Source organism: Scyliorhinus torazame, chromosome 23 (genome assembly GCF_047496885.1).
Source record: "Scyliorhinus torazame isolate Kashiwa2021f chromosome 23, sScyTor2.1, whole genome shotgun sequence".
Taxonomy (NCBI): Eukaryota; Metazoa; Chordata; class Chondrichthyes; order Carcharhiniformes; family Scyliorhinidae; genus Scyliorhinus; species Scyliorhinus torazame.
The window spans coordinates 22,346,284-22,409,980 of record NC_092729.1 but is presented as its reverse complement, the minus strand read 5'-3'; the positions used below and the strand labels follow the sequence as shown (position 1 = coordinate 22,409,980).

Genomic DNA, 63,697 nt, shown 5'->3' with positions numbered 1-63,697 from the left:
GAGAGAGAGAATGGGAAAGGAGAGAGAGAATGGGAAAGGAGAGGGAATGGGAAAGGAGAGAGAGAATGGGAAAGGAGAAAGTGAGAGAGAATGGGAAAGGAGGGAGAGAGAAAGGAAAAGGAGAGAGAGAATACAGTAAAGGGGGGGGAGAGAGAGAAGGGTGAAAGGAGAGAGAGAGAATGGGAAAGGAGAGAGAGAATGGGAAAGGAGAGAGAGAAAGCAAAAGGAGAGAGAGAAAGCAAAAGGAGAGAGAGAAGGGGACGGAGATTGGTAACGGTGCCTTGGAGTCTTGCTGGGCAGAGATGACCCGGAAAGTGCCTCCCGAAAGAAGCAGCCGCTGGGTTTTAAATCCATCCCCCACTTGTGAAGCTGGTGGGAGAGGGACGGGAATTGAAAGTTGTTTAAGGTGAAGTTTTATTCCTGGATAATTCTGCTGCCAGTTTTCCCCACATGGGGATGAATTGAGGGATTCAGTGCACTGTGCAGGAAGCATTTTGAGTTTATTGAGGTGTTGACTGGATTTCTCTCTCTGTCTCTCTCTGTCTGCCTGTCCACATTTTGGCCCACCTGTGAATTTTGTGTTGATAAAGATCCACCCTGGATAATGTTGCTGCCCAGCTTGTTTTAAAGAAGGATACAGCTCTGGGGAGGATCAGAGGATGCGGGGGGGGAACAGGTTACTGAGTTGCATGGTCAGCCGTGATAATGAATGGCAGAGCAGGTTGGAAGGGCCGAATGGCCTGCTCCTGGTTTCAGTGTTTAAATTGTTCCCCTGTCTGTGAGCAGGTTGTGTGTGTGTGTGGAATTGTGCTGTGTACTCGCCTGGTCTGGCTCCCTATTACTTACAAACACCCGCGAGCTGACTGTAAATGTAAAAGATTGAGGGAAAGAGGGAGGCTGGGAGAGGGAGAGGCAGACACAGAGAGAGAGAGATGGGGAAATGGAGGGAGGGAAGGGCAGCTGAACAGGGAGGGGCTGGGAATGGGGGTGTGAGGGGCTCAGGAAGGGTAGTGGAAAGAGACAGAGTGTCAGGGTGGGGGTGTCCACCGCTGCCGTGGGGCTGTTACTGGGATCTTGCTGTGCGGAACTACCTTCATTGCGACTGTAATCGATTCATTGACTGGAGAGGGTTTGGGATGTGATTGTGGAATGTTAAACACTGACACATGTCGGGTGCTCGCTCAGTGTTGTAATTGGGTATCGGGTGCTCCCTCAGTGTTGTAATTGGGTATCGGGTGCCCCCTCAATGTTGTAATTGGGTATCGGGTGCTCCCTCAGTGTTGTAATTGAGTATCGGGTGCTCCCTCAGTGCTGTAATTGGGTATCGGGTGCCCCCTCAGTGTTGTAATTGGGTATCGGGTGCTCCCTCAGTGTTGTAATTGGTTATCGGATGTCCCCTCAGTGTTGTAAGTGACTATCGGGTGCCCCCTCAGTGTTGTAATTGGGTATCGGGTGCCCCCTCAATGTTGTAATTGGGTATCGGGTGCTCCCTCAGTGTTGTAATTGAGTATCGGGTGCTCCCTCAGTGCTGTAATTGGGTATCGGGTGCCCCCTCAGTGTTGTAATTGGGTATCGGGTGCTCCCTCAGTGTTGTAATTGGTTATCGGATGTCCCCTCAGTGTTGTAAGTGACTATCGGGTGCCCCCTCAGTGTTGTAATTGGGTATCGGGTGCTCCCTCAGTGTTGTAATTGGGTATCGGGTGCTCCCTCAGTGCTGTAATTGGGTATCGGTTGCTCCCTCAGTGTTGTAATTGGGTATCGGGTGCTCCCTCAGTGTTGTAATTGGGTATCGGGTGCTCCCTCAGTGTTGTAATTGGGTATCGGGTGCTCCCTCAATGTTGTAATTGGTTATCGGGTGCCCCCTCAGTGTTGTAATTGGTTTTCGGGTGCTCCCTCAGTGTTGTAATTGAGTATCGGGTGCTCCCTCAGTGTTGTAATTGGTTTTCGGGTGCTCCCTCAGTGTTGTAATTGGGTATCCGGTGCACCCTCAGTGTTGTAATTGGGTATCGGGTGCTCCCTCAGTGTTGTAATTTGTTTTTGGGTGCTCCCTCAGTGTTGTAATTGGGTATTGGGTGCTCCCTCAGTGTTGTAATTGGGTATCGGGTGCTCCCTCAGTGTTGTAATTGGGTATCGGGTGCTCTCTCAGTGTTGTAATTGGGTATAGGCTGCTCCCTCAGTGTTGTAATTGGGTATCGGGTGCTCCCTCAGTGTTGTAATTGGGTATCGGGTGCTCCCTCAGTGTTGTAATTGGGTATCGGGTGCTCCCTCAGTGTTGTAATTTGTTATCGGGTGCTCACTCAGTGTTGTAATTGGGTATCGGATGCCCCCTCAGTGTTGTAATTGGGTATCGGGTGCTCCCTCAGTATTGTAATTGCGTATCCGGTACTCCCTTAGTATTGTAATTGGGTATCGGGTGCTCCCTCAGTGTTGTAATTGGGTATCGGGTTCTCCCTCAGTGTTGTAATAGTTTTTTGTGTGATCCCTCAGTGTTGTAATTGGTTATCGGGTGCTCCCTCAGTGCTGTAATTGGTTTTCGGGTGCTCCCTCAGTGTTGTAATTGGTTATCGGGTGCTCCCTCAGTGTTGTAATTGGTTATCGGGTGCTCCCTCAGTGTTGTAATTGGGTATCGGGTGCTCGCTCAGTATTGTAATTGGGTATCGGGTGCTCCCTCAGTGTTGTAATTGGTTTTCGGGTGCTCCCTCAGTGTTGTAATTGGGTATCGGGTGCTCCCTCAGTGTTGTAATTGGGTATCGGGTGCCCCCTCAGTGTTGTAATTGGGTATCGGGTGCTCCCTCAGTGTTGTAATTGGTTATCGGATGCCCCCTCAGTGTTGTAAGTGACTATCGAGTGCCCCCTCAGTGTTGTAATTGGTTATCGGGTGCTCCCTCAATGTTGTAATTGGTTTTTGGGTGCTCCCTCAGTGTTGTAATTGAGTATCGGGTGCTCCCTCAGTGTTGTAATTGGGTATCGGGTGCTCCCTCAGTGTTGTAATTGGGTATTGGATACTCCCTCAGTGTTGTAATTGGTTTTCGGGTGCTCCCTCAGTGTTGTAATTGGTTTTCGGGTGCTCCCTCAGTGTTGTAATTGGGTATCGGGTGCTCCCTCAGTGTTGTAATTGGGTATCGGGTGCTCCCTCAGTGTTGTAATTGGGTTGGGTGCTCCCTCAGTGTTGTAATTGGGTTGGGTGCTCCCTCAGTGTTGTAATTGTGTATTGGGTGCTCCCTCAGTGCTGTAATTGGGTATTGGGTGCTCTCTCAGTGTTGGAATTGGGTTGGGTGCTCCCTCAGTGCTGTAATTGGGTATCGGGTGCTCTCTCAGTGTTGGAATTGGGTTGGGTGCTCCCTCAGTGTTGTACTTGTGTATCGGGTGCTCCCTCAGTGTTGTAATTGGTTGTCGGGTGCTCGCTCAGTGTTGTAATTGGGTATTGGGTGCTCCCTCAGTGGTATAATTGGGCATCGGGTGCTCCCTCATTATTGTAATTGGGTATTGGGTGCTCCCTCAGTGTTGTAATTGGCTATCGGGTGCTCCCTCAGTGGTATAATTGGGCATCGGGTGCTCCCTCATTATTGTAATTGGGTATTGGGTGCCCCCTCAGTGTTGTAATTGGTTATCGGGTGCTACCTCAGTGTTGTAATTGGTTATCGGGTGCCCCCTCAGTGGTATAATTGGGCATCGGGTGCTCCCTCAGTTCTGTAATTGGGTATTGGGTGCTCCCTCAGTGTTGTAATTGGGTATTGGGTGCTCCCTCAGTGTTGTAATTGGGTATTGGGTGCTCCCTCAGTGTTGTAATTGGTTATCGGGTGCTCTCTCTGTGTTGTAATTGGGTACAGTCTGCTCCTCAGTGTTGTAATTGGTTGTTGGGTGCTCCCTCTGTAATTGGTTGTCGGGTGCTCCCTCAGTGTTGTAATTGGGTATCGGGTGCTCCCTCAGTGTTGTAATTGGGTATCGGGTGCTCCCTCAGTGTTGTAATTGGGTATCGGGTGCTCCCTCAGTGTTGTAATTGGGTACAGGCTGCTCCCTCAGTGTTGTAATTGGGTATCGGGTGCTCCCTCAGTGTTGTAATTGGGTATCGGGTGCCCCCTCAGTGCTGTAATTGGTTGTCGGGTGCTCCCTCAGTGTTGTAATTGGGTACAGGCTGCTCCCTCAGTGTTGTAATTGGGTATCGGGTGCTCCCTCAGTGTTGTAATTGGGTACAGGCTGCTCCCTCAGTGTTGTAATTGGGTACAGGCTGCTCCCTCAGTGTTGTAATTGGGTATCGGGTGCTCCCTCAGTGTTGTAATTGGGTACAGGCTGCTCCCTCAGTGTTGTAATTGGGTATCAGGTGCTCCCTCAGTGCTGTAATTGGTTGTCGGGTGCTCCCTCAGTGTTGTAATTGGTTATCGGGTGCTCCCTCAGTGTTGTAATTGGGTACAGGCTGCTCCCTCAGTGTTGTAATTGGGTATCGGGTGCTCCCTCAGTGTTGTAATTGGTTATCGGGTGCTCCCTCAGTGTTGTAATTGGGTATCGGGTGCTCCCTCAGTGTTGTAATTGGTTATCGGGGGCTCCCTCAGTGTTGTAATTGGTTATCGGGTGCTCCCTCAGTGTTGTAATTGGTTTTCGGGTGCTCCCTCAGTGTTGTAATTGGTTATCGGGTGCTCCCTCAGTGGTATAATTGGGCATCGGGTGCTCCCTCAGTGTTGTAATTGGTTTTCGGGTGCTCCCTCAGTGTTGTAATTGGGTATCGGGTGCTCTCTCAGTGTTGTAATTGGGTACAGGCTGCTCCCTCAGTGTTGTAATTGGGTATCAGGTGCTCCCTCAGGGCTGTAATTGTGAAGCAGAGGGGCTGAAAGGGTCGCAGTCCTCAGCAGCGGCAGGGAGGTGAATAGACTCGATAGGTACAGGTGCTTCAGGAGGGACAGAGGTGCAGGAAAGAGAGGAGGGGGAAGTGCTTTGATCAAGGGGAGCCTCACGGGAATAGTCAAGAGATGAAATAACCGAGGAATCATCCAGCGATGTTTTGTGGGTGAACCAAGTATGGGATGGTGACCTCATTGGGATTGTACCCAAATAGTCAACAGGAATTAGCAGATGGAACTTGCAGGAGGAATAGGGTGGTCACACTCAGGGATTTTAATTTTCCTAATATAGTCTCTGTCAAGGTTGTGGAGGGAGGGTGAGGGAAAGAGTGTGCAAGAGGGTAGGGGGAGTCTGAGGGGGAGAGGGTAGGGGCAGTCTGAGGGGGAGAGGGTAGGGGGAGTCTGAGGGGGAGAGGGTAGGGGCAGTCTGAGGGGGAGAGGGGAGTCTGAGGGGGAGAGGGTAGGGGGAGTCTGAGGGGTAAGGGGGAGTCTGAGGGGGAGAGGGTAGGGGGAGTCCGAGGGGGAAGGGTGAGTCTGAGGGGGAGAGGGTAGGGGGAGTCTGAGGGGGAGAGGGTAGGGGCAGTCTGAGGGGGAAGGGGGAGTCTGAGGGGGAGAGGGTAGGGGGTGTCCGAGGGGAAAGGGGGAGTCTGAGGGGGAGAGGGTAGGTGGAGTCTGAGGGGGAAGGGGGAGTCTGAGGGGGAGAGGGTAGGGGGAGTCTGAGGGGGAAGGGTGAGTCTGAGGTGAGGTGCAATATGGTTAAGGGATACAGAAGGGGTTGGGTGGGAAATGTCTAGTTTACCATGTTGATGGTTATGTTATTATTGCTTTTGTTATTGCTATAAAAATTTTGCAAGTACTTCAATAAAAATATTTTATTAAAAGCAACAAAATTGTGCATCTTCTGGCGTGTTTATAAAATGGGTTATATAACACAGATTGGGGCAGTCCCAGAATGTTGCTGTGCCTTTATTATTTCAATAACGCTTTGCTGTAATCAATTTCCAGCTTTCTCTTTCTCCCCGAGGAGAGTTGATTTTGAAGCTTGGACGACGCAAAGAGAATCTTTCCTCGACGAGGAATCCTCAGACAGGAGTTCTAACCTGAGAGAAACAGAATAAATGTCAATGTGTCTTTGTCCGTCATGATTGGGGTTTCATTATTCTGATGGGCCCTCAAGCGGTGGGCTGTGTTTTGTTTTTTTGGGAGGGGGGCAGGAGTCTCATGTCTCTGGGGGGAGTGGGAGACCGGTGACATTTTCACACCGAGGGTTGGGTGAGTTATTCCAGTGAACAAGATGGAGAGTGGGAACAGGAGGGAACGCAGCCTCAGGAGGGGATTAAGGAGGTGGAGAGTGGGAGCAGGAGGGAACGCAGCCTCAGGAGGGGATTAAGGAGTTGGAGAGTGGGAGCAGGAGGGAACGCAGCCTCAGGAAGGGATTAAGGAGGTGGAGAGTGGGAGCAGGAGGGAACGCAGCCTCAGGAAGGGATTAAGGAGGTGGAGAGTGGGAGTAGGAGGGAACGCAGCCTCAGGAGGGGATTAAGGAGGTGGAGAGTGGGAGCAGGAGGGAACGCAGCCTCAGGAGGGGATTAAGGAGGTGGAGAGTGGGAGCAGGAGGGAACGCAGCCTCAGGAGGGGATTAAGGAGGTGGAGAGTGGGAGCAGGAGGGAATGCAGCCCGAGGGGGGGAGTAAGGAGTCGAGTGGGAGCAGGAGGGAACGCAGCCTGAGGAGGGGAGTAAGTAGAGTGGGAGCAGGAGGGGTCTGGTGACGAAACCCCCCCCACCTCTGTATCCATTTGGCAATAAAATAATTTTTGGGGGTAAAATGTTTTTGGGAGGGGGTGGATAAGTTTGGGAGGGGGGAATTGAGGGGGGGGAATTGAGGGGGGGTAATGACATTTGGGGGGAGAATAAAATGGGGGGGGCAAATTTGGGAAAGGAATAAATTGGGGGGAGGAAATTATGGGGTGGGCGAAATGTGGGGGGGAATAAAATTGGTGGGGGCGAATTGTGGGGGGGATAAAATGGGGGGAGGAATAAATTGGGGGGAAATTATGGGGGTGGGGGGAATAAAACTGGGGGGTGAATAAACTGGGGGGAAGAGATAAATTAGGGGGGGGAGATAAATGGGGGGGAGATAAATGGGGGGGAGAGATAAATTGGGGGGGGAGATAAATTGGGGGGGGAGATAAATTGGGGGGGGGGGAGATAAATTGGGGGGGGAGATAAATTGGGGGGGGGGGAGATAAATTGGGGGGGGGAGATAAATTGGGGGGGGAGATAAATTGGGGGGGGAGATAAATTGGGGGGGGAGATAAATTGGGGGGGGGAGATAAATTGGGGGGGGGAGATAAATTGGGGGGGGAGATAAATTGGGGCGGGGAGATAAATTGGGGGGGGGGTTAGGATAAATTGGGGGGATAAATTGGGGGGGGAGATAAATTGGGGGGGGAGATAAATTGGGGGGGGGAGATAAATTGGGGGGGGGAGATAAATTGGGGGGGGAGATAAATTGGGGGGGGAGATAAATTGGGGGGGGGGGAGATAAATTGGGGGGGGAGATAAATTGGGGGGGGGAGATAAATTGGGGGGGGGAGATAAATTGGGGGGGGAGATAAATTGGGGGGGGAGATAAATTGGGGGGGAGATAAATTGGGGGGGGGTTAGGATAAATTGGGGGGGGGAGATGAATTGGGGGGGAGATAAATTGGGGGGGGGAGATAAATTGGGGGGGGGAAGAGATAAATTGGGGGGGGAGATAAATTTTTGGGGGGGGGAGATAAATTTTGGGGGGGGAAGAGATAAATTTGGGGGGGGGAGATAAATGGGGGGGAGGGAGGATAAATTGGGGGGGGGAGGGAGGATAAATTGGGGGGGAGGGAGGATAAATTGGGGGGGGGAGGGAGGATAAATTGGGGGGGGAGGGAGGATAAATTGGGGGGGGAGGGAGGATAAATTTGGGGGGGGAGAGATAAATTGGGGGGGGGAGATAAATTTTGGGGAGGGGAGATAAATTTGGGGGGGGGATAAATTTTGGGGGGGGAAGATAAATGGGGGGAGATAAATGGGGGGGGAGATAAATGGGGGGGGGAGATAAATGGGGGAGAGGGAGGATAAATTGGGGGGGAGGGAGGATAAATTGGGGGGGAGGGAGGATAAATTGGGGGGGGGAGGGAGGATAAATTGGGGGGGGAGGAAGGATAAATTAGGGGGGAGGGAGGATAAATTGGGGGGGAGGGAGGATAAATTGGGGGGGGAGGGAGGATAAATTGGGGGGGGGAGGGAGGATAAATTGGGGGGGGAGGGAGGATAAATTGGGGGGGGGAGGGAGGATAAATTGGGGGGGGGGGAGGGAGGATAAATTGGGGGGGGGGGAAGAGATAAATTTGGGGGGGGGGAAGAGATAAATTTGGGGGGGGGGAGATAAATTGGGGGGGGGAGATAAATTTTGGGGGGGGAGATACATTTGGGGGGGGGGATAAATGGGGGGGGAAGAGATAAATTTGGGGGGGGAAGAGATAAATTTGGGGGGGGGAGATAAATTTTGGGGGGGGGAGATAAATGGGGGGAGATAAATGGGGGGGGGAAATAAATGGGGGGGGGAGATAAATGGGGGAGAGGGAGGATAAATTGATGGAGACTGTGGAGGGAGCTTTATTCTGTATCTACCCTCGTACTCTACCTGTCCTCGGAGTTTTTGATGAGGATAGTGCAGAGGGATATTTACTCTTTATCAAACCATGTGATGTATTTGTCCTGGGTGTGTTTGATGCGAACAGTGTAGAGGGAGCTTTACACTCGATCTAACACCTTGCTGTACTTGTCGTGGAAATGTGTGTTGGGGACAATGCGGAGGGAGCTCGACTCTGTATCACATCCTGAGCTGCTCCTGTCCTGGGACTGTTTCCTGGGACAGTGTAAGGTGATAAGACCATAAGACCATAAGACATAGGACCATAAGACCATAAGACATAGGAGCATAAGTAGGCGACGAGGCCCGGCCATTCAATCATGGCAGATATTTTTCTCATCTCCATTGTCCTGCCTTCTGCCCCATAACCCCGGGACCCCTTATTCATCAAAAACCTAAATATCTCTGTCTTAAAGACACTCAATGATTTGGCCTGCACAGCCTTCTGTGGCAAAGAGTTCCACAGATTTCGCCACCCTCTAGCTGAAGAAAGGACTCCGCATTACTGTTTTAAAGGATCTCCCTTTAGTCTGACATTGTGTCCTTTGGTTATTCCTATATGTGGAAACATCCTCTCCACGTCCACTCTTTCTAGGCCTCGCAGTATCCTGTAATTTCAACAAGATCTCCCTTAATCGTTCAAAACACGAACGAGTACATACTCAGAGTACTGAAACGACAAGCTGTTCATTCCAGGGATCATTCTTGTGAAGCTCCTCTGCAAACTTTCCAAGGCCAACACGTCCTTGCTCAGATACGGGGCCCAAAACAGCTCACAGTACTGCAAATGGGGTATGACCAGAGTCGTTTACAGCCTCAGAAGTACATCCCTGCTCTTGCATTTCAGCCCTCTTGACATAGATGCTAACATTGTGTTTGCCTTTCTAACTGCCGACTGAACCTTCACGTTAACCGTGAGAGAAACGTGAACAAGGACTCCCAATTCCCTTTGTGGTTCTGGTTTCCAAGGTAAATATGTTCTGCCTAAATTCCTCCTTCCAAAGTGCCTAACCTCCCAATTTTCCACATTGTATTTCATCTGCCCCTTCGTTGCCCACTCTCCTCGCGTGCCCAAATACTTCCACGACCTCCTTGCTTCCTCAATACTTCCTGTCCCTCTACAGATCTATGTATCATCTCCAAACTTAGCAACAGTGCGTGCAGTTCCTTTTTCCAGATCATAAATGTATATTGGATGGATTGGATTGGATTTGTTTACTGTCACGTGTACCGAGGCACAGTGAAAAGTATTTTTCTGCCAGCAGCTCAACAGATCATTAAATACATGGGAAGAAAAGGGAATAAAATAAAATACATAATAGGGCAACACAACATATACAATGTAACTACATAAGCACTGGCATCGGATAAAGCATACAGGGTGTAATGAGGTCAGTCCATAAGAGGGTCATTTAGGACTCTGGTGACAGTGGGGAAGAAGCTGTTTTTGCGTCTGTTCGTGCGTGTTCTCAGACTTCTGTATCTCCTGCCCGATGGAAGAAGTTGGAAGAGTGAGTCAGCCGGGTGGGAGGGATCTTTGATTATGCTGCCTGCTTTCCCCAGGCAGCGGGAGGTGTAGCTGGAGTCAATGGTTCGTGTGATGGACTGGGCGGTGTTCACGACTCTCTAAAGTTTCTTGCGGTCCTGGGCCGCGCAGTTGCCATACCAGGCTGTGATGCAGCCCGATAGGATGCTTTCTATGGTGCATCTGTAAAAGTTGGTAAGGGTTAATGTGGACATGCCGAATTTCCTTCGTTTCCTGAGGAAGTCTCGGCGCTGTTGTGCTTTCTTGTAAAAAGTCGTGGTCTCAGCACAGACCCCTGAGCACACCACTACTCACCAGCTCTCATCCTGAAAAAGAATCCTTTATCCCCACGCTCTGCCTTTTGCCAGTCAGCCAATCCTCTATCTATGCCAGGATCTTACCCTTAACACCATGAGCTCTTAACTTATTTAACAATCTCATATGCGGCACTTTGTCAAAAGCCTTCTGGAAATCAAAATGCATCACATCTTCCAGTTCTCCTTTGTCTACCTTCCTTGTTATCTCCGCAAAGAATTCTGACAGATATGTCAGACATGACCCATTGACAAAGCCGTGCTGACTCAGTCCTATTTTATCATGCACTTCCAAGTCCTCCGCGATCTCATCTTTAATAACAGACTCTAACACCTGACAAATGACCGTAGCCAGGCTAACCTAATTTCCCGCCTCAGCCTCCCTCCCTTCTGAATCAGTGGTGTTATATTAATCACTTTACAGTCCTCTGGGACCCCAACCGCCTCCAGTGATTCCTCAAACAGCATCACTAATGCCTCCACAATTTCCTCAGCTATCACTTTTAGAACCCTGGAGTGTTGTCCATCCGGTCCAGGTAATTTATCCACCTTCAGACCTTTCAGTTTCCCCAGAACGTTCTCCTTAGTGATGGCCACTGCAATCAGATCTGCCCCCTGATTCTACTGGAGCTCTGGCATCACACTGGTGCATTCCACCGTGAAGAATGTTGCAATGGAACTATTCAGTTCATCTGCCATTTCTTTGTTTCCTATTATTACTTCTCCAGCCACGTTTTGCAGTGGTCCAATGTCTAATTGTGCCTCTCTCTTACCAATTATATATTGGAAAAACTCTTAATATCTTATTTTATGTTAGTCGCTAGCTTGCACTCGTGTTTCATCTTCTCACCCCTTATGTTCACGTTTCTCTTCTGAAAGTTAATATGCAGGTTCAGTCGGCAGTTAAGACGGCAAATGTAATGTTAGCATTCATCTCAAGAGGGCTAGAATACAAGACCAGAGATGTACGTCTGAGGCTGTACAAGGTTCTGGGGAGACCCCATTTGGAATATTGTGAGCAGTTTTCGGCCCCATATCTAAGGAAGGATGTGCTGGCCTTGGAAAGGATCCAGAGGTGGTTCACAAGAATGATACATGGAATGAAGAACTTTTCGTATGAGGAACGTTTGAGGACTCTGGATCTGAATCGTTGGAGTTTAGAAAGATGAGAGGGGATCTTATTGAAACGTACAAGATACTGCGAGGCCTGGATAGAGTGGACGTGGAGTGGATGTTGCCACTTGTTGGAAAAACCAGAACCAGAGAACACCATCTCAGACTAAAGGGACGATCCTTTAAAACAGAGATTAGGAGGAATTTCTTCAGCCAGAGGGTGGTGAATCTGTGGAAGTCATTGCCGCAGATGGCTTTGGAGGCCAATTCACTGAGTATCTTTAAGACAGAGATAGATAGGTCATTGATTAATAAGGCGATCAGGGGTTATGGGGTGAAGGCAGCAAAACAGTGATGAAAAAATATCAGTCTTGATTTAATGGCGGAACAGACTCGATGGGCCAAGTGGCCAAATTCTGCTCCTCCGTCTTATGGTCTTGTGGTCTTATGATGTTGTTCTCTTATTTTTGTTCTCCACTTTCCATTAGTTCGGACACCTTCTAAGCTAACGCTCTGGTTCCCATTGTTAGCCTTTGGCTGCTATTGAGTGAAGAGTAAAGATTTCTGCTCCTTTTCACAAATATTTTCATTTTCCTTTAACACATTCTATCACTACATCGCTTGCTCCAGAGGCCACCTGAAGCCTCTTTACATATTAGTGTCAATTATTCGATACTTAATATAAACGAGACATCTAATTAGAATGTCTCTTAGTCCATACCTTAACAGTATCCACATCCATGGAGAAAAAAATAATTTGGTGAAAACAAAATTACAAGAAACTCAAAAACACACGTAATTTCCCCCCCCCCCCCCCCCCCCTCTGCTTTTCATTTTTTGGGAAAAGAAAAAAACAAGCAGTCATAGAAACAGGCGCCTGTCATTGACAATATCCAAAGGTTTCTGTGAATTAGACCCTCTTTTCGTAAAGCAATCTGACAATTGATAGCTACTGTCCACCTAGTTGATTTTTGCTATCTCACCTTTTTCCAATATCTGCTTCAAGCTTGCGATGTCCATCCTTAAACTTTTCTAATTGACACTTTGTGTAGAGTGCACATTTTCCCACAAGGATTTATTGTCAAGGTGACACTCAATGGGTATGTTACCCAAGTCCCCGAATCCCCAAATGTCTGTCAATATCTGAGAGATATAAAAGGCCATATCCACCGCATCTACAAGGCATAACGTCTCAGCAGCGAAAGTGCTTTTTACCACTCTCCTTATTTTCATCGCTTCGCACACAAGAGGGCAACATTTACCATTGTTCCCCAAAGGGAAAATTGTCAAAACCCCTGCGCTTGAAACCCCATCACATAAATTTGCATAGGACGCATCACTATAAACTATGAATTTCAAGTGCCTCAGGTCACCTAAAACCGGGAACCTCAAAACCCATCCTGCATTTTTAGCTTGACCAACGCTGTAATTGCTCTTGTTATGTCTTCCCTTTTGGGAGCATTTATTTCTGTTCTCAACCCGAAGACATCAAAACTAAAGTCCGGTCTAGCCTGTCTACCTAACCAATTCAGTTACCCAATTAAACTTCGCAGTTGCTCTTTTTCCATCATTGAATCTACTGCATCTTTTTGTGAAACCCGACCACGACTAATTGCTATTGGGCTGGTGCTCTCTTAATAAGGCGGCTGACGTAAAGTTGCCCCTAACTTAGTCTGTCCGATTTCCAGTCCTATATATTTAAATGCACCGGGAGCCTGAATTCTTTCTTCAAACCAGATAATACAATAGCTTCGAAATCACTAGGCCCACCCCACAAAAAATCATCCACATGCGTCATAAAGATGCCTGAAAGATTTCCTTCATAGTGCCAGTAAAACGTTGCCGGATCTGCTTTGAACTGGCAACAGCCTAACTTGAACAAAACTAACCTTACCGAAAAAAAACAGAATCTAGACGCATCATTTAATCCATATACACATTTGTTCAACTCCCATAGTCCCCCTTCTGTGTTAGCTGCCTCTTTAGGTGGACAGAGAAAATTGTCTCTCTGAAGCTGATGCCCCTGCAAAAAGGCAGCTTTTATATCGATAGATTTGAATTCCCATGCCTTTGTGGTTTATAGAGCCAAGAAGATCTTTAAAATAACCTTTCGCAGCGTAGGTGAATCTACCCTTCAATCCTGATCTTCTAAGTTTTCTTCAAATCTACTTGCCACACGCCTGGCCTTTGCCTGATAGGTTCCATTGGAAGAACCTTTTCCGTCTAAATCCATCGTAGGATAGAGCTCTTTGTCCCCTATCCGGTACTTCCGTATGTACACCAAATTCACTCTAATTATGCGTCTTTAATAAACTTTTCATCTAATTTATTGGAAGCCACCAACTTCTCAAGTGCATGGGCTTCGACTCCTCGTCCGCAGCATGAATGGTACATCTGTCCCGCCCAGTATTGATCACTCTCGGTTCGCTCCTCTGCTTTTGGTTTTGGCCGGCGTGATCTGTCTGCCTCGTCAAGTGCTGTTGGGTTGGGGAAGCTGTCACTCTCGGCTAGGGTACCCAGCATTTTTGTTATATAGTCTGTTCGGTCCCTTCCCCCGATGCCTTCCGGGAAGCTCACAATCCGAATATTCTATCGTCAAACCTGTTCTTCTGGCCCTCGACCTTCCGCCTCGAATTCCCCTGGGTCGCCAACCATGACTTATGCTTCCAGAGCCACAATCCTGTCACTCTGGACCTACGAAGCCTTTTCAATGTCCAGCACTGTTTTCTCCTGCGCCTCCACTTTCGTCCCCAGTCTGTCGATCGTGCGCTGGAGGGATGTCATCTCCACTGTCACCACCTCCTTCACCACAATCTTGAATTATTTTTTTCTCGCCTCCTTCATGGCGGCCAGATCTTTATAGGAAGCTTTTCCACTCATCCCCTGAGGTGGAGGGGGAAGTTGTCAATTGCGTCGGTGCCTCTTCTCGTCACCGGTCCTCCTCCTTCTTCAGCGGCCGAAACTTCCACCTCGCCACGCGGATCCGCCGGCACGTCCTCCCGTTGGTCGTGCTCGTTTAAGCCATTTATGCCCTCTCGTCGGCCCTGCGACTTACCGTTCGCCGTCACCCTCTTTGCTACTGTTGGTCTTTAGCTTGGAAGCTGTTTTCGTTGGCTTTTTGAGACAAAAAGACTCTGAAATTAACTGTTTTCGTTCTAGTTAGGAGGCGAGCCACCTGATGTGCGTCCGCTCAGCACATCACACTCACCACTGCGTCCTTTTAATTCCTGTCCTTTTGGCTGGTTTGAAAGTAACAGATGTTTGAATCTGAATGGCTGGGAAACGCCAAGATGGAGTCTCTTCACAGTGCAGCTTGAATTTCTGCAAAGAGAACAAACAAGCAGAAAAGGCAAAGTGGACCTAGAATTTGCTGCAGACTCTCACGGAGACGGAGGCCTGATCTGGTGGTCGAAGGATATAATTGCACCCACTGAACCTCCTGTGTATATCAGTTCCGCAGAGAGTCGGCGCCTACTAACACCCACCCTCAGCAGCTAAGATAACTTTTCCTTCATTTCCCGTTATTTTAAACCTTCCACTCCTCCATGTTTGTCTTGTATGTGTCAGGACGGAGGGCTGAACGGTATTCTTTGAAAAAGTAGACGAGTGAACAATTATTCCATTATTTCCATTATATGTTCATCTTGTATTCTTGTTATACATAAACAGTTTGTGAATATTTTATTTATAAATCTGGTTTATGCAGACTCTCCAAAAATTTGAAGAGAATTAAGTGGGAATTTTCTTCAGGGTATTCGGGAAAATAGCAACCCAATTAGAGTGGCCAAAAGAGAAGTAGACATTCCCCCTGCCGATCAACTTCACAGGGACGGCAAAGGAGGTTTATGCTGCCATGTCAGAGTAGGTCACAAGGTATTATGACTTCGTGAAAAAGGCTATTCTAGATACATACGAATTATTTCCTTAAGCATATAGACACCAATTCTGGATTCTGTCTAGGATGTCGGGAGAGACCTATGCAGAATTTGAGTGAGTTAAGCAGAACATTACGAGTTACGGCTGCCGATGAGGATCTGAGAGACGTCATTTTCTTAAAGGCACAGTAAGAAGTCTTGAAACACCAGGTTAAAGTCCAAGAGATTTTCGGGGGAGTCACTACCTTTCGGAGGCCAGCTTTTTCATCAGGTGACTGAAGAGGTGGGTTCCTCAAAGACGATAGAGATGAACATCATACTTGTCTTCAAACAACCGCGCAACCTCAAACATACAATTGTTTGCAGCAAACACGCCAGCCTTCAGGAGAACAGAGACTAGGACACCACATAACCCTATCATAACCTCTGCCAGACGTTCCAGATCATCGACATGGGTACCACCATTGCACGTGAGAACACCACCCACCAGGTACGTAGTACATACTCGTTCTACTCGGCCAACGTTGTCTACGCCATATGCTGGAGGAAAGGATGTGCGAGGCGTGGTACATTGGGACCATGCAGACGCTGCCACAACAGATCAATGGACATCAGGCGACAAACGCTAGGCAGGAATATTCCCTTGCAGTCTGGAAACATTTCAGCACTCAAGGGCATTCAGCCTCTGATCTTCGGGTAAGTGCCTTCCAAGTCGACCTTCAGGACGTGCGACAACGCAGAATCGCCGAGCAGAAACTAATAGCCAAGTTCCGCAAACATGCGGACCTCACCGGGACCTGGGATTCGTTTCTCATTCAATTCATCGCCCACCATCTGGCCTGGGCTTGTGAAATCATACCAACTGTCCTGGCTTGAGAGTAGTCACACCTCATTAACCTCTCTCCAGTCGGACCCTCTAGACCTGTAAAGACACTATTACCTGCAAAGACTCGCATTCAAAGTATCATCTTGCATCATTGACGTTGTCTATATATGTGTTTGTGTACCCCAACTCTTCACCAACTGATGACGAAGCTGCGCTACGAATGCTCGGGATTCGAAACAAACCTATTAGACTTAAACCTGGTGTTGTAAGACGCCTTACAGTGACCACACAGTCCAACGCCGGCATCTGCACCTCAACCGCTTAGAGGAGTGAAGCATTCCTTCCCTTCGAAAATAAGAAACTATGTTGAAAAGCAGAGGTGCACACTGCTGGGCAAGCAGCAGTGATGGCTGACGAGTGTGAGTTTGTCATCGACTTAAATTTTGTTTCATCAGCATTATTTTGAAAACTATAGCGGGTATGCGAGTGAGACGAAGGCAGGTAGCCACGGAAAGTAGTGAATAACTGCGGAGGCTTGCAGATCTCTCACACAGACAACAAAGGAAGGCATCGGGGTAGATGTGAGACTTGGCAGCCCAGGTTTTAACATTGTAAAAAGATTAATCACTTTTGGAAGACATTTTGGAAGCAATGTTGGAACGATGATTGGGAGAAAGAAGCGGAAGTGGAGAAAGCGCCGGTGAAAATTGTAGTTTTAACTGGACATCTGGGATCTAAGGTGAACACTGCTGGCTGTGGGGGCAAGTTTTGAGCGCGAGGTAGATGTCAGATATGACGGTGTTGAGACTAAGCGGAACGTCACCCCATTTTCATCGACAGAGATACCCAAACCGTAACGATTTTAAGAGAGAGGGTACAACGCAAACTCTTGTGCTGAAAAAGGATTAGCTTTTTCCTCCAGAGAGCTTGTTGAATACTCAGGTATTAGTAAATGCGATGGTAGGATTTCTTTATGCCAGTTTCATTGTAGAACATGCGTGTGCAGTTTGATTTCGTGGCAGGTCCAGCAGTTGTTGGAGTGGTAACGGAATTCCAAGTGGAAGGAATAGTTTTAGTGGTACGATTTAGCAGGAGTGAAGTTTGTAGATTCACCCATCAGGAACGAGAGTCCGAACTATGTCCTGCAGTTAGCGCCTGAAATGCCGAACTTAGGGCATGCAGCAGCGAAGAAACCTCATTGGGCCGTGAATGGCACTGTGAAAGTGTTTGTGATGGATGTTGAGAGTGTTTGAATTGAACATTCTGCTGACCCAGGTCCTGAGCATCTTCAGACCGAAGATGAACATTAGGATGATGAATTATATGAGAATCTTGACTTTGACCTTGGTGCTGATGGTACGAATAAACAGTTGTTGCAAGAGTGTTGGTACGGAGAAGGAGTCAGACGAAAGTTTTGACGCCGATCCACATCCCAATGATGAATTTAGGATAAATCGTGGTTGAAAAGCCGAAGGCAAGTAGGAAGAGTTCGATGGCAGTCTTGACTTTGACCTAGTCTCTGATTATGATGTGATGATGGACAGTTGTCCGTGAGTAGACTCGTCACGAAGGGAACTTCCACCACTGGCGAGGAATCCTTTCAAAGCTAGTAAAGGAGTTAGGAACCTGGTGGAAATGGGTGAATTGGACTTGCCATAATGTACTTTGTAACCGTCGCTTGCAATGAACTCAATGCCATCCCCTTCAGCTGAAAGGAGTTCCTAGGGCAGGCCTGCTGTGAAGGAAAGACTACTTGACTGGGCAGCATCGGTTGGGCATGCCGAGACAGTAAGGACTGGGGACTGCTACCATGCGAGCGCCTGCTTAAGCCACATCCTTTTGAAGAGTCACAGTGCCGCTTTGAGATTCTCGATGTGTGTGCATCGGAGGGTGACGTGATTGGAACAAGTGATTGTTCATTTCCTGAGTTAAGGGATATTAGTTGGCGAATCATGTAGTGGGTCTGCAGATGCAGGGGCCAGGAGAACCCAAACTGTATTGAGTCACGGAAGTCCTGTGCTCTGATTCTGAAAGTGGAGATGCAGGCGCTGGAATCGCGTCCGTCATCACAATTAATCCAGTCTGAGAGGGCTGAGAGCTCAGCGGATTTAATAGCGGGGACGTTCCTCTCAAGGCCAAGAGACTGTAAGGCTGTTGGAGTAGAACAGAGTCTGTTAGTTTGAACTACTAATTCAGAAAGCTTTGACAATCTTACTTGTAGTCTAGTTGCTGTAAACCTCAAATTGAGGCTTAATTCTTGAGGCAATCAAGAAGGACTGTTGGTGGCACATGAAGGACGGTAAGCGGCAAGTGCAGTCAAGGTGCTAAAGGAATATAAACATAGCTGTATGGAAGCAGCAGAGGGCACTTCGTTCCTGTCCAGAACCTCAAAATGGGTGACCCACGATAGCCGTCTCTGATCACAGGGACTAATTGGAAACTGAGGCGTGGTGCCTGATCGACATATTTCAGACAGCGGAAGAACGGATGCAGTCCCACGAACACCAAGGCGTGTCTGAAAGAACGACGGCCGTGTTGGAGGAAGAATCGATTCTGGGCGCCTCAGATCATTCCTGACTCCTCACTACGTGAGTCTACAAAGACATTTAAACAGCGAAGGCAAGACTTGTCTGTCAGAGACATTGTTGCAATAGTTATTGCAACGTTATTGATAAGGTTCCCCACGGTAGGCATTGCACAAAATACGGAGGCTGGGGATTGAGGGTGATTTAGAGATGTGGATCAGAAATTGGCTAGCTGAAAGAAGTCAGAGGGTGGTGGTTGATGGGAAATGTTCAGAATGGAGTTCATTTACAAGTGGCGTACCACAAGGATCTGTTCTGGGGCCGTTGCTGTTTGTCATTTTTATCCCTGACCGAGAGGAAGGCGCAGAAGGGTGGGTGAGTAAATTTGCAGATGATACTAAAGTCGGTGGTGTTGTCGACAGTGTGGAAGGATGTAGCAGGTTACAGAGGGATATAGATAAGCTGCAGAGCTGGGCTGAGAGGTGGCAAATGGAGTTTAATGTAGAGAAGTGTGAGGTGATTCACTTTGGAAGGAATAACAGGAATGCGGAATATTTGGCTAATGGTAAATTTCTTGGAAGTGTGGATGAGCAGAGGGATCTAGGTGTCCATGTACATAGATCCCTGAAAGTTGCCACCCAGGTTGATAGGGTTGTGAAGAAGGCCTATGGAGTGTTGGCCTTTATTGGTAGAGGGATTGAGTTCCGGAGTCAGGAGGTCATGTTGCAGCTGTACAAACACTGGTACGGCCGCATTTGGAATATTGCGTACAGTTCTGGTCACCGCATTATAGGAAGGACGTGGAGGCTTTGGAGCAGGTGCAGAGGAGATTTACCAGGATGTTGCCTGGTTATGGAGGGAAACTCTTATGATGAAAGGCTGATGGATTTGAGATTCTTTTCGTTAGAGAAAAGAAGGATACTTAATAGAGGCATACAAAATGATCAGGGGGTTAGATAGGGTGGACAGTGAGAGGCTTCTCCCGCGGATGGAAATGGCTGGCACGAGGGGTCATAGCTTTAAACTAAGGGGTAATAGATATAGGACAGATGTCAGAGGTAGGTTCTTTACGCAAAGAGTAGTGAGGCCGTGGAATGCCCTACCTGCAACAGTAGTTAACTCGCCAACATTGAGGGCATTTAAAAGTTTATTGGATAAACATATGGATGATAATGGCATAGTGTAAGTTAGATGCCTTTTGTTTCGGTGCAACATCGTGGGCCGAAGGGCCTGTACTGCGCTGTATCGTTCTATGTTCTATGTTCTAAGTTCATATGAAGACAATCTCTCTATTTTCTGGAGGCAATATTCCGTACGCAAGTACTTTATCATGTCTTTAAAAGTTAAGTTGCTATTAATGTTGAAAGAAGGCAGGGGATAAATTATGGCTATGTTTTACAGGTATGTGTTCGTTTTGTGTGGCTTGCAGTCCTCATCCGTGTCCTGAGGTTCCATTTGGGGGGGGGGGGGTTTGAGGGGGGGGGGGGGGTGTCTCTCGGTGAGGGGGATGTTTATTCGGACCTCGTTTTATAACTTTTTGTCTGTCCTGCATACATTTTTAAGACCAGCCCTGCTGCCTGTTTTCATCTACTCACTTCTGGTTAGCTGCTACAATCTTCCTGCACCCTTTGGAATTTTTGTTTAAAAAAAGGCCTTTGGGCACTGAGCCACCCTGTCCTGTTTGACTAAACGATGACGTCCCTTCAGGTTCTGTGGCAGAACATATAATGTTAAATTGACAGTCGTGGCGAACAGCCTATCGGTGAACGTATAATTCACAGACGTCTCCTATTCCTGCCTTTGATTGTTGGATCCAGTTAGGATCTTCCAGGAGAAAGACGGGTCATATGAAGCCAGCTCCCTTTTGTCAGTTCTGCGAATGAAGGTCAGCGAGAAGGTAGGGGACAATCACCGTGCCATCTTCCCTCTCTTTGCCAGGCGATTAACAGACGCTTTCCTGCTGGACCTGTGGGGATGTTCTTGCTTAAAAGCACAAACAACCATCTAAATGTACAGAACAAAGAGAGGTACTGATTCATGGTTCCTTGAAGACGAAGTTGGAGTTGGACAGGGTGGTGAAGAAGGCATTCAGCATCCTAGATTGTATTGGTCAGAATATTTAATACTCGAGTAGGGACGTCTTGTTGAAGTTGCAAAATACCACGCATCAAATACTGTGTTCACCCGGTCACCCTATTATAGGAAGGATACTGTTAAACTAGAAAGAGTGTAGAAGAGATTTACGAGGATGCTACCAGGACCTGTTGGTGTGTGTTATAAGAGAGGCTGGGTAAGCTGGGACATTTTCCCTGAGCTTCGGAGGCTTAGGGATAATCGTATTGCGGTCTATAAAGTGATGAAGAACATAGATAAAGTAGGTAGTCTGCATCGTTTCCCAAAGATAGAGTGGTCTAGAACTAGAGGGCATAGGTTTAAGGTGAGAGGGGAGAGGTGCAGAAGAAACCAAAGTGGTCGTTTTTTCACACAAAGGGTGTTGACCATCTGGGATGAGCTGTCAGAGGCAGTGGTAGAGGCGGGTACAATTCCTTCCTTTTAAAAACAGTTTGACAGATACATGGGCAGGGTTGGTATGGAATCATGTGATCCAAATGTGGGCAAGTGGGAATAGCTTAATGACAGAAACTGGGCGGCACGGATAAACTGGGCCGAAGGGTCTGTTTTAATGCTGTAAACATCTTTGACTCTATGAGCCGATAAATATATCACTTGAATACGGAAGCACGAGCCGTTTTTCCACAGGTCAGTAGAACTCTCAACTCCCTGTCTGAAGTGCTGGGAAGAGCTCACTTTAAAACTTAAAGTAAGAGTATTAGTGATAATACAGCCAGTGTGATGTACAAGAATCCGGGTAATGAAAGTCTGCTAATTCCAGAGTGAAAGCCCAGTAATTTCACAGGGAGACGAAAACTCTGATCTGAACAACCCTTGTGCAGCATCACCTGAGCCGTCGATTTGATATTCTCTGGCCTGAACAACCTGTGCCAAGCTCCATCGGTGGTCAAACGACAGAATTCTGCGGATCTCATTTTCATGAGCAAATGTATTCCCAGAGGCCACAACCAGTGAAGTAAAGACTCACCTCAACCTTTTCCCTCTGATCCCTAATTTCTTCTAATCGTTTTCTATCCTTACTTTGCGTCTGTCTTGTGCGTGCCTGGGTCAAAGGTGGGAGGAGGTTGTGTGTTTAGGTAAACTGGCAGACCATTGACCCGTTAGATATATTCTTCTTGTTATTAGTAAATGGTGTGTTAATGTGTTACTTATAAATGTGGTACCTGTAATTGATCGGAACAGTCAAGGAGTAACGATATTCGGAAAATACGATTTATTCGATAATTCACTTACGTTGGGACAAATACTGGGCCCGACACTGAATCGCACTCCAATTTTACTTCATAGATTGGAATTAGGATGCAACTTCGACCTGTCCTCTTCACTCTTACCTCAACATTCTTTCAGATCTGTGGAAGAAAGAATGAATTCCTTGCCTAATCCGAGGGTTTGAATACCACATGTGTCCATTCAAATAGTTATGGCAAATGGTTCTGACTACCCCCGTCCAGGAAAATTGTGTGATCCTGCCATTCGACAGAAATTAGGAATATCTCTCCTCTACCGCATTCCGCACACCGGCTTCCATAGCCGTGTTCACTGGCGTCCTCTTAGGTCAGTTAAATCTACAGTGTGTCGTATCGTATTCCTTACTTTTCTTCCTCTTTCCAAATCTTTCTTATGGATTCCTACAAGTCCATGGACATGTTTTGCAACATAGAACATAAGAACATAAGAACTAGGAGCAGGAGTAGGCCATCTGGCCCCTCGAGCCTGCTCCACCATTCAATGAGATCATGGCTGATCTTTTGTGGACTCAGCTCCACTTTCCGGCCCGAACACCATAACCCTTAATCCCTTTATTCTTCAAAAAACTATCTATCTTTATCTTTAAAACGTTTAATGAAGGAGCCTCTACTGCTTCACTGGGCAAGGAATTCCATAGATTCACAACGCTTTGGGTGAAGAAGTTCCTCCTAAACTCAGTCCTAAATCTACTTCCCCTTACTTTGAAGCAATACCCCCTAGTTCTGCTTTCACCCGCCAGTGGAAGCAACCTGCCCGCATCTATCCTATCTATTCCCTTCATAATCTTACATGTTTCTATAAGATCCCCCCTCATCCTTCTAAATTCCAACGTGTACAGTCCCAGCCTACTCAACCTCTCCTCGTAATCCAACCCCTTCAGGTCTGGGATTAACCTAGTGAATCTCCTCTGCACTCCCTCCAGTGCCAGTACGTCCTTTCTCAAGTAAGGAGACCAAAACTGAACACAATACTCCAGGTGTGGCCTCACTAACACCTTATACAATTGCAGCAGAACCTCCATAGTCTTAAACTCCATCCCTCTAGCAATGAAGGACAAAATTCCATTTGCCTTCTTAATCACCTCTTGCACCTGTAAACCAACTTTTTGCGACTCATGCATTAGCACACCCAGGTCTCTCTGCACAGAAGCATGTTTTAATATTTTATCATTTAAATAATAATCCACTATGATGAATGAAATTGCTATTACATTGGTAACACCTTGGCTTTTGAGTATCAGCGTCACTCTCAGTAACTGTCTTCCTAGTCTGAGGAGGGGAATCTGGGGGCATTCTCAGCTATCCATTCCGTTCCTCAACCACCAGTCTTCCATTCACTCGTCCACTTCCTAGCCGTTTAAAATTGTGAGGTTGATGGAACTACGATTTGAATTTACTGATTATTGTATAATGGTCAGAGATAATGGCAGCTTTCACCCGCTCGTATTTAACATGCGTTCTTATGATGTAGAGGTAGGAATCGTTAAATTGATCTCATAGATTGATGTCGCCCAGAGCCACGCATGTAGTTTCACCATGCAATGCTCATGCACACCTATTATAAATGTTTTGCGTATCCCTTTCAAATCTGTCACCTTAACTTTCGAAACTTGTGTCTTTATGCATCAAAGACCAATGCACATGCATCCACTACAACCTGATTAACCGTGGAAAAATTATCAGATTCCTGCTCTGACAGGTAGGTATACACTTCCTTTGCTCACCCTGGCAATTTGCTCCACATGCGTAATGTCCACTTTTCTCTTGGCCACTCCACTTGGATTGCTAGGTTCTCAAATCTCCTTCATTTTAAACATTTCGGGAAGGCGGCACAAATTTAAACTAATGATTACTGGCACCTGTACTGCGGTTAGGCTTCCCTCGAATGACTGGCAGCTTCCCGCCCATTTCCAATGCCTTAACCTGGAATTCTCCCTCTTTTGAATGTTCCTCTCTCCCTGTCTCTAATTCTAAACACGTACTTCCATCTCCATGGCCTTTTGCTTTAATTTCATTTCCTTGTTAGTTTTGCCTCACCTCCTTCTCTCTTTGCTTCATCTCCACTTTTCTCCATTCATCTTTGCTTCATCTCCTGTACCTTTTGCTGCATCTCGAATTGTTTTAGTTGACACTATAAATTAGCTAATTCTAAATGTAGGGTAGATTGAGGAATTTCCTGTATATCAGTTTGAAATAAACTTAAGGGCTCACATGAGCTCCTATTTGGAGAGACTGGGAAGGTTATGGAGACAGATAACATAGATAATTGAAAAGACAGTAAGTAAAGAGCCCAATCACGTGTCGTCTCTGCAAGGATGCCTGCATGCATACGTTTAATTGAGATCCAGCAGCTGGCGCTCACGTGATCATCAGAAAACATTGGACAATGGGAGGGGGTCTGAAGGCTATAGCTCAGGCGTATAGCTTGCACTAAAAGTCTAAACTGAACTTCAACTCGAAGTGTCGTCTGTTCAGTGGGACATTGAAATACTCTGTATTTGAATAATTACCAGTGAGTCTCCCACAATATTTGTTCATTGCATCTCTTTCAAACATAAATGTTGAGCAACAGGTCAATTTCCTCCATCTCGTAGCTCTACTTGGTACCTTAATTTCAGTCTGACCTACGGTTTCGCCAGGAATTTATTTTCGAAGCTCCGGTAAATATACCAGAGGCACATCTTCCACTTGAAGAAACCCCGGGGCAGTTGAATCGCCCATCCTGTTAAATCACTACAAATGTGGTGCATCTTTTCAAGGTATACTGAGATCCAACTGAACCGTCTACCAATCCAAACATCCTGGGAATGCCACAAATGATGTGATGACACCCTGGGCAAGGGCGCAGTCAATACCAGCGCCAAGCTCCCCGGAGTCACCCCACAAGTGAATTGGCCAATAAATCTTATCAAAATAACCGAAGTCTTTGTGTCTTGTCTGCTCAATAATCACAGTCACCAGGTTTCCAAAAGCTTTTTTATTACAAATGTACACTACCCAATACTTGTTTTTCTAATTAAGGGCAATATAACGTGGCCAACTTTACATCGAACCTGTACATCTTTGGGTTGTGTGAGTGAAACACTCACAGGCACGGGGAGAACATACTGACCCCACAGAGCCAGTGACCCGGTGCCGGTATAGGCCGCGGGTCCTCAGCGCCGTATACAGCAGTGTAAACCACTGCGCCATGTATCCAAATGTAAACACAATTACTGCTTACCTATACCGAGAGCTATCAGAGAATATGCTGTAAATAAAACTGGCTGACGGGATGCTATGCCAAGTATCAGCTAATATTAACGACCCACGTTTAATTGCCCTACACCGAATACAGACAAACACAAGGGGCGCGGGGAGCAGGGGGGGGGGGCTTAAATATAACGAAAGTCAGAAGTTAAGAGTCTTTGCTTCAATTAGTGGTACCTTCGAAACCGATGTCCACAGCAACTTGCAGATTAGAATCTTTGGTGTGCTGCCTTGAATGGCTGTCTTTGCAGCTCCGTTCTGTCAGGGTCTCTGCAATGTGGAAAATGCGGTACTCACAAGGCAGCAGGCTTTATGGAGAGACACCGTATTTCTCATTAAGCTGAGCCAACAGCTCGGGGATCGGATTTAGGCCGTTGGCTTGCTGGAGAAGTTGGTCGTGTCTGAACTTCATCTTTTCGAAGATAACTTTGCCTGTAGATAGACTCATGAGTGTTTCTGCCAGTTCAGAAACACAGGCTGTTTGGAGAAACACGGATAGGCGAGGTCTGCTGAGTACCTTCAGGGCTGCGCAGAGTCAGACTGAATCCAAAATTAAACATCGGGCCTCAGAAAAAATCACAGCGGAATAGCATACAATTCGCATTGGCTATCTAGCAGTGCACAGCCGTCGGACCGAATCATTGGTCACCAGCCAATCAAGTAAAACGATACCTCACTCATATCTCTGTTACTGGTCAATCTCCATTTTAAGCCAATGGATACTTTTGCATTCCTCTGCTTGAATAAAAGCTACAGGCTTCTTGCCCTTAAAATGTCGTGTACAATACTCATCCATGGACGAAAATGAAGGGCAAAATAGCATAAAGGTAATATAAGGGCCTAGACAGGGAACAAACAGGTTCAACGAAAGGTAAAAGCAACAACATATGACCGTGAGCTAAAAAAGAGTGCTGATTGTCTTTGAAGTAGACTCTGATAGGTCGTTGCGGTGCCATGGAGAATGTACCCGCAACCTGTTAACTGGCAGTTAACTGCCAAGATTATTTTGCGTTTAAAAAGGTCACGATATTGAGGAATGAAAAAATATCAAGCATGTCCGTGGACCATTTTAATTAGCTGAAAGAGGCAGAATCTTGGGACCTGCTGTTTCAGAAGCCGGTGAATGGTGTTCAAAAATTAATTTCCAGCCTAATATTTACCATGCGTCGGATAACTAAGCAAATCCTGTTCACTCACTGAATCACAGACTGTATTAGACACTGTCTTCTTGTATTACACTCAGCGGTTATTTCGTTACAGCCTGTGTCTTGTTCTTTGCGAACAACGTCAAGGCCGTGTTGTTTGTTACCATCCAGCGGACCTTTTGATTTATTGATTCCATTAAGTTTTCAATCAAATCCGCAAATCAAATTTGGCAGTTGTGTGACGGACACAATATCTTCTTAGCTTTGCGGCAAAATTCTAATGGTGGAGTCTACCATTCCGATTGTTAATGCCTTGTATCGCCCGTAAAAGCTTTCTATAGATATGTCAGCAATAAATTAATGACTAGGGTAAGAGTAGGGCCAGTCAAACACAGTAGTGGGAAGTTGTGCTTGGATTCCGAGGAGATAGGAGAGGTGCTAAATGAATATTTTTCGTCAGTATTCACACAGGGAAAAGACAATGTTGTCGAGGAGAATACTGAGATTCAGGCTACTAGACTAGAAGGGCTTGAGGTTCATAAGGAGGGGGTGTTAACTATTCTGGAAAGTGTGAAAATAGATAAGTCCCCTGAGCCGGATGGGATTTATCCTAGGATTCTCTGGGAAGCTAGGGTGGCGATTGCTGAGGCTTTGGCTTTGATCTTTATGTCATCTTTGTCAACAGGAATAGTGCCGGAAGACTGGAGGATATCAAATGTTGTCCCCTTGTTCAAGGAGGGGAGTAGAAACAATCCCTATAGACCAGTGAGACTTACTACTGTTGTGGGCAAAATCTTGGAAAGGCTTATAAGAGATAGGATGTATACTCACCTGGAAAGGGATAATTTGATTAGAGATAGTCAACACGGTTTTGTGAAGGGTAGGTCGTGCCTCACAAACCTTATTGAGTTCTAAGAAGGTGACCAAACAGGTGGATGAGGGTAAAGCAGTTGATGTGGTGTATATGGATTTCAGGTAACGCGTTTGATAAGGTTCCCCACGGGGGGCTACTGCAGAAAATACGGAGGCATGGGATTCAGGGAGATTTAGCAGTTTGGATCAGAAATTGGCTAGCTGGAAGAAGACAAATGGTGGTGGTAGATGGGACGTGTTGAGTCTGGAGGACAGTTACTAGTGGTGTACCACAAGGATCTGTTTTGGGGCCACTGCTGTTTGTCATTTTTATAAATGACCTGGAGGAGGACGTAGAAGGATGGGTGAGTAAATTTGCAGATGACACTAATGTCGGTGGAGTTGTGTACAGTGCGGACGGACGTTACAAGTTACAGAGGGACATAGATAAGCTGCAGCGCTGGGCTGAGAGGTGGCAAATGGAGTTTAATGCAGAAAAGTGTGCGGTGATTCATTTTGGAAGGAATAACGGGAAGACAGAGTACTGGGCTAATGATAAGATTATTGGCAGTGTGGATGAGCAGTGAGATTTCGGTGTCCTTGTACATAGATCCCGGAAATTTGCCACCCAGGATGAGAGGGTTCTTAAGAAGGCGTACGGTGTGTTAGCTTTTATTGGTAGAGGGATTGAGTTTCGGAGCCATGAGGTCATGTTGCAGCAGTACAAAACTCTGCTGCGGCCGCGTTTAGAGTATTGCGTGCAATTCTGGTCACCGCATTATAGGAAGGATGTGGAAGCATTGAAAAGGGTTCAGAGGAGATTTACCAGAATGTTGCCTGGTTATGGAGGGAAGATCGTATGAGGAAAGGCTGAGGGACTTGAGGCTGTTTTCGTTAGAGAGAAGAAGGTTAAGAGGTGACTTCATTGATGCGTACAAGATGATCAGAGGATTGGATAGGGTGGACAGTTGAAGCCTTCTTCCTCGGATGGTGATGTCTAGCACGCGGGGACATAGCTTTAAATTGAGGGGAGAAAGATATAAGACAGATGTCAGAGGTAAGTTCTTTACTCAGAGAGTAGTAAGGGCGTGGAATGCCCTGCCTGCAAGAGTAGTGGACGCGCCAACTCTGAGGGCATTCAAATGGTCATTGGACGATAAGGAAATAGTGTAGATGGGCTTTAGAGTGGTTTCACAGGTCGGCGCAACATCGAGGAACTGTACTGCGCTGTAATGTTCTATGTTCTATGTTAAATGTCTCGTTTCAGCATCAACTCAGGTTCAGGAGAATGTCACCCTTATAGATGAATCTGCTGTAGAATGAGCACTTTGCAGAATATAAGATCTGCTACCATTAATAATTCATGCGCAACAGAGAGCATGTAGGTAACTGATTAGGGGGAGCTAATATCTGACAAGATGTCATTGGTCAACCCAATTTCAGCATTGGTGGAAGAAATGGCTCAGAACTTGTCTACATATTTGACGATGAGGCGATTTTTATTGCGCGCCCAACTGCGCAAATGTTGACCAATGTAGGGAAGCTGTTGTTAAACTGTGATAGGTAAACTAATGGTCAATTTCTCAACCGTAAAGAAACGGCAGACAAAATTTGAATTCTCAATTTGAATGGCGAATTTGAGAGCAGGATGAAGCCCTTTCAGGTTTGTAAGCAGATTATTCTATGCAGCTGCGAATACAAATATCAAATAACGGAAATTTACTTGGGTTTTGTGTCAATCCATCAAAGTGAGACGTCGTACATGTTTGCAGGAGTTGCAATTGTAGGGGAATGCATGGCAGTATAATTGATGTGGGCACACATTGTGTAAGTAAAACTGAACGGAGCTGCTCGTGTTGCAGAGGTATTTGGTTCGGTCAATACTGGATCGCAAAATGCTGACGGGCCTGGATGGCCCTAATGTGTTGTCGCAATGCATGTATATGACAACCTTTAACGCTGTAACATTAAATGTTTGAAATCAGACATAAGCAGCTACTTGGTCAGCAAGAGTGTAAAATGTAGTTCGATGTACTTTTGAGTTGAGATGACAAGATGCTACCGAAAAAGTAAGTGGCCTGACACGACCGAATGTCCTCCCAATATTCCTCATTCATGTGTTAGTCGGTTCGAGTGAACTATTACACAAAACGCTCCAACGTTGGGATCAACTGAAAATGGAGGTGAATGCACGTATTAACTTTTTTTCTAAATCAATGTCTTGAGTTTTATTGAACCACCGCGTGCACATGATGTTATGATACACCAAAGAGAAGGAATTGGTAGATGTTGAGTCTGGAGAAGGGGGTGTAGATAGCCTGGGTCACATTGTGATCCAAAAAGACGAGGTGTTGGGTGTCTTAAAAAATATTAAGGTAGATAAGTCCCCAGGGCCTGATGGGATCTACCCCAGAATACTGAAGGAGGCTGGAGAGGAAATTGCTGAGGCCTTGACAGAAATCTTTGGATCCTCGCTGTCTTCAGGGGATGTCCCGGAGGACTGGAGAATAGCCAATGTTGTTCCTCTGTTTAAGAAGGGTAGCAAGGATAATCCCGGGAACTACAGGCCGGTGAGCCTTACGTCAGTGGTAGGGAAATTACTGGAGAGAATTCTTAGAGACAGGATCTACTCCCATTTGGAAGCAAATGGACGTATTAGTGAGAGGCAGCACGGTTTTGTGAAGGGGAGGTCGTGTCTCACTAACTTGATAGAGTTTTTCGAGGAGGTCACTAAGATGATTGATGCAGGTAGGGCAGTAGATGTTGTCTATATGGACTTCAGTAAGGCCTTTGACAAGGTCCCTCATGGTAGACTAGTACAAAAGGTGAAGTCACACGGGATCAGGGGTGAACTGGCAAGGTGGATACAGAACTGGCTAGGCCATAGAAGGCAGAGGGTAGCAATGGAGGGATGCTTTTCTAATTGGAGGGCTGTGACCAGTGGTGTTCCACAGGGATCAGTGCTGGGACCTTTGCTCTTTGTAGTATATATAAATGATTTGGAGGAAAATGTAACTGGTCTGATTAGTAAGTTTGCAGACGACACAAAGGTTGGTGGAATTGCGGATAGCGATGAGGACTGTCTGAGGATACAGCAGGATTTAGATTGTCTGGAGACTTGGGCGGAGAGATGGCAGATGGAGTTTAACCTGGACAAATGTGAGGTAATGCATTTTGGAAGGGCTAATGCAGGTAGGGAATATACAGTGAATGGTAGAACCCTCAAGAGTATTGAAAGTCAAAGAGATCTAGGAGTACAGGTCCACAGATCACTGAAAGGGGCTACACAGGTGGAGAAGGTAGTCAAGAAGGCATACGGCATGCTTGCCTTCATTGGCCGGGGCATTGAGTATAAGAATTGGCAAGTCATGTTGCAGCTGTATAGAACCTTAGTTAGGCCACACTTGGAGTATAGTGTTCAATTCTGGTCGCCACACTACCAGAAGGATGTGGAATCTTTAGAGAGGGTGCAGAAGAGATTTACCAGAATGTTGCCTGGTATGGAGGGCATAAGCTATGAGGAGCGATTGAATAAACTCGGTTTGTTCTCACTGGAACGAAGGAGGTTGAGGGGCGACCTGATAGAGGTATACAAAAGTATGAGGGGCATAGACAGAGTGGATAGTCAGAGGCTTTTCCCCAGGGTAGAGGGGTCAATTACTAGGGGGCATAGGTTTAAGGTGAGAGGGGCAAAGTTTAGAGTAGATGTACGAGGCAAGTTTTTTACGCAGAGGGTAGTGGGTGCCTGGAACTCACTACCGGAGGAGGTAGTGGAGGCAGGGACGATAGGGACATTTAAGGGGCATCTTGACAAATATATGAATAGGATGGGAATAGAAGGATACGGACCCAGGAAGTGTAGAAGATTGTAGTTTAGTCGGGCAGTATGGTCGGCACGGGCTTGGAGGGCCGAAGGGCCTGTTCCTGTGCTGTACATTTCTTTGTTCTTTGTTCTTTGTAGGACAAGGATGGCCACCTTTAATGCTTTACAGACCGAACTGCTAAACATTCAGCACCCGTTACATTATTCCGATTTTGGTAATCCGGCATCAAACATATTTACAGATGATCAGGTGGACGGTGTAAATTCATTCTCCGCCATCAACCCCTAAAATAAATCTGAATTTGAGCGCTATCTCGGGGAGCAAAAAACGAGATGAAATTTTTTTTTAACGAGAAACCCGGGGGGCATAAAGATGATTTATCTCTGACATTCAACCATCGTTCGATGCGTGTGATGGAAGGTGGCTGCATGCGACACGGGGCCGAGTATACTGGGAAATGGACATGTGGGAAAAACGACGGAAGAGGAGTGAGGGAAGGGTCTGGGTAATTACACGGTACCGAATCAGTGCGATCAATCGATATATGTCCAAGTACAAAGTCCAATGGAAGTGGAAAGATCACAGAAAGAGTGGGAGTTTCCTGTGTCATCGCGATTATGGGACTCCATGTGGGTAACCTGGACCGAGCATGAATAAGGTGGGGAGCCACATGGTCTCAGGTCTCCCTATGCAATCTGTATGAGAAACTATAATGGCGGATAGGACATCTGAGGACTGGCAGTGGAATTATGCCAGGAATGAGTGCTTTGGTCCAATTAGTTGAGGTCGCCGATTTTGAGTTTTGGAATCTAGGCTTTGAAAAAGAACCTTGTGACATAATGCAGGCGACAGAGTTTGTTCCCAGAGTATTATAGACATACACTGGAACGACAGTGACTAATCTCACTCTGCCCTGCTTCCATAGAGAAACATTGATTACATGCTATTACAATCGGATCACGCCTTGTCCCAGCTGAGCTGCCACAGCTAATCCTCTGTCAAAGTTCCTCTGTAAAATATGTGATTCTCGCTTAGTTAAGACAGCCTCAGCGTTTAGTGTCCAGGAACCCAACTGACATTTACCGCTGGTGCAATCTACAGCCGTCTCTCTGTAATTATTTCAGGACCACGGGCCTGTGGCCTTTCTGGTACCAGCGAGACTAATTTCACGCGTTCTTCTCTTTCTGTCTCGGTTACCAACATCTCTACACCGTTATCATAGAGCCAGCCCCAGCCGCTGCAATTCTATTTCCACAGGCCCTCCAAAACTTTACAAAAATAGAGACAATGGACGTGAGCCTTTTATAATCATATCAGGCCCATAAGTTTGCCGCATCGCTAAAGGGGAACCACATTGACTTCTTGGAGTGAGGACCGGCTGACATCGCTCTGTTACCGCAAAAAACGGTCCTTTTATACCTCCGTATTATAACTACAGCACCCCTTCTGTTCACTAGAATTATATTAGAAAATGCTGGAATGATGTCATGGCTTGTTTCTTCTAATTATTTATTGAATCATTTGACGACTATTTGAGTTAATGGGTATTTAAGAACATGCTTCAGTTGCACGCTGAACATAGTCTGCGTCACGGCATAAATAACAGTGTTGGTGCAGCAACTCAGAAGCTGTAGCATGAAGCCCAATTCCTGGACAAACGCATGTGTTGATACGGAAACATACTACAAACCTCTGATCCGCCGCCATATAAAATAGATTAGGAACATCAAGAACGAGATAACAAAAAGTAAAATGATGGATTTATTTTATGGTCGTCAGAAAACTTTAAAACATTGCATCTGTTTTCTTTATCCAAATTGCTGAAGTATGTTGTGAATAGACAGTGCCCAAGAACGGTAGCGTTGTGGATAGCACAATCGCTTCACAGCTCCAGGGTCCCAGGTTCGATTCCGGCTTGGGTCACTGTCTATGTGGAGTCTGCACATCCTCCCCGTGTGTGCGTGGGTTTCCTCCGGGTGCTCCGGTTTCCTCCCACAGTCCAAAGATGTGCAGGTTAGGTGGATTGGCCATGATCAATTGCCCTTAGTGTCCAAAATTGCCCTTGGTGTTGGGTGGGGTTGCTGGGTTGTGGGGATGGGGTGGAGGTGTTGACCTTGGGTGGGGTGCTCTTTCCAAGAGCCGGTGCAGACTCGATGGGCCGAATGGCCTCCTTCTGCACTGTAAATTCTATGATGATTCTATGAACTGATCCTTGCTGACGCCACTAGTCATCAGCTGCCATAGGGGCAAAGGCCCATTTCTTCCTACTCTCTGCCCTGTGTCTCTCATCAGTTCTCAATACACGCTAATATATTGTCCCTAACCTCATATGCTTCAATATTACTAACTGACATCGTATTTCACTTTTCTTTCAAAACATGCGAGCTGGAAATTATGGTGTTTGTGTGAACAGCAATACTGAACGTACATCAAATGTTCTCATTTGTATAGTTAATTAACGTGTTACAAATATTTGGAATGTGAAGATTCAAAGTCAGAAATAAACTGTATGAAACAACTCAATGTCGCAATCTGTTTGTTCGCTAACAGAAAGATAACTGATGTTGCAACTTCAATTTCCCTGCGGTGATCCAAGATGGTATAACTGAAAAGCTTCCGTCATAAAGCCCCTTACAAATTAACAGCAAGGCATTAACTGCAGCCGGAAGGATCCTATCAATTCACAGTGAAGATGCTGGAAACATTTGCAACTATCAGGAAAGTCTTTTACACGTCCCTTGTTTTTATTGGTGTTCCTGGTAAGTTACTCTGCTCAGCGCAGTTATGTAAACCTGTGATTGAGATTGTCCGGTTTTACACTTAATATACTTATTAAACTTCCTGCTGAGCCGATGGTTACCGTTATGCAGGCACGTGATCATTGATCTCATCTGTCTTCAAACGAATTACCCGAATTAGCTCTGTGGGATCACACGATTTCCTCAACGAATGAGCCGCCCATGTTCATAACTTACAGCCCAACGGAAATCTCCAGTTATTGTGTTTCATTTCATATCTTGAAATTTGAACCCAGACTTAAATTTATACATCGTTTTGAAGGACGGTATTAGCAGGAATACGAAACAGAATGAGGGTTGCAAATCAGATAGGATTACCTGATTCAAGTGGCAATGTTTTCCTGAGAGCAATTGTCGGTGTAGAATTGTACTGACTGTGTTTATTAATCGCAGTCGAATACATAACCACAGTAAATATCTATTAGTGAGTGCATCTGTCAATTCTGGTTTTGTTTGTTCAGAAAGGTAACTCGGGTTGGATATCTGACCATTGATAAATGTAGATATCTGTCAGTTTTCGAGTTGCTCCGAGTGTATGTTACTAAACAGAGTGGAATATGCGATTTCCCCTCTAGTGCCCATGTATTATGGGAGTACCTGTCAGTGTAGAATTGTGTGGAGTGTGCGTCGCAAACTGGTGTTAAATAATTCGATTCAATTTTGAGATCATTACTTGGGGTCTGAGTGATAACCCCATTCCAAGTATCTGGCGCTCTGTTTTACCAATCTTTCACACTGAAAATCTGAATCTTTTATGCAGGTGGTTGACGAAACTTTGTAATGGGTGCACACAGTACAATGTGCAAATATGTGTGTGTTTCGTATTGATGTGCTCAAACAGAAACTGCTGTTTCAGATATTTGAACAGCCCGAAAAGACTCTAACTGTGTCCCCATCCACTTCCTGGTTTGGTTCACTTCCATTCTTCCAGAAATTAATTCCAATTTCTGTTGTATTGTGTCGGTGTTTGAACCTGGGGCAATGTATTAATTGATTCATGAATCTGTTAACCCGAACAGCTAACTGCCCCAATTCCGTTGCTGAATTCTGATTGTGCAAGGAATATTTGGAAACTTAATTTTCTAATTGATATGAAATACTTGACGGGGAACATTATTGGAATAAAAATCCCAGAAAAACGTCAACTGACGACTTATTATCCATGTATTTACAAATTTGTTGTGTTCCTCCTATCAATTATATTTTGTCTTTTGTTTTGGAAATTACCTTGTTGTCTTCCGATTGCATCTCAGTTATGTAAGTGTGGAACAATATTCATCCGAAAGCCTTTCGCCATGGTACAGCACTTCCCAACGTCTGCTGCTTGTGCACTTAATTCCAATAGTTCTGTCATTCGTCGGTAGTCTACTGTTGCAACTTTGCACTTTAATTCGAAAATCAGAGAGTTTGCCAAATATCTTATCAATTAAATCCATAATGTAGATAGTTATCCAAATAATTTAATAAGGTGTGACCTTTTTTCAATGTGTGTTGAAGACAGTTGATTATATTCTCTGGGTTTTCCGTCTTTTTTTATTACCGTTGGCTTACTTTCTTTCCGAAGACATCAGTTAGCCACGTTAAAATTCGTTGATCTTTTGCTAGCCTCTGTTTCAAATCATCTGACTTTAAATCCTTCAGCAATGAACGATTGTTAATGAATAGGTAAAACAATATCTGCTCTCTCGCGCCATCATATTTTCAGCAACATTTTTGAATTAGATCCATCTACACCAGCTATTTAGCCTTTCTTTGATTACGTTGCTAAATAATTGCTTTAACTTAATCAAATGTTTTCGTTGGATTTTAATCGCTAGCATCTCACAGATTAGTCGATCCCGTCGAGATGCATTTCCCTTCCTCAGGTACAGGGTCCGAATGCACATCCATCGGTTCCTCCCGCGCCCAACGACTCACATCAACAGAGAACCCCTTCCTTGGAAGCACGGACATGTGTTTCAGAATTATTTTTCCATTTCAAACTTGTCAGTCTGGTTGTCCCTGCTGCAAACGCCAATGCACCTCGTTAGCATTAAAATTAGTAGATGGCATCAGATTATTCCAGACTCAAATTGCGACGACATTGGAGTTAATAACTTCGTATGTTCGTCGGATATAAGAGCAAAATTATGCCATTCGGCCCATCAAGGCTGCTCTGCCATTCGATCATGAGGATGATATGTTCCTCATCTGTTATCTATAATGTTACAGACCACGAACTGCATGGCGTCATCAGCCAGAATATCTCCCCCCTAGAAGCTAAACTAGGAGCGGGAGTCGACAATTTAGCCTCCCGAGCCCAACGCCCTCAATGTGATCATGGCTGATACTTTCATGGCCTCAACGCCACTGTCCTGCCCGTTTATTATTACTATTCACAGATTAACAATTAAAAATCTGTATAACTCCTCCTTAAATTTACTAACTGGTCTATATGTGTTCAAGCTATGTAAGATATTTGGGCCAGTTCTGTCTCCTCTCTCACATGTATATTTACTTGTAATTTCTTGACTCTGTTGGTGAAATCATCATTTGCTTTGACTTCGAACATAGAACATAGAACAGAGAACATTGCAGCGCAGTACAGGCCCTTCGGCCCTCGATGTTGCGCCGACCTGTAAAGCCGCTCTAAAGCCCATCTACAACATTCCCTTATCGTCCATATGTCTATCCAATGACCAGTTGAATGCCCTTAGTGTTGGCGAGTCCACTACTGTTGCAGGCAGGGAATTCCACGCCCTTACTACTCTCTGAGTCAAGAACCTACCTCTGACATCTGTCTTATATCTATCTCCCCTCAATTTAAAGCTATGTCCCCTCGTGCTAGACATCACCATCCGAGGAAAAAGGCTCTCATTGTCCACCCTATCCAATCCTATGATCATCGTGTATGCCTCAATGAAGTCACCTTCTTCTCTCTAACGAAAACGGCCTCAAGTCCCTCGGCCTTTCCTCATAAGATCTTCCCTCCATACCAGGCAACATTCTTAGGAAATGTCATCATAAATGTTGAATTCAACCGCCGTTCTCACCACAAGCTCCCTCTCTGACAGAAAATTCCCTTCCCGCATTTCTTATTAATTCATGCTATTGTATCCCGGGCTTCCTCAACTGCCTTGAATATACTATTAGCCTCCACTACTTATCCAAAGGACTGATTTGCAATATGTACGACTTGCTCCACATCGTACCAAACGATTCAGATGATGCTTCCCTGCAATATGCTCCTGAAATGTATTCATTATCCAGTAGCCCAGGTTCCTCTCCAATGAGTTTGAAGGGACACTCTGCCAGATTCACGTTTGTGGATTTTGCTTCACTCAAACTTTAGAGGTAGATGGGGAAGAGCTCACAGACCGTTCTTTAGTATTAGAAGAAATGCTTGACGGCTCATCAAAAGTTAATCTTTTTTATTTTGCTTGAATGTTAACAGGGTTAATCGTGTGTTCAAAATAAAGATTTTTTGTATAACCATAAATCCCTACTTGTCAGAAGAATCACTTCTGGGAGTGAAGCATCATTTCCTCTCAGTTTACAAATTGAACAGATTGTTGGGATTTCTCACCCGATTTCCGAATATAAACTGGGGGTTGGTCTGGTGCTGTAGAAAACAAGTCCCGAACATGTACAACGTTCAGCTCCACTACATATTCATGCTCGAAATGAAACAAACATTTTACCTTGTTATGTTAACACTCCTCAATCATACCCAACATCAGCTTCTCTTCATGTTACTGGGCAATAAATGCAACACCTTCCCCTGCAGTTAACCACGCTTCACTTTCCACCCACTTCCCAACATCAATATTGTTGCTCACTCTTACACAGACTCATACCCATACATTCCATCGCTCACAGACTTACAGACTCACAGCGTCCGCGGTCATGTAAACTAGTTAACTCAAACACACACCTGTGCTCTGTTGAATTTAGAATAATCAGCGGCGTCTTTATTGATACATATGGGATGGACGGGAGGCTCCACATGGTGGATACTGAGAGTCTGTTTACAATTGTGCGAGAGTCTAGGTCCTAGGGTCTTATTCTCAGTACACCTGGTCACCCATTTCGGGCAGAGATGAGGAGGAATTTCTTCTCACAAAGGTTAGGAAACCTGTCGAATTGTTTACTGGAAAGAATTGTATGGGTTATGTCACTTAGTATGTTCAAGGTTCACATGTACATTATTTTACTCAGTAAGGAATCAAGCGTTTGGGCGATAAGGTGGGAGAGTAAAGTTGAGGATTATCAGAGAAGCCGCGATCTCACTGGATAGAGGAGCAGTATCGATGGGCTGAATGACTGACTTTTGCTCCTGTGGCGTATGGCTCAATGGTCTGCTCTCAGCCTCACAAGCTTGAAGCAGTAAAAAAGGTTCACAGCCCCACAATCTCACATGGTAAATGTAGGAAGTTGTTACATCTTTGTATTATTTGTTGCCGTAATGGTATTCAGAACCCTGGTTTAACACAGCCATACTGTCTGATAATACTCTCATTAACGGCTGGTAACGGCGTGTCATTATTGCTTTCAACCTTTTGCTTGTTTGCTGATTGGTCGTTAATGAAACATGGTTATTATTTTGAAGGTTCCCTGCTGTGTAGATAATGTTGTGACGGATGTTCCTTAATCCTGAATACATGGGACGCGTTGGAGGGAAGAGACAGAAGAATGTTTTCTGACGTAATATAAGGGATGGAGCCAGGTCTGTCTGTAGTTTTGCAGCTTTCAATAGGTCCTACTCTGACAATACGGGCCTTGAGCCAAATCCTGGCAGATTCTCTCCAAGGTTTCTTCATACGTTCCGTATCTGAGGAACTGCCTCGTACCCCAACTTCTTTTTTCCTCTTGACTTTCCTGATACATGTCGTCTAAACTCACACGTGCTGAAATTAGCCATGAATGTGCTTTATTCTGAAATAACGAAGGTGTTTTTTGAAATTAAAGTGCTGTGCTCTATCTTACAAATCTAATATATAAATCTTCATCGTTCTTCGAATATTTCAGTTTCTTATGGTTGTTGTTGGACTTTGCATTGACTACTGTTTATAATTAGTGGGAGCCATTGGCAGAGTGATATTGTCACTGGACTAGTAAACCAGACACCCAGCAAAATGCTCTGGGTACCAGGATGAAATTCCACTGCTGCACATGAAATTTGAATTTAATACAAATCTAGATTTAAAAGTCTAACGATGACCATGGAACCATTGTCAATGGTCGGAATGATCCATGTGCTTCCCTGTAGGGAAGGGAATCTGCCGCCCTTACCTGGTCTCACAAAATGTGCCTCCACACCCACAACAATGTGGTTAACTCCTCACTGCTCCCTCGCGGGCAATTAGGGATGGCCAATAAATGCGGGCACAGCCTGCGATGCTCCACAGCCCCTGAATGAATGAAAAAAATAACATTCTGCATTTCCAGTTGATTTATTTTCTATTATGTTTTGCCTCAATTTTTTTTTTTAAACTGACATTGCTTAAAGTGGTACCTCATTGGTGTTCTAGATTGTGTTTGAAGTAAATTTATAAGATTAGCTTCCGTTTAGGATGAGTGCCCCCATTCCTTGTTGGATTCTGTAATATATTGTCGGTTGGCAGTGGAAGGCAGACATGTTAGCATTGTGTTTTGATTTGATTTGGATTTGGTTTGATTTAGTATTATCACATGTATTAGTATACAGTGAAAAGTATTGTTTCCTGTATGCTATGCAGACAACGCATACCGTACACAGGGAAGGAAGGAGAGGCTGCAGAATGTAATGTTAGACACATAGCTAGGGTATAGAGAAAAGATCAATTTAATACGAGGTAGGTCCATTCAAATGTCTGATGGCAGTAGGGAAGCAACTGTTCTTGAGTTGGTTCGTACGTGACCTCAAACTTTTGTATTTTTTTCCTGGCGGAAGATGGTGGAAGAGAGTATATCCGGAGTGAGTTGGGTCCTGAATTATGCTGGTTGCCTTTCCGAGACAACGGGAATTGTAGACAGTCAATGGATGGGAGGATGGTTTGCGTGATGGACTGGGCTACATTCACGACCTTTTGTAGTTTCCTGCGATCTTGGGCAGAGCAGGATCCATGCCAAGCTGTGTTATAAGCAGAAATAATGCTTTTAATGCTACGTCTGTAAAAGTTGGTAAGAGTCGTAGGTGACATGCCAAATTTCCTTAGTCTTGTGAGAAAGAAGAGTAGTGGGCTTTCTTAACAAGAGTGTCTGAGTGGCGAGACCAGGACATGTTTATGATAATCTGGACACCTAAAAACTTGAAGCTCTCGACCCTTTCAACTTGGTTACCATTCATGTTCTCCTCTCCGCTTCCTGAAGTCGATGATAATGTGTGTACCATGTGAGAAACAGGTTCACTGGGCTACAGGGTGGTCTCGGTCTGCACTGCAGATCATGCCCCACATGACCATCTCACAACTCGCGTTCTCGCAACACTCCCAAACAACCATCCTCCCAGGCTTCCTTCCGCAACGCAACATATTCCCCATCGGTGCACGGCACTGCGCCTTTGATCACCCCCCCCCCCCCCCCCCCCGATGCTGCCGCCCAGGGTACCTGTGGCTGACCCAATTCATGCCGGCGAATGCACTGCGACTCTCTCCGGCGCCCTCCTGTAGGGGTGACTTCGGACGACCCCGTTGGGCAGGCGACGCCCGGTTGCGTGGAGAGTTGTCGCCTTCCGTCCGCTGTCACTCTACGGAAGCAAAGGCCATGATGAACGGTCCATGAAATGCGCACCATGAGGACTACCGTGTATACTGCGGCAGGGGCGGTCCGTGGCTGGACACTGCGGATGCTAGCCCGACCTCGGGGCCAATCCCCTAACCACCACCCGTCACTACACGCTAAACCCGCACCTCATTGCACTCCCCCAACATCCTCTCGCCCCCCCTTTCCTCTCCCCGCTCCCCAGCCCGGCTTCGCCAGCCGCAGGACTAGCTCTACGCATTCGGTCCTCTGGGAATAGGTCCTTCCTCCTCTCTCACTCAGCACCTGATACCTGTTTCCCGATTTTCAAAAGTACGGGAGAAAATTCCCAACACAGCTCTGAGTCTCGAATTATCTGATCATGGATGATATTCAATACTGGGGAGCATGGGAAGGTAGTTTGCGTCTGACACATGGCCTGGATGGTTGGAAAATGGGGCACATTGTTCCATACCTGGTAGGTGTCAAAACCTGGAGAGGGCCTGTTGCTGGGATTGCATGCTGTGGGGAGGGGGGGGGGGGGGGAAGCTGGCGATAGCCGATTCCTGAGTATTGTTTGTTCGGGCGCCGTCTCTCGCGACGCTGCTGTTGCTTTCCCTATCGTGGTAGGCGATGTGGTCACGTGGCATTGATGGAAATCGTTGCAAAATGCCGTAATCCTGCTGCCTGTTGCATCCACGGAAGACTCCTGTTCCAGCATGCGTAAATCTGATCTAGGATCCGATAATTTATTGGCGGGTCGATGGTTCGTCCAATGCCAAACGTTGCCGCCTTCGTATATACTTTGTTTTCCATTGTCAAAACGGGACCTGTCACAGTGAAACCTGTCAAAGAGATGAAATCGGATAGCCAATCTCAGAAATCATTTGGGTTATTGAACGAGCGTTCAGCTGTACCGACAGGGCTGAGGTTGGGCTATTTACATTATGAACTCAGACCAAGGACCAATCCAGGCGGTTTGTGAAACTCAGATTCCTTTGTGCCTGATTCAGAAAAGGACAATGTGTTATCAGTAACTGGAAATATTTTCTCTCGTCTCTGTTTTACAGCTAATTTGATGGCAATTCTCATCCTGTCCCGGAGAAATTGTGGCCTTTCCGTCTGCGTCACTCGGTACCTCATCGCCATGGCAACGGCGGATCTTCTGGTCATTATCATCGTGATCATATTGACCATCATCAATGGTTATTATTTCCCAGTGAGTTTCCTGTACATCACCCCTGTGTGCAGTGGTAAAATTGTCCTGATTGGGGCAGCCACGGATTGTTCCGTTTGGTTCACCATAGCGTTTTCCTTTGATCGATTTGTGGCCATTTGTTGTCAAAAGCTGAAAACAAAATACTGCACCGGGAAAACAGCGACTGTGGTTCTAGCAAAAACTGGGATCCTGTTATTTTTAAAGAACCTTCCCTTCTACTTTACAATTGATCCTGCTTTCATATTCAACAATGTGCCGTGGGGCTGTTTAACAAAGGCCAGATCGTATATTGATCCTGGATGGGTTGGATTTCAGTGGTTTGATACGGTCACAACTCCTTTGCTCCCATTCTGTTTAATTCTGTTGTTAAACGCTCTGACAGTCAGACACATTGTTATGATCAGTCGGGTCCGTCAGGGACTGGTGACGCAGAGTAAGGGAAAAAATTACAGTGATCCAGAGATGCAAAGCAGAAGGAAATCTATGATTTTACTCTTCAGCATATCTGGAACCTTCATTCTCTTGTGGTCGGTCAATGTTATAAAATTCGTGTATATTAAAGTAATTGGATTATTTAATATCGGTGAATCTGCATATACATTAGAACATGCTGCATCTATGTTGCTCAATTTAAATTGTTGCACCAACACATTTATTTATGTGGTAACTCAGGCCAAATTCAGAGAACAAATCAAGTTAACGCTGAAATATCCGTTCAGAGCCATTGCACAGAGACTCAACCAATCCAGGAGCTCCGCCTGATGACTGACAGCCGGATCAGCGAATCTGGCGTAACGCAGTATCACTACGGTCTGCTTCAGCTCAGCAGAGATCTTGTTCCAATCACTGCGATAACCTTTCAATCAGATCTAATCATCCAGTCAGTAAACTTCACCTCAGCAAACCGTAGAATATGACCTGGCAAAATAAGGACTCATAAGCGAATCTGGCAATCTAAGAGAAACACCCGCAGATTAACGTCGCCGTTCAACGTGACTGGAGTGACCCAGCTACATTTTGTGATATCGGACAAACATTCGCCTTCCCATTTCCAATCGAGGTATTCGCAACTTGAAATACAAGGGATAGTGGTGGGGACTCCAGGAAAGTCACAACTTTAAAAATAATGTTTGTCCAGAGTAATGTACAGTCACATATTTCAACACACCGTCTTGTTTCTATGTTTCGAGATCGAATTAAATGGAATAAAATCTGGTAGCTAACGCAAAAAACTGCCTCGAGTTTCAAAGAGTTGCAAGACATGAAGAATGAGAACACTTTCAGAAATCCTACCTAATTTATCAGTCAGAATTACAGTTTTGATTGGATAGTATGTCAATATTGTTCACATGGCAAAATGTCCCAGTCGACAACAATCTGAGAATGGTCAGTAAATCTGTATTGGATGAAGGTTCAGGTATAAATATCATTCACGCCATTCCCACTCTTAAGTATAGCCTCATATAATATCATGCATCGAAAAATGGAACAGGCGAGCAGCAGGACGCCATTCAGCCACTCGAGACTGTTCCGCCGTTTAATGAGATCATGACCTGCAATAACCTAGCTCACCGTGCTTACCACGAATCAATACACTTCTGTGTACAATTGTTTAATGACTCCGCTTGCACCAGTTTTGCAGGAAGTGTGTTCTGTAGATGCATGAGCCTCTGAGTGTCACATAAATAAACGGCTCATCTCAATTCGAAAGGGGCAAGCACTTAATTTTAAACAGTGACCGCTAGTTCCTCATTGCCATGATATTTAGACAGATTGTAAACAATTGATGTCCCGTGGCACGGTGGCACAGTGGTTAGCACTGCTGCCTCACAGACACAGGTCCCGGATTCAATTCCGGAGTTTGCACATTCTCCCCGTGTTTTTCCTCCCACAGTCGAAGATGAGCAGGTTCAATAAATTTGCCAGATTAAATTGCCCCTTCGTATCCAAAAAACGTTAGCTAGGACTACTGGATTACTGGGTTACGGGGATATGGTGGACGTGTGGGCTGCGGCAGGGTGTTACTGTCAAGGGCGGGTAAGAATCGATGGACCAAATGGATTCCTTCTGCACTGTAAGGATTCTATGTTTCTATTCTGATCCCTCTGGGACACCACAGGTTATATTTTGCCACCTGATAAAAATGTCCACTCTCCAAGTCCTGTAACCCTTCAGACTTCGAGCAATGGTAAAGTGTTTTACCCGAGAATGTTTTCAATTTCGTTTTATTATCCAAAATAAGCTTTGGCACGGTCCTTTTTGAAATGCCTCCTTGAAATCTGAGAAGAGTCGACGAACCGTTATCCATTATTCATTGTTCATTTGACATCCCCTAAATAACTCCTCAACGTTGCTAACAGAGGTTCTCACTTGTAAGAAATCAGACTGATTCTGCAGGAATGTCCTGAACTGGGCAAGCACCCCATTCCAAGTTAATAAATACCAACTTCTGATATTAACTGCAAAAGAGATGTTAGGCTAACTGGTCTGTAGTTTCCTGCCTTCTGATATGGTGCCTTTTTGAATAGTCGAGCTACATTTGCAAACTTCCAGCATAATGGAATCTTCTCCGAATCTCTGGAGGTTTGGATAATTAAAGGCAATGTACCAACTATCTCACTAGGTACTTACTTGAATATTCAAGAATGACTTGCATAGAGAGCCGGGCTCCGGCCAGCCTCCATCTCCAACAATTTACTCAATAGCACTCCTTTAATGTTGTTTTCCTGTGTTGCTCTCTCCCTTCCATGTAGTGAATAATTGCTGATTCTGGGGTGCTTCTTGTATCCTCCACAGGAAAACCTGCACAAGGTAAATGTTCACTTCATTTTCCAAAGCAGGCTACTTTTCTAGGAGGAAACAATATTTTGTTTTTCATATTTGGGAACACTTTCTTTGTTTTGCGTCGCTTTATCATGTACTTCAATGTTCCCTTATTAATATTCCAGTCCTCCTTTCATGTTACTATCATATCCTGTCCGATCTTCGGGCCTGTCAACTGGCCGTCACAATTACGTGTTTATTTATTTCAGTTGCATGTTATCTTTAAACGATTAAGCTTTATATAATTACAAACAAATTCTGAAAAGTTTTAAATTTAAGGGGCAATTTAGCATAGACAGTCCACCTATCCTGCATATCTATTGGGTTGTGGGGGTGAAACTCACGCAGTCACGGGGGGAATGTACAAACTCCACAAATACAGCATTGCAAACCACTGCGCCACCGTGAGGCCCTATTTACCCGATTAAGTTAGACTGGATGTTGGGTCTTTCTGCTGGGTTTTTTCTCTGCCTTGCCGTGGTGGGTCTATTCTATGCTTTCAGAAATTCCCCTCAACCTGTGACACAACATTTTCACTGACTTATCCATTACACTGATTTGCCCATTTATTTTAACCAGCTCAGCATTCATACCGTCATAACTCCTCTCATTTAAATTTAAAAACATAGCCTCAACACATTTTCTTCCCCTGACAATGAAGATAAAATTGAATCAAAAAATGTTCGCTGCTACCGAGGGGCCTCTTTCACTGTGAGATGTTTAATTATTTCCGTCTAACGCCAGTTCCAGGTCCAGAAGAGCGCGCACTCTAGTTGGATTCAGAATATAATATTCAAAGAATCTGTTCAAAGATTTTCAATGAACTCTTCTTCTCAGTCTGTCTTCACGAATCTGAATGTTCCAGGATAAATACAAGTTTCAATCTCCATGATTATCGCTGTGCCTTTCTCTCCAGCTTCAATTCTCTTTTACAGTATGCTGCATTCTACACTGTGGTTATTATTTGGGGGTGTTGTGCATGACACCACCAAGTGAATCATTGCCTTAATCATTTCTCATCTCTAAACAAACCATTTTCATATCTTGGTCTTCTGAACTAAGATCATCCCTCTCTAAAAATAATAGTTTATTGTCACAAGAAGGCTTCAATGAAGTTACTGTGAAAAGACCCTAGTCGCCACATTCCGGAGCCTGTTCAGGGAGGCCGGTATGGGAATTAAACCCACGCCGCTGGCATTACAAGCCAGCTATTTAGCCCAGTGTGCTAAACCAGCCCCTCTACGCTGGTGATATCATCAGTAACCAGCAGAACCACTCCTTCACGTTATTCCCCCTTTATTTCCAGAAAACCCATCCTTCATTCTTCAATAATCACGTCAAAATCATTGTCCTCTTCCCACCATTTCTCCATAATGGCTATCGAATTTTGATTCTGTCTTGCAAGTCTGCTCTCAGTTCATCAGCTTTATTTCACATGTTCGTCCATTCAGTTTCAGATCTTTTCTTTTCATTGTTTTATTCTTCTTCATAACCTGTAGTCTCTCCTGCTAATTTGAACTCCCTATGCCTTGTTTTCACGGTCTGTGTTTCATTTCTCACAACAATACCTCCCTCCCTCTTGCTCGGTCCCTGATTTACCGCCTAATCCAAACTTCGATGAGATGCCACCATTGCTGCGTTTTAAACCCTCGCATCTCCCCTTGTTATGCTGTTCACAAGAACTCCGATCCCAACATGGTCCCTGTATACAAAGTTATAACGGTAAAAATACAAATTCTTCAGTCAAGTTGGCAACATCCCACGTTTCGTAACTCATTTGATCCAGGTATTCATGTCTGCAAATTTCCAACAAGTCAGGCACCGTCTGCCGTGCACTGATCTGGCGTGTGGTAGCTTCCGATCAGACGGCATGACACTTTCAATTATATGTTCTGCCGTCGGGTTTCACATTAATCCCAATCTCAGTCAAGCCAGTAGCCCGCATTATGCCATTGGATAAAATAAATATCAATGGAATAACTTATTTAAGGGTGTACCTATTTGTTAATTTGCCATCAATGACAGATCTATTGTCATGTTACGAACCAACACGTTCATTTAAACCTGGATAATGAAGAGCGGTGCAGAAACCCCAACAAGCGCTCCCTCCTGCAGCCGTTCACCGGAATGGAAGACCGCCAGGAAACTCTCCAGAATCAAAACATCGCACTGTGCAGGGAGTGTATCAGGAAACAGTTCCAAAAGAGCATCTCGCGGAGCTCAGTGAGCGTCGCTCACATTTGTACGCATTTCATTATTCGTAAAAACACTGTCTTTACTCGAAAACGTGTTTCTTTTTAAAAAATAAATTTAGAGTGCACAATTATTTTTTTTCCAAGGAGAAATTTAGCGTGGCCAATCCACCTACGCTGCACATCTTTGGTTTGTGGGGGTGAAACCCAGGTAGACACGGGGAGAATGAGAAACTCCACACGGACAGTGAGCCAGGGGCGGGATTCGGAAACGGGTCCTCAGCGCCTTAGGTTGAAGTGCTAACCACTGTGCCACGTGCCACCCTGAAAACATCTTTCTGATCGATTTCATTTATCCTGACATAAAAGCTGTGAACCATCATAAAGAGGTTTTATTCAAAATTCTGAGGCTTTCTAATGGACTCAGAGGTCAATTTTGACCAGTGTGTAATTACATGTAGCTTCCGAATTCACTTAATGTGCAGATTTATTGGTAAAGTCATATCCCTCTTCCACAGGTCTGGCAAATAATGTGTGAATAATTGCAGAGTTGTTAGTTTCACATATTTGCTAGATCAGGGAGAATGTTTCAGATTGTGAATGCCAGACCATTGAACAGTTATGAAAATAATGTAAATGTGGTAGAAGACGGACCTTTCCATTTTGATGAGTAAAAGGAAAAGAGCTGAACCCACTCCTATTTCCTATTTTCCGTGGCATCTTTTAGAAACTGTCAAGATTTCAGTGCTAAATATCTTTTTTTTAAATTATTGTCACTGAAATTTAAACATTCATATCAAAAATGTGCAACACCACACAATGGTGATGCATGCATCAAAGTTTACAAGCAATAACATGAACCGCAATAGCTGAAATGTAACATCAAGCAAGAAACAATGCCCGTCCCTCCCACACATAGATAACAGTGATCAGATTTTTAAAGCGCAAAGTAATGGGACACCATCTACCCCCTCCCCGTGAATCTGACCTTCTCCAGGTACAGGAAGTGCAATCAATCACCCAGCCTTATTGCGGCCCTGGCTGCGTCACTTGTCTCCAGCTTAACCATATCCAGCACCGGGCCAGCAGCGATACGATTGTCAATGCATCCATCCCGACCCGTCCTCAACACCAGCTAGTCCCACACGACACGTACAGCAACTAACAGGCATGATTTCAACTCAACCTTCAGGACTGCAGATATGCAGCGGAAAAAAAGACCGCCAAATAAACACCCTCTTGGGAAAGAACCAGACAATGTGCGTGTGGTGAGCAGGATCTCCCAAACACAGCTCACACTTATCCTCGACCCCTTCAAAAAATCTGCTGAACCTAACCCTGGTGAGGTGTTCGCTAAACACAAACTTGATACATACATAGATACAGAGAAGATAGAAGCAGGATGAGGTCTTTTGGACCTTCGAGCCTGCTCCGCCATTCATCACCATAACGTCTGATCATCCAACTCAATAGCCTAATCCTGCTTTCTCGCCATAGCCTTTGATCCCGTTCTCCCAAGTACTCTATCCAGCCGCCTCTTGAATATGTTCAAAGTTTTAGCATCCGCTACTTCCTGTGGTAATGAATTCCACAGGCTCACGATGCTTTGTGTGAAGAAATGTCTCCTTATCTCTGTCCGAAATTATTTACCCTGAATCCTCAGGCTGTGACCCCTGGTTCCGGACACACTCATCACTGGTAACATCTTTCCAGCATCTACTCTGTCTAGTCCTGTTAGAATTTTAAATGCCTCTCTGAGATCGCACCCTCATTCTTCTGAACTCCAGCGAGAACAATCCCAAGCTAGTCAATCTCTCCTCATATGACCGTCCCGCCATCCCTGGACTCAGTCTGTAAAACAATCGCTGCACTCCCTCGAGAGCAAGAACGTCCTTCATCAGAGCAGACAAAAACTGCACACAATACTCCAAGTGTGGCCTCACCAAGGCCCTGTGCAATTGCAGCAACACATCCCTGCTTCTATACTCGAAACCTCTCGCAAAGAAGGTCAACATACATTAGCCTTTTTTGCCGTCTGCATGGTTACCTTCAGCGAATTGTGCACAAGGAGAGCCAAATCCCGCTGTACGCTCTCCTCTCCCAATTTAGAACCATTCAGGTAGTAATCTGCCTTTCTGTTTTTGCTTCTCAAGTGAATAACCTCACAATTATCGAAATTATACGACATCTGCATTGATTTGCCCAGTCGTCCAACCTGTCCAGATCATGCTGTACGATCACTGCATCCTCGTTACAATTCACCCTCCCGTATCATAGAATTAGGATCATAGAATTTACAGTGCAGAAGGAGGCCATTCTGCCCATCGAGTCTGCACCGGCTCTTGGAAAGAGCACCCTACCCAAGGTTAACACCTCCACCCTATCCCCATAACCCAGTAACCCCACCCAACACGAAGGGCAATTTTGGACACTAAGGGCAATTTATCATGGCCAATCCACCTAACCTGCACGTCTTTGGACTGTGGGAGGAAACCAGAGCACCCGGAGGAAACCCACGTACACACAGGGAGGATGTGCAGACTCCGCACAGACAGTGACCCAAGCCGAAATCGAACCTGGGAGCCTGGAGCTGTGAAGCAATTGTGCTATCCACAATGCTACCGTGCATAATACCATAACTTTGTATCATCTGCAAAGTGTGAGATGTTACATTCTATTCCCTCATCCAAATCATTAATATATATTGTGAATAGCTGGCGTCCAGCACCGACACCTGTGGTACCCACTAGTTACTGCCTGCCAATTTGAAAAAGGCCCCATCAATCCCTTCTCTTTGTTTCCTCTCTGCCAACCAGTTTTCCATCCACTTCAATACATTTCCCCCAATCCCATGCACTTTAAGTTTGCACAATAATCTCTTATGCGGGACTTTGTCAAACGCCTTCTGAAAGCCCAAATATACCACAACGACTTGATCCCCCTTGACAACTGTACTGGTTACATCTTCAAAGAATTCCAACAGATTTGGCAAGCATGATTTTCCCTTCATAAATCCATGCTGACTCTGACTAATCCTGCCACAGCTTTCTAAATGTTGCGCTATAAAGTCCTTGATAATGAATTCAAGCATTTTCCCCACTACCGATGTGTGGCTTTCTTGTCTATAATTTCCTGCTTTCTCTCACCCTCCCTTTTTCAATATCGGAGTGACGTGAGCTACCCTCAAATCTGCAGGAACAGTTCCGGACTCTATAGAATCCCGGAAATTGACCACCAATGCATCCACAATTCCCAGAGCACCTCCTTAAACACTCTGGGATGCAGGTTCGTAGGCCCTGGTGATTTATCTGCCTTTAAGCCTATCAATTTCCCCAGCACTATTTATCTACTAATATCGATCTCCCTCAGTTCTTCCCTCTCACTAAACCTTTCATTCTCCAAAATTTGTGGTGTCTGATTTTTGTTCTCTTTTGTGAAGACAGAACCAAAGCATGTGTTCAATTGCTCAGCCATTTCTTTGTCCATAATTATGCATTAACTTGTTGATGTCTGTCGGCGGCCCATATTTCTCTTTACCAATCTCTTCCTCGTCACATATATATAGTAACTCTTGGTGTCAGTCTTTATGTTCCCTGCAAGTTTCCTTTCGTACTGAACTTTCCGCTTCTTAATCAATCCCTTTGTCCTTCTTTGCTGAATTCTAAACTGCTCCCAAATCATAGACTAATTTCTTGGCCAAGCTGTATGCTGCTTCCTTGTGTCGGGTGCTATTTCTAATTTCCTTTGTAAGCCATGGATTGGCAGCTTAACCCCTCTGGCTTTGTGGCAGACAGGAATGAACAGTTGCTTTAGGCCCCCCCCCCATGTGTTCATTGAATGTTTGCCATGGTCTATCCACTTCCATCGCTTTAAGTAACTCTCCCAATCTCTCTCCCTCACGCCTCATATCTTCATAGTTCCATCTATCAAGATTCAGCACCCTAGTCTCCGAACCAACTTCTTCGCTCTCCACCTTGATAAAAAATTCTATCATGTTGTGGTCTCTCATCCCCAAGGGGTCTCGTGCAGCCAGATTGGCAATTACTCCCTTCTCATTACATAGTACCAGTCAAAGATGGCCTGCTCTCTAGTTGGTTCCACCATATATTAGTCAAGAAAACCATCCCGTATAGTCCGGGAATTCCTCCTCTCCGGCATTGTGGCTCCCACCTCACCACTGCAGTTTGGGGGTCTATATGTGACACCCACTAATATCTGTTGTTCCTTGGTATTTCTCAACTGTACCCATACAGAGTCCACATTGTCAGAGCTGAAATCCTTTCGCACTGCTGTGTTATTTTCGTATTTAACCTGCAGAGGCACGCCACCATCTTATAATTTATTCTTTTATACCTGTCCTTCCTAAATACTGAAAACCCTGGGATATTCAATTCTCATCCCTATTCCCTCTGCAGCCATGTCTCCATAATCCCAATGATGCCATATTCATTGATTTCTATCTGCGCAATTAGTTCACCAACTTCATTGCAAATGTCCCATGTATTAAGGCACAGAGCCTTTAAGTTTGTCTTTTTCAGAAAGTTTTTCTTGCCCCCAATATTTTTCTCTATTACCCTGTTTGAATTTTGCCCTCGGTTTCTCCACCTATCACTTTTCTACCTTTTGCTTTTGTCCGTGCTCCCTCTTTCTCTGTCTCCTTGCATAGGTTCCCATCCCCCTGGCATATTTGTTTAATCCCTCTCCAATCGCTCTGGCAAATACCACCCTGGGATATCAGTCCCAGTCCTGCCCAGGTGTAACCCGTCCAGTTTGTGCAGGTTCCACCGCCTCCCGAACCGGTCCCAATGCCCCTGAAATCTGAATCCCACCCCCTAAAGTCATATATTCAGCCACGTATTCATCCTATATATCCTGTCATTTCTACTCTGACTAGCACGTGGCACCGGTAGTAATCCTGAGAACGGATTACCTTTGAGGTCCGATTTCTTAACTTCCATCCTAATTCCCTGTATTCTGCTTTTAGGACCTCATCCTTTTTGTACCCTTGTCGTTTAGGTGGGGACCTGGGTTAAGGGGATATGGTGACGGTCTGGGCTTAAGTAGGGTGCTCCTTCCAAGAGCCGACTCAGACTCGATGCGGCGAATGGCCTCCTGCTACACTGTAAATTCTGTATTCTATGATCACTGATTGCAGACAATTCCATGACTAATTTCCTTCTCACTGTGACAGACCCCAGACTGACCAATTCCTCCTGCCTGTGACTACTCAGTACCAAGACTAATTCTGCTCCCCAGTTACCAGCCCCTACCCTGAATAATTAACCACTATGGTTTAATGCCCCCTCCCTGTGAACAGCCCCTACCATAGTTAATTCCTCCTGCCTGTGAACTTACCATCCCATGACTATGTCCCATCCCCTGCCCCATCCCCTACACTGACTTATTCTCGTTTCCCTGTGACTAGCTCGTTCCCTGACTAATTCCCCTGCCAGTGAACAGCCCCTACCCTGACTAATTCCCCTGCCAGTGAACAGCCCCTTCCCTGACTAATTCCCCTGCCAGTGAACAACCCCTTCCCTGACTAATTCCCCTGCCAGTGAACAGCCCCTACCCTGACTAATTCCCCTGCCTGTGAACAGCCCCTGTCCTGACTAATTCCTCTGCCAGTGAACAACCCCTTCCCTGACTAATTCCCCTGCCAGTGAACAGCCCCTTCCCTGACTAATTCCCCTGCCAATGAACAGCCCCTGTCCTGACTAATTCCCCTGCCAGTGAACAGCCCCTTCCCTGACTAATTCCCCTGCCAGTGAACAGCCCCTTCCCTGACTAATTCCCCTGCCAGTGAACAGCTCATACCCTGACTAATTCCCCTGCCAGTGAACAGCCCCTTCCCTGACTAATTCCCATTCTTGTGAGCATCACCTACACTGACGAATTTCACCAGTGCTTTGAACACCTACCCAGTCCAGCATTTCTACGATTTTTAGGCGTTGTCATTTTCTTTGGCAAATTCATACTTCTAAGAATTCTAAGAATTCAAATTCTAAGAAACTTGTTCAAAAAATCCACCTCTTTCGAATGGACAAGTGATCATCAAGAAGAGCGGCTTGATTGAAAATCACAATTAACAACTGCACCTATATTAGCATCTTTCGATCCAAATAGGAAGACGACAATTTCGACTGATGCGAGTCAGGACAGAATAAGAGCAGCACTGTTAGAAAAAGACGATAGTTCATCTTGCGTTCCTGTATGCTTCTAGTGCGATGACACCAACAGAATGTCAATATGCTCAAATTGAAAAAGAGTGTCTTGGACTACTAACAGGCGTATTTGCCACCTCGCTGGTGATGTCCTCTCGTTTTGGAATAGGATAGTGTTCCCGCATGATGTTGTTGTTGAGATCCTTGGGGTCTAATATATCCGTAGATCACCTGATGGTTTCTTCGCACAAACGATCGAACTGACCCACTCTTGAAATTATTCCTTTTGTTTTAGCCTTCCCAATTCTAGTCTTGATCATTCTCTTCGTGGAGCAGGAAATCTCCAAGGAGGATGTAGCAAAGGTTTTGCCTGAACACGATCGTGGACTTGAATGCAAGTGTACTCATGTCTTTAAAGACATCTACACTGAAATTCTGTGATTCTATGATTAAATGGTCTCTTTTGAGGGAGGAGTCATTTTCTCGCCTCCTATTAATGCTGAAAATGGTTGAAATGGTCCTTGTTTAATGTCGGACATTGTTTTAATAATACATGTTTTATTATGTATACTGTTTAAATGGTCCCTGTTTAATGTCGGACATTGTTTTAATAATCTCTGTTTTATTATGTATACTGTTTAAATGGTCTCTGATTAATATAAGAAAATGTTTAAATGGCCATTTTTGCGGGGAGAGCACTATTTAAATCGGCTCTTTAACGTTATACCCTTTTTAAATAGTCTGTGTTGACTAGAAGTCACTATTTAAATGTTCTCCGTTTAATGTAGGTCCAGGGCACGATTTTAATTCTCTCTGTTGAGTGGAGGACACGATTTCAATCATCTCTTTTTAATGTAGGACTGTATTTAAATAGGCGCAGTTTCGTGTAGGAAACTGGTTAATTGGTCTATTTAATGTGTGACAATTTTTTTAATGACCTCACATTTTTTAAGTAGTTTGTATTTAATATTTTACACGGCTTAAATAGTCTCTGTTAAATTCAGGAAACTGGTTTAATAAACTATTCTTAAAATGGATATGTGGTTAATGTTAGTCTCCGCTGCATGTCGGAAACTCATTCAAAGGTCTTTTTTAAAAATTCGTTCATGGGATGTGGGCACCGCCGTCTGTGCCAGAATTTTCTGTCAATCCTAAATGTTGGGGTAGTTCATAGTCAACAACATTGCTGTGGGTCTGAAGTCACATGTAGGCCGGACCAGGTAAAAGCGGCAAATTTCCTCCCGAAAGGACATTTGTGAACCAGACAATAGTTTCATGGTCACTCTCAGACTTTCAGTGAATTCAAAAGTCACCAACTGCCATGGTGGGACGGGAACCTGCGTCCCCAGAGCATTACTTAGGGTCTCGGAGTCTTTGGTTAACTAGTCCAATGAAACTACCACTACGCCACCGCCTCCCCTCTACCCTTAATACATTTTGTCACTAACCGAATCTCGTCCCCATTCTCTCCTTGCCTTCCGGACCCAGTGACAGTCATTCTCATCTCTCCGAATCATTTCTAAACACACTGAACATCTTCCTTAGCCCCTCATTCCCTCCCCACCCATTGAAGTGATTTAACTTCCCTTGACTCCTGTCACCACCTCTTTGCTATCCACTGAAATGTTTCCCGCTGCTGGAAATTCATCTGCGCTCGCTGGAAATTCCCCCCACTATTCTTCTCCCTCCGACCGTTCAAAATTTCTTGTAGAATGATCAATCCACCTGTGACGCATAAAAATCCTTCCCCTCCAGAGGGAATATTGTTCCGTCCCCTAAAACCTTTCCCAGTGCTCTAATACCCTTTGCTGTAACCTGCAACCCAGCACGGTGTGCTGAACCCCTCCATGGCGACTAGAAACCCTTCACGGTGCCCTGAATCTCTCCATGGCGCCGAGACCCTTCACGTTGCCCTGCACCCCTCCATGGCGCCTAGAAACCCTTAAAGGTGCCCTGAACCCCTCCATGGCGCCTATAAACTCATCAAGCTGTCCTGCACCCCTCCATGGCGCCTAGAGACCCTTCAAGGAGTCCTAAAATACCCCATGGCGCCTAAAAACCCATCACGGTGTTCTAACCCGCCATGGCGCCTATAAACACTTCACGGTGTCCTGAACCCCTCCATGTCGCCTAGAAACCCTTCAAGGTGTCTTAAAGCCCTCCATGACGCCGGAAATAACCCTTAACGGTGCCCTGAACCCCTTCATGGCACCGGGAAACTCTTCACAATAACCTGAATCCGTCCATGGCGCCCATAGACACTTCACGGTTTCCTGAACCACTCCTTGGCGCCGAGAGACCTTCCCGTTTTCCGGAATCCCTCCATGACACCTAGAAACCCTTCAGGGTGCCCTGAAACGCTCCATGGTACCCAGAAACCCTTAATTGTGCCCTGAACCCCTATCTGGTGCCTAGAGACCCTTCACTGTGCCCTGAACCCCTACATGGCACCTAGAGGCCTTCCACTCTGCCCTGAACCCCTACATGGTGGCTAGAAAATCTTCACACATGGACACAGTTCAGAGTTTCATCCCAAAGAAAAGAAAGGTTATCAGAGGGGGGAATAGGCAGCCATGGCTGACAAAGGAAGTTAGGGAATGCATCAAAGCAAAAGAGAAAGCCTATAATGTGGCAAAGAGTAGTGGGAAGTCAGAAGATTGGGAAGGCTACAAAAACAAACAGAGGATAACAAAGAGAGAAATAAGAAAAGAGAGGATCAATTATGAAGGTAGGCTAGCCAGTAACATTAGGAATGATGGTAAAAGTTTATTTAAATACATTAAAAACAAACGGGAGGTAAAAGTAGACATTGGGCCACTCCAAAATGACGCTGGTAATCTAGTGATGGGAGACAAGGAAATAGCTGAGGAACTAAAGACGTACTTTGCGTCAGTCTTCACAGTAGAAGACATGAGTAATAACCCAACAATTCAGGAGAGTCAGGGGGCAGAGTTGAATATGGTAGCCATCACAAAGGGGAAAGTGCTAGAGAACTAAGAGGTCTAAAAATTGATAAATCTCCGGGCCCAGATGGACTACATCCTAGAGTTCTAAAGGAGATAGCTGAAGAAATAGTGGAGGCGTTAGTTATGAACTTTCAAAAGTCACTGGAGTCAGGGAAAGTCCCAGAGGATTGGAAAATCGCTGTTGTATTCCCCCTGTTCAATAAGGGAACAAGGAAAAAGATGGAATATTTTAGGCCAATTAGCCTAACCTCGGTTGTTGGCAAGATTCTAGAATCCATTGTTAAGGATGAGATTTCTAAATTCTTGGAAGTGCAGGGTCGGATTAGGACAAGTCAGCGTGGATTTAGTAAGGGGAGGTCGTGCCTGACAAACCTGTTAGAGTTCTTTGAAGAGATAACAAATAGGTTAGACCAAGGAGAGCCATTTAGAATACTGTGAGCAATTTTGGGCCCCATACCTCAGGAAGGACATACTGGCACTGGAGCGGGTCCAGCGGAGATTCACAAATATGATCCCAGGTATGGTAGGACTAACATACGATGAACGTCTGAGGATCCTGGGATTATATCCATTGGAGTTTAGGAGGTTGAGGGGAGATCTAATAGAAACTTACAAGATAATGAATGGCTTAGATAGGGTGGACGTAGGGAAGATGTTTCCATTAGCAGGGGAGACTAGGACCTGGGGGCACAGCCTTAGAATAAAAGGGAGTCACTTTAGAACAGAGATGAGGAGAAATGTCTTCAGCCAGAGAGTGGCGGGTCTGTGGAATTCATTGCCACAGAGGGCGGTGGAGGCCGGGACGTTGAGTGTCTTTAAGACAGAAGTTGGTAAATTCTTGATTTCTCGAGGAATTAAGGGCTATGGCGAGAGAGCGGGTAAATGGAGGTGAAATCATCCATGATTGAATGGCGGAGTGGACTCGAAGGGCCGAATGGCCTTACTTCTGCTCCTATGTCTTATGGTCTTATGGTCTTACGGTGCCCTGAACCCCTCCATGGCGCCTGAACACCCGTCAGGGTGCCCTGCACCCTTCCATGGGGTCTTGAAACCCTTCACGGTGCCCTGCACCTTTCCATGGGGCCTAGAGACCCTTATCCGTGTTGTGAAACACACCATGGCGTCGAGAAACCGTGAACGGTTCCCGGAAAACTTTTGTGGTGTCCTGAAAACATCCGGGGTGCCCTGAAAAATGAAAACAAACCTCAGCACCCACTCAACAATTCCTCCACACTCTGATCTCCTGCACCATCCCCTGAATTATGATCTCAGCTTCGGAATCACTTTACCATCCTGTTACTCACCAATTAAATCCCTTCCCTATTTTCTGAATCAATTGCCGAGCTCCAGAACCATTTCCATGGTTACCTTCTATCACTTCCAGATCCCCAGCCCGTTCTCCATAGCCCAGTACTTGTGAGACATCCTTGCATGTAAATGGTCAGAGAGCTGATATTGTGGCCCCCCATCTTATCTCAGACCATTTGCACCGACCTCCCCTTCCCTTTATCTGGAATGTACACATCTGTGCCCAGCCTCAATTCAAACCGGACACCTTCGCTACAGACAGCCTGATCCTGAGGGGAAACAAGACACGAAGCAGTGACCAATGCAGTAAGTTTTATTTCTGATTACAGGCCATTATCCAGACAGCAGGAATACAAGGTCAGGTGTCAGAGGAGTGACGTAATCAATGAGCCTGTTTTCCAGGAAAGAAGATTCCATTCAGAGAGAACATGGAGATCTCGGGTTGATGGGTATCACTCGCTGGATCATTCATCTTTACCTTCTATACGATTATGACCCATCATGGATTCGGGAAGGGAGAAAGTCAATTGCTATCTTCTCAGTGATTGGCACATCACTGTTTCTGGACAGGGCTTTCAGCCACTGTTTTGGAATATAAAACACTAAAAGTAAAAGAAAACAGAATGAAGGAATTAAATACGGGTTATTCAGCCTGATGGAGAACAATGAGAAAACAGAAAGCAGAATCTGTCAGCCTGACAGGGACACACTCGGCACAACGCAGCAACATTACGTTTGTGGTATATATTTATATTCTTAAGATTACAGCCTCACACCCCAAGATTTGAATAAACTCACTCCGTCTCTCCACCGCCTGTTCTGCACAAACTCACTCACTCCACCTCCTGGTCTGCACAAACTCACTCCCTCCACCTCCTGGTCTGTAGAAACTCACTCTCTCCACCTGCTGGTCTGTAGAAACTCACTCCCTCAACCTCCTGGTCAGTACAAACTCACTCCCTCCACCTCCTGGTCTGCACAAACTCACTCCCTCCACCTCCTGGTGTGTAGAAACTCACTCCCTCAAACTCCTGGTCAGTACAAAATCACTCCCTCCACCTCCTGGTCTGCACAAACTCACTCCCTCCACCTCCTGGTCTGTACAAACTCACTCCCTCCAACTCCTGGTCTGCACAAACTCACTCCCTCCACCTCCTGGTCTGTACAAACTCATTCACTCCACATCCTGGTCTGTACAAAATCGCTCCCTCCACCTCCTGGTCTGTACAAACTCACTCCCTCCACCTTCTGGTCTGTACAAAATCACTTCCTCCACCTCCTGGACTGTAGAAACTCATTCCCCCACCTCCTGGTCTGTACAAACTCACTCCCTCCACCTCCTGGTCTGCACAAACTCACTCTCCTCCCCCTCCTGGTCTGGACAAACTCACTCACTCCACCTCCTGGTCTGTACAAACTCACACCCTCCACCTCCTGGTCTGAACAAACTCCCTCCCTCCACCTACTCGTCTGTACATACTCCCCCTCCCTTCACCTCCTGGTCTGCACAAACTCACTCCCTCCAACTCCTGGTCTGCACAAGCACACTCCCTCCACCTCCTTGACTGATACAAACTCACTCACTCCACCTCCTGGTCGGTACAAACTCACTCCCTCCACATTCTGGTCTGTACAAACTCACTCCCTCCATCTCCTAATCGGTACAAACTCACTCCCTCCACCTCCTGGTCTGTACAAACTCACTCCCTCCACCTCCTGGTTTGTACAAATTCACTCACTCCACCTCCTGGTCGGTACAAACTCACTCCTTCCACATCCTGGTCTGTACAAACTCACTCCCTCCACCTTCTGGTCTGTACAAACTCACTCCCACCACCTCCTGGTCTGTACAAACTCCCTCCCTCCACCTGCTGGTCTGTACAAACTCACTCCCTCCACCTCCTGGTCTGCACAAACTCACTCCATCCACCTCTTGGTCTGTACAAACTACCTCACTCTACCTCCTGGTCTGTACAAACTCACTCCCTCCACCTCCTAGTCTGTACAAACTCCCTCCCTCCACCTCCTCGTCTGTACATACTCCCCACTCCCTTCACCTGGTCTGCACAAACTCACTCCCTCCACCTCCTGGTCTGTACAAGCTCCCTCCCTCCACCTCGTTAACTGATACAAACTCACTCACTCCACCTCCTGGTCGGTACAAACTCACGCCCTCCACCTCCTAGTCTGTACAAACTCACTCCCTCCACCTCCTGGTCTGTACAAACTCACTCACTCCACCTCCTGGTCGGAACAAACTCACTCCTTCCACCTCCTGGTCTGTACAAACTCACTCCCTCCACCTTCTGGTCTGTACAAACTCACTTCCTCCACCTCCTGGTCTGTAGAAACTCACTCTCTCCACCTCCTGGTCTGGACAAACTCACTCACTCCTTTTCCTGGTCTGGAGAAACTCATTCCCTCCTCCCCCTGGTCTGTACAAACTCACCCCCTCCACCTCCTGGACTTTACAAACTCACACCTTCCACCTGCTGGTCTGTACAAACTCACTCCCACCACCTCCTGGTCAGTACAAACTCCCTCCCTCCACCTCCTGGTCTGTACAAACTGACTCCCTCCACGTCCTGGTCTGCACAAACTCACTCCATCCACCTCCTGGTCAGTACAAACTACCTCACTCCACCTCCTGGTCTGTACACACTGCCTCCCTCCACCTCCTGGTCTGTACATAATCATGACTCCCTTCACCACCTGGTCTGCAGAAACTCACTCCCTCCACCTCGTGGTCTGATACAAACTCCATCCCTCCTTCACCTGGTCTGTACAAACTCACACCCTCCCTCCACCTCCTGGTCAGCACAAACTCCCTCCCTCCACCTCCTGGTCTGTACAAAATCACTCTCTCCACCTCCTTGTCTGTACAAACTCACTCACACTATCTCCTGGTCTGTACAAATTTCCTCCCTGCACCTCCTGGTCTGATACAAACTCCCTCCCTCCACCTCCTGGTCTGATACAAACTCCCTCCCTCCACCTCCTGGTCTGCACAAACTCACACCCTCCACCGCCTGGTCTGATACAAACTCCCTCCCTCCACGTCCTTGTCTGTACAAACTCACTCACACCACCTCCTGGTCTGTAAAAACTCCCTGCCTCCACCTCCTGGTCAGCACAAAAACACTCACTCCACCTCCTGGTCTGCATAAACTCACTCCCTCCACCTCCTGGACTGATACAAACTCCCTCCCTCCACCTACTAGTCTGTACAAACTCACGCCCTCCACCTCCTGGTATGTACACACTCCCCCCTCCATCCACCACGTGTTCTGTACAAACTCCCTCTCTCCACCTTCTGGTCTGATACAAACTCCCTCCCTGCACCTCCTGGTCTGCACAAACTCCCTCCCTCCAACTTCTGGTCCCTACAAACGCCCTTCCTCCACCTCCTGGTCTGGAAAAACTCACTCACTCCAGCTACTGGTCTGTAAAATCTCCCCACTCCCTCCACCTCGTGGTCTGTACAAACTCCCTCCCTCCACCTCGTGGTCTGTACCAACTCACACCCTCCACCTCCTGGTCTGCACAAACTCCCACCCTCCACTTCCGGGTCTGTACAAACTCCTTCCCTCTACCACCTGGTCTGCACAAACTCACTCCCTCCACCTCCAGGTCTGTACAAGCTCACTCCCTCCACATCCTGGACTGATACAAACTCACTCACTCCACCTCCTGGTCGGTACAAACTCACACCCTCCACCTCCTGGTCTGTACAAACTCACTCCCTCCATCTCCTGGTCGGTACAATCTCCCTCCCTCCAACTTCTGGTCTGTACAAACTCACTCCCTCCACCTCCTGGTCTGTACAAACTCACTCACTCCACCTCCTGGTCGGTACAAACTCACTCCTTCCACGTCCTGGTCTGCACAAACTCACTCTCCTCCACCTCCTGGTCTGCACAAACTCATTCCCTCCACCTCGTGGTCTGATACAAACTCCCACCCTCCAGCTCCTGGTCTGTACAAACTCCTTCCCTCCACCTCCTGGTCTGCACAAACTCATTCCCTCCACCTCCTGGTCTGTACAAGCTCACTCCCTCCACCTCCTGGACTGATACAAACTCACTCCCTCCACCTCCTGGTCTGTACAAACTCACTCACTCCACCTCCTGGTCGGTAGAAACTCACACCCTCCACCTCCTGGTATGTACACACTCCCCCCTCCCTCCACCACGTGGTCTGTACAAACTCCCTCTCTCCACCTTCTGGTCTGATACAAACTCCCTCCATGCACCTCCTGGTCTGTACAGGTAGGGCAGTAGATGTTGTCTATATGGACTTCAGTAAGGCCTTTGACAAGGTCCCTCATGGTAGACTAGTACAAAAGGTGAAGTCACACGGGATCAGGGGTGAACTGGCAAGGTGGATACAGAACTGGCTAGGCCATAGAAGGCAGAGGGTAGCAATGGAGGGATGCTTTTCTAATTGGAGGGCTGTGACCAGTGGTGTTCCACAGGGATCAGTGCTGGGACCTTTGCTCTTTGTAGTATATATAAATGATTTGGAGGAAAATGTAACTGGTCTGATTAGTAAGTTTGCAGACGACACAAAGGTTGGTGGAATTGCGGATAGCGATGAGGACTGTCTGAGGATACAGCAGGATTTAGATTGTCTGGAGACTTGGGCGGAGAGATGGCAGATGGAGTTTAACCTGGACAAATGTGAGGTAATGCATTTTGGAAGGGCTAATGCAGGTAGGGAATATACAGTGAATGGTAGAACCCTCAAGAGTATTGAAAGTCAAAGAGATCTAGGAGTACAGGTCCACAGATCACTGAAAGGGGCTACACAGGTGGAGAAGGTAGTCAAGAAGGCATACGGCATGCTTGCCTTCATTGGCCGGGGCATTGAGTATAAGAATTGGCAAGTCATGTTGCAGCTGTATAGAACCTTAGTTAGGCCACACTTGGAGTATAGTGTTCAATTCTGGTCGCCACACTACCAGAAGGATGTGGAGGCTTTAGAGAGGGTGCAGAAGAGATTTACCAGAATGTTGCCTGGTATGGAGGGCATAAGCTATGAGGAGCGGTTGAATAAACTCGGTTTGTTCTCACTGGAACGAAGGAGGTTGAGGGGCGACCTGATAGAGGTATACAAAATTATGAGGGGCATAGACAGAGTGGATAGTCAGAGGCTTTTCCCCAGGGTAGAGGGGTCAATTACTAGGGGGCATAGGTTTAAGGTGAGAGGGGCAAAGTTTAGAGTAGATGTACGAGGCAAGTTTTTTACGCAGAGGGTAGTGGGTGCCTGGAACTCACTACCGGAGGAGGTAGTGGAGGCAGGGACGATAGGGACATTTAAGGGGCATCTTGACAAATATATGAATAGGATGGGAATAGAAGGATACGGACCCAGGAAGTGTAGAAGATTGTAGTTTAGTCGGGCAGTATGGTCGGCACGGGCTTGGAGGGCCGAAGGGCCTGTTCCTGTGCTGTACATTTCTTTGTTCTTTGTTTGTTCTTTGGTCTGCACAAACTCCCTCCCTCCAACTTCTGGTCAGTACAAACGCCCTTCCTCCACCTCCTGGTCTGTAAAAACTCCCTCCCTCCACCTACTGGTCTGTACAAACTCCCCCCTCCCTCCACCTCCTGGTCTGCACAAACTCCCACCTTCCACTTCCTGGTCTGTACAAACTCCTCCCCTCCACCTCCTGGTCTGCACAAACTCACTCACACCACCTCCTGGTCTGCACAAACTCACTCCCTCCACCTCCTGGTCTGATACAAACTCACTCCCTCCACATACTGGTCTGTCCAAACTCACTCCCTCCAACTCCCGGTCTGTACAACTCCCCCCTCCCTCCACCTCGTGGCTGTACAAACTACCTCCTTTCGCCTCCTGGTCTGTATAAACACCCCTCCCTCCACCTCCTGGTCTGTACAAACACTCCCTCTATCTACCTTCTGGTCTGTACAGACTCATTCCCTCCGTCCACCACCTGGTCTGTACAAAGTCACTCCCTCTCTCCACCTTCTGGTCTGATACAAACTCACTCCCTCCACCTCCTGGTCTGTACAAACTCACTCCCTCCACCTCCTGGTTTGTGCAAATTCACTCACTCCACCTCCTGGTCGGTACAAACTCAGTCCTTCCACATCCTGGTCTGTACAAACTCACTCCCTCCACCTTCTGGTCTGTACAAACTCACTCCCACCACCTCCTGGTCTGTACAAACTCCCTCCCTCCACCTGCTGGTCTGTTCAAACTCACTCCCTTCACCTCCTGGTCTGCACAAACTCACTCCATCCACCTCCTGGTCTGTACAAACTACCTCACTCTACCTCCTGGTCTGTACAAACTCACTCCCTCCACCTCCTAGTCTGTACAAGCTCCCTCCCTCCACCTCCTTAACTGATACA

At 46.1% G+C, this 63,697-nt stretch overlaps 1 long non-coding RNA gene across 1 annotated transcript; it reads right to left on the bottom strand.

Annotated features, from left to right (window-relative positions):
• Positions 1-5,692: 5,692 nt before the first annotated feature.
• Positions 5,693-14,278, bottom strand: LOC140399712 (uncharacterized). Its single transcript, XR_011937806.1, has 2 exons — positions 13,820-14,278; positions 5,693-5,935 (listed from the first exon to the last, which is right to left on the bottom strand). It is a non-coding gene; the product is annotated as an uncharacterized lncRNA (long non-coding RNA).
• Positions 14,279-63,697: the final 49,419 nt, after the last annotated feature.